Below are 72,089 nucleotides of genomic sequence, written 5' to 3'. Positions count from 1 at the left end.
ATTTCTAGGTAATAAAGCAATAAAAATAAGCTATGCATAACCCGTGCGCAAAAATGCTGTAGACAGTTGTTATTGGATGAAATTTTAATTGAACTAGCGGCCACCCGCGACTTCGTACGCGTGGATCCACTTACCATCAGGTGATCCGTCTGCTCGTTTGCCTCCTGTCACATAAAAAAAAAACAGTTTTACCCCCTAGGGGTTGAATTTTGCAAAACCCCGTCTTAGTGAGCACCTACGTTCTAAAAGGAGCCCCCATGCAAAATTTGAGACTCCTAGCACTTGTAGTTTCTTGAGATTTCGTGATGTGTCAGTGAGTCAATGACCTTTCGCTTTTATGGATATAGATTTGTATCAAGGTAATACCTGAATGCCAGGCCACTTTATAATTTCTCTTTTTGGACCATTACACTCGGTTAAATTGAATAAATCCTGGACTTTAAATTTACCTATTTGAATAAAAACTATGCCACGTGACATAAAGAACTTTCATAAATAACTTTAAAACCTCGAAAATAAAATGTACTTAAGCACCTATACTTTTGGTCCATAATGCTTATAAATCTACTTACTCATTAAACTTTCACAAAAAAATCTGCAGTATTTTTTTTTATTTCCCTTTCCTCTCTATGAAGGTAGGTACTAAATCTATTTAAATTCATGCTCTGTTAGACTGTTCATCAAATAAAACTTCACGGATGTTTTATAATCCGCCTAGAGTTTACATACACACTTACACTCCACGCAAATCTCCATCTAATTCCTTAAATGAAGTTCAAACTTTACAACACACTCCGCAACAAAATTCGTCTTATTTGCCTCTATTTGTCTCTCTTACTCATCCTACTATGCTGCTGTGAGAAAGAGAAGAAAAATATAGACGTTGAAATAATTTTGTTTAGTAGACTCTTCTAATGAGAGTCAGACTTGTAGTTTGTATGTAAAGGCAAAGCTAATAAATAAGTTGCTTTACATCAAAGTTTAGTCGGGTAATGTCTAGTTCTGATTAGTTTGAAATATCAATAATGTAGTTTGGAGACACAAGTATAAGGCTGAGTTGCACCACCTTATTTTAACCGTAACATTAACAATAACCGGTGCTTTTTGTATGGAGTTTGACACATTTTTGACGTTTGTCAAAGTTAAAGTGAGATGGTGCAACCCAGCCTAAGTAAATACACTCGATGTCAATTGAATCGCAACTCCCGTGACAAGCACTTTCAAACGTATGCATCCCCACTTCCCACCAATATTGGTACCATTTGAAAGCCTAGTTCTAAGCTTCATTTCATTAAAGGAAAGGATTTTACCCCAAAAATACCAGTAAACAGTTCTAATAATACACAATTTTGTATTTTTATCGTACAACCCTTACCACCTAACTTTCACAGTAACTTTAACAATGACCGGTGTTTCTTGTATGGAGTTTGACAGATTTTTGACGTTTTTCAAAGTTAAAGTAAGATAGATGGTGCAACCCAGCTTTAAATATCAGTTCGCCGTTTAACTTTGACCGACACAAATAATCCGAACAAAAATACACGTATGACTAATATTCTGTTAAAGAAGTAAAATGCAAAATACAACTCTAAAATACTCGCAATGAAGGCTTAGGGAGCGTATAAAAGAAAGAAAATCTTTTCTTTATGGCCCACCTGAAATACGGCCGCATAATATCGAGGCGTCAAGGATATTTTAATTTCCCCAGAAACAATACAGGGAGGTGGCAGTATTTCATATGAACGCGGGTGAGCGTACCCTCTTGTGGCGAAAGGAAATAATTTAGGGGAAATTTTGTACGCGACCTAACACTGTTACACAATATTTTCATTGGTTTTATACAGGGTGTCCCAAAAAGTAGTGTCAAGCCGAAGCCCAGAAGTAGACCATAACTAGGGCTATCCAAATCACCCCCATGTATGTTCCGCGATTTTTGATAGTTTTCGAGTTACGATTGTTTTTAATTTCTGTGCTTAGGCACCTTTTTGGTCGCTGTGGCGCGGATAGTCAAGTTAATGATGAATAGCAGGCATAGCTGATTTAGAAGAATTTACATCTATAACACGAATGTAAACTAAAAATCCAGTATGTTGTGAAAAAAATCAGAAATCGAAACCTCTGAGCTTCGGCTTGACACTACTTTTTGGGACAGCCTGTATTTAATTGTGTTTTTCTACTACTAAAGATCGTGTCTGTACATTTTGCGTACTTTTTTTGTTGTAAATTTGTGTCATTTTTCTCTGTCACTCATGCCAGCAAATTGTTATGAGTAAGAGACTTGACAGGTTGAAAAATTCAATGTAGAGCTTTTAGATGGCATTTATCAATAACTTTACTATATTTAGCACTGTTTATTTGTTTTTTTAAAACAAATTACAATGTTTGTAAGTGGATATCTCTGTAACTGTCAATCAAAACCCGAACCGAGAACCCGAGAAATGCGAACATTTCTGGAATTTCTCGACAAAATTTTGTATTATCCACAGTATTCCGTATTGTTTTGTAAGACAATAGAAATCCTTGCATTAGAATAGATATTTTAATTAAAGGTAAATTATAATGTCACTGAAAAAATACCTGACACTTGAATAATATACCAATTTGTGCCGCCGGAATATTGAACTGATGTTCCTACACCAAGTTATTAATGAAAGTTCTTAATGGGCGCTACTTTGTACCTCATTAAAATTATGAAAACCCAGATGAATGACAAGTACGAATAGATCATTATTTTAATACATTTTTGGACTTATGTTTGTATCATTCGAACCTGTAAACCTCCAATTACACAAGCGGGTCAACCACTGCACCAAAATGGTTATCTGTAAGGCTAAATATTGTCACTAATAACCACATAAAAATCCAGATTTGCCTAGCGTTTTAACTTCAGAAAACGGTTTAGTATCGCCTCTAAAATATTCCACTTCACAAGGGAATATACTTTAGGGTAAAATGCCCGGTATTTTTACATTACTTGCACTGAAGTAGACTCTTGAAACCCTTGTTTGAGCTTACAGGGTAATGGGCATCAAAATTTTTACTCTGGTTTGCGTATGAATAATATTAGCTCTTGTCCTTGTTTATTAGGTACTAATTCCAATAAAGTTATATAAAATAAGTCAACTATAACGATAAGAAAACCGTAAACACTGATTTATTCTTTACAAATCTAAGTAGGAAAGTATAATTTGTTGCAAAAGATTTGTAAACTTAATTTATTTTTATTCAAAATTGTATAAATAAATAAATCTTTATTGTCACCAAAACAAAAAAAAACATACATAACACAGCTTAAATATTGAAAACAAGGTGTCAAGGGCATCCGGCTCAGCGTAAGCTGTACGTCACTAGGTCCGGGCAGCGCTGGTTTTCAGCCGGTGCCAGTCTTCTGCACAGTAATACAGCATACATAAGTAGGTACAGTGATGTTAAAAAAAGACAGATAAAAAACAAAATAAAAATAATTAATTAGTTCTCATTATTAGAAACGTGAAGTGACCTCTATTCTTATTTAATAAAACAAAAAGTTGCATTTAACAGAATTTTTTGAAACTTTTTACTCCTGCAACAATATAAAAAACACTGTAAAAGAACAAAGAGAATCGTGCTAATACACCGTGAAGACAAAATGCAACTGCAGAAAAACGAATTTGCACACGGACAGCTTAGTTTAATAAAAATTCTGTCCGTTTCTATTTAGTGACAACGCGACTCGAGCTACAGTCTTATTAAAAGCCTTTATAAAACGCACTTTAGAGTAGTGTTGTACTCGTTGACGGGTTACCGATGTCTTTGCTTTTATTAAATAGCAAATTAAAATCGTTTTTAATGGCATGGATGCTACAAATGGATGGCAAACATTCTTTGGGGTCATTCGAACGGTAGGTATAGCTTTGAAGCTTGGTTTTGTTGTATAAGTAATCAAACTATGGTATGGTAAATACACAGTCAATTGACACAGTGTTTCCTTAGTCCTAACTATGCTTTGTATTCTTCTTCTTGTCGTGTCGACAATAAACTACACAGTAGTACACAGTGTCAGCCCAAAACTCTGCTACAAGAGTGGCGTTGTCAGTGCATTCATCAAATTAATGTTTTATTTCCAATATTGTTCTAGGTACAATGTTTTGTTTTTCATACGTATGTTATCAAGTATCTTAGTAAAGTTTATCGACTCCCAACGACATTCCTTTTCGTTTCTCTCTCCAACATCGACGAAAAAATATCGATATTTCAGCAACACTACACTGTTCAAAGATGCTCTTGGTACCACTCGCTTTAAAAGTCAGTTCTAGTGAAACAGTAATTAGAATAACACCCACTGATGGACGAAAAATATTTTACTTAAAAATACTTAGCGCTAAGTGGAGTTCGGCGCGTTTTTATTTGCCCTCAAGCGCTCTAGCGAATTTCTGAAACAAACGCGAGCGGAACATTGCAACTTTGTAAAGTGCAGTGTTACAACTTATCTGCTAATGTTGCGTGAAATAGAAAAACGAGTTAGTTTTAATGGGTTGGGTTAAAAATTAGATTTAAAAATGTATTTTAGAAAATACTTGTAATTTACATGACAGGAAACGAAACAATATATTAATTTATTCTATGTGCTACTTTGAATACACGATTTTGCCCGAAGGAGTAATAAACAAACATCCATCCTCATACACTTTCTTATTTACATTATTAGTATAGATTGTAGTTTCAGTCAACTGAAAACTTAAATTAGAAATAACAATCATAACTTCATAATTAATATTTATGAAAATTAATATTTCAAGAACCACATTACAAGTTATTTATCGCCACATAAACCATTTTACAATTAGGTACATGTAATTCCACAGTGTAATTTAGCATAAAACTTTGCCCATAATAGTCGAATCGTCGCAAGACAAATACCCGCGTTCGCCAATATATGAACATAAGGGCGAACGCACACCGAAGATTAATCGAGCGAGGGAAAAATGAAAGAGCGTGTTACCTTAGAACGCGTCGCCATCTATTATGCGAGCCTTCCATTATTGCGGTGGACACACGGCTCTATTGGAATGCCAATATTTTTCTTACTTCTTTTGTTTCGTTGACGAATTACATTATGGCCTTTTGCTATGCTGTCGATAAACTCTCGAACATCAAAAGGGTATCTTTTTATCTACTTGGCCCCACTTCAGTGGCTCACAGACATGCGGAGTGTGTACGTTATTATTATGCGTAATATTGATTGGACTAATTTATTATTTTTAAAAATCATAGCTCATAGCAAGTCTGCTGAACATAATAATTATCTGTAACTGCAATGAAGCTGAACATAACAGAAGAGAACTGTTAGGATCATTGTCCTTTGAGCAGGTTAGCGGTCTTGTTTATTGAATAGTTATCATCTTTTCCTTGCTTGCTTTGCAAATAATTGCAAAAAATAATTATTTTTAAATAAGTAATTGCCAACAACGTGGCCATACGCTACCTGTGTACCAATGGNACCAATGTCTACGGATAGAGTTCGCTAAACTCCAAATCCGTGTGTCAGCCCTACCTTGCGCATTCCACCTCACACCACGTGAACAAAAGTGGATGTTTTACACTAATACTCGCGGGCAAAGGTACGGGTGCGACGATATCTAATCGTTATTCGTCGGTCAGGGTCGGACAGGTTAAGTGACGTCACGACTCTAGATGGATCTTGCAGGTACATTGAGTGATGAGGCTTAGAGTGTTTTGTTTGGGGCTTAGAAAAGGCAGGTGATCAATTGTATGTGCAGTATGTCTACATGTAAAGTAAAAGTATTATACGTATTTCATGAAGCTGTAAGCTGTAGCTTCTTTATATCTTTATGACCTATTGAATGTGCTAAATCCACGATTTAACATTTCAGCTGTGTTGACATAGGAAAAATAGTCCTAGTACCAACTAGTCTGAGCCGAAGCAACGTTAAAATTTAACGTTGCTTTTAATGTTCTTAGGACGCCGTGAAGCTTTGAAATTAACCANATTAACCAGAAATATAATCGCCACAAAATATTTTAAAAACTTGATTCAATAAAATATCCAATAAAAGTATTTTAATTTTTCACCGTATTCAATAGCCAGGCCATTAGGTAATTTATCTAAAACTTTACTTGTGTTCCTTTTCCTTAAGCCGACATTGGAGTTATCAATATTTTAGTACTTGCTCTCCGAAAAATTGTTTGTATAGGCACCGCCTGCTGGCACGTGGAAAAACTTTGTATCCCTAAAACTTGGCTAAACAAGTTTAAGTGTGTCGCCGTCGTAATTGAAAGTATCGTCAGGTGTTTACCCAAGGATTATTCTGCCCTAAAACATTCGATATTACTAAAATAGTGGATTATCGATATTGGTATTTTTATTAAATACTTTAGGACATTTATTTATTTATTTATTTATTTATTTATTTATTTATTTATTTATATTAGGAAGACCAGGGTTTACATAATTGATTATTTTACAATTAATAACACTTGATAACCACTTATAGGTCCCCACAGATAGAATTGTGTTGGATATTTAACCCACTTGTTACTAGCGTTCTTTTAAAAGAACGCTAGTTTTTACATAAATATTTTTACTAATGTGGGTAGTATAAACTATTTTTATGTGCAACATTTGAAAGATGAGGTGTGTCGCAGTACTGTCCAAGTCTTATAAGTACACTGACGTAAATAATTATAAAGTTTTGGAGCGATTGTTTTGAGATAAATTTATCATGACTGATTTAAGGTAAGTGATAGAAAAAGTGAATTCCGTAACAAGTGGGTTAAATAAATTATAATAAACAGATATAATTAATATGGTACACGATACACCTAATGTTGTATTGAAGAGATAGCAATTTAACCATATTTGGACTTCCCGTTACCTCATATTTATAATAAAAAATATGATATTAAAAAAAAAAAAAACTACTGGATAGGCTTGAAAAAACGCTCGCTCAGCAGCCGCCTAAGCGCTGGTATGCTAGTATAGAATAAATCAATATCTAGTTTCTTACTCAGTCTGTTAAATTTGTCGCCTGCACGCCATATAAAGCTATTCTGTCTATAGTTAGTGGTCGCCTTCGGAAGAAAAATAAATTTAGTAAAAATACCAAGCCAGATGGGCCAGAAAAGTTCTCGAGTGGCGATCACGGGCTGACGATCTGGTGAAGGTCGCGGGAAGAACCTGGATGCGGGCAGCGCAGGAGCGGTCGTTGTAAATTCTTTGAGGGACCTTTGTTCAGCAGTGGACATCGTTTGGCTGAAACGAAATAAATTCCCAAACTAAACTTGTATCTTGTAGACGGACATCTACATTACTATCAGCTTAGGTTCGTTCGTTTCAGCCAAATGACGTCCACTGCTGGACAAAGGCCTCCTCCAAGGTTTTCCACAATGCACGGTCCTGCGCTGCCCGCATCCATCCATCCAGCTTAGGTATTTAGTCCCAATTTCCGGCACACGACCCTCTCCAGTTTTCCAAAGGTTAATGGAGGATTTGGTCTACCCTCACCAGACGGGTTAATTAGGATCACCCGTACTTTTCCCATTGATGCTTATGGTATCAATGGGCGACTGCCAACATCAGGTTTCCCTAACCTGTCTGCCTCTGATAGTACCAACTACTAATATAATATCCAAATCTGCGAGTTGTTCATATGCGGAGCTTGGCGCAGAGATGGACGTCAATAAATCAAACCTACAATTCGTGATGAAATGGACATGACAGCTTCCAGCATTGTAGAAAAAAGCAAGCGTTTTGTGAGTAAAAATTTGCTGGCGATTTGTCGCTATTTTAGGTATGAATTTCTATTGGTATCAGTCATAACGTGGGGGAAATATGCGGTTTCCACCAAGGCTGAGCGGAGAGAAGAAGAGAGGTGATGTGTCGGGCTGGCAATTTTTTCTATACACTTTGACAGCGGCGGTGGCGCGATTACGGAGCGGAGCTTTGCGGAACGAAGCGGAGACGAGAAGTGGAAATAATGAAATCTGATTGATTTCAAAAAACGACTCCGCTTCGCTTCTCTTTGCTCCGCCTTGGTGAAAACCAGGCATAATTTAACAGGCATAATTTTTTAGTTTAGGCATTTACTTTACGCCCTGCATCGAGCTCCGCATTGGCATGGACATAGCCTTAGTCACATCTGTCAGTATCGATTAGGACTTTGGTCGTGCTGAATTGACGTTTGCATAGATTAACGTCAGCCCAGCATCGTAAACTCGGATCTAGGCGGTACATTGCAGCGTTCAGTCGAATAACAATGATTTAAGGAACGATCTAAAAACTGACGGATTACTCGGCGTTAAAATCGAATTGTTTTGTGTTTTGTTCCTTATTCTATTTCCACCATATTATACCTATTTTACTTCGATTTGTACATTTCATCATCATCATTTAATATCCACTGCAGGGGCACAACCCTCTCCAATTTACCAGAGGCAAATGGAGGATTTGACTCACACTCCCCACGCTGGCCAGACGGGTTTGTACGTTTATACAGAGGTTATCAAGTTTCTTATGCTGCTTCTTCTTAACGCTGGCGCAACCACTGTGCTGTATTAAAACCTCGGTATCTACAGAAAACAAATTAATGACTTTTAGTTGGCAAAGCAATTTTACATTATTTTCCTTTCTCAGTTTCAAAAGGCTGCAAAACTCGTTACAGTAATTTTTCGAAGAAATGTCGGAAGGAATTTCAGTTTGTGTTCTGAGAATGCTAAGCTATTATGGATTTCGTCGAAAATGATCATGATATTATTATGTTCACGTGTGTAACCGACACGAGAGTAATCTAATCAGTTTTTCTTTATCAAGCATCGTTAATGATTAATTAATCAATACTGTCCGTCTGTCTAATATTCGATGAATGACGGGTTCATCATATTTGTAGTAATTCGCAAAGTACTAAAATATGTTTTTTTATCCACAACGAGGAAGCTCTTGGCCTGTATCTCACCTGATAGTAAGTGACGATCAGGCCGAAGGTGGAAGCGAGCTTCACCCGGAATCCTCAACCACGGAGGAACTGGCTATCTTACCTTTAACTGCCGGAACACAATAATGCTGTTAACATTGTTGTTATGGCGACAGACTTAGGTAAGATGGTTTCGTGAACTTTCGTGTAATATTAAATAGGAATGAAAATATTTCCATTATCCACTTAAAATACGAATTCATTTCTAAAGCTTTCAGTTTCATATAAAATAATAATATCAACCCAATTCAACTGGAGTCGTTTATCAAAATTATCCATTTCCACTTTTGTTCCCAGAAAACGAGGCCAAATTCCGACTGTATTCTAAATAGGACAAACAGCTCCTCCCTTTGGCCATACAAATTTATTAAAACCGTTTACTGGGCCGAGTGTACTTAGGGCAATTCATTAAATCTTCATCCTATAACGATTGCGTGAGTAATTTTTAAATTGTGTCCAGAAATGTGCCTTTTATTTTCTGGGTCCCGTTTTGATTAATGAGTGAACTCTACCGAACGTCTTTTGTTTAATTTTGAAGTCCACGATGCTTGGATGTTTAATTTCCCCAATTTTATGCTGACACTTTTTTATTTGATTTGAAGAATGCCTTTAGATTTCGTAAATATGGTTTTATTTTTTTCTTCATTGCGCTTCTTATTGGCATTTATGACATTTATAAACAACTAACTTATGTTCATGGATTTGCCCTTGTGAATGATTTTTTTCATCTTTTGCATTATTAGTTATTATTTAAAGCTTCAATGATTTTCTTGCTAATAGGTACTAGCGAGTGCATAGCGATGCATAAAACATAATTATTAGGAATAATCACAAGATTCTGTATGTTTGTTTTACTCCTGTATCCTTGTTTTCTCAAAAAACTGAACTATTAATTTAGCAAGCTATTAAAACTTTGCTAATAAAGCAATACCATTCATAGCTGTTTCTCCCACGTGGCTTAACTCTGACAGTCATGACAGTACACGAGAAAGCTCTCGTGGAATGAAGGAATAAAGGATCAAAATATGTGTAGTAATACTGATGTATGGCGGAAGAACACTCTGTGATATATTACACTCAATATTATGTATAGCTTGGTTACATTACTTACGTTCCGGTTGCTGGGCAGCTTGCTTTTGGTTCAAATTGTAAATTGTAGCGGTATAGTTCAAGTAATTAAGAACGTGTTAATAAAACTCATTTATTTTTGGAAATAGGCTTTTAAAAAGCACTTTTACACGTCCCAGTATTAATTAAATCTTAGGGTTAAAAGATCTAAGGCTGGGTTGCACCACCTAACTTTAACGGTAACTATTACGATAACCGGTGGTTTTGTAAGGAGTTTGATAGAATTTTGACATTTGTTAAATTGTGTCGTTATAATATAATTAAAGTTTGATGGTGCAACCCGGCCTAATCTATGCTTGCTTTCTGGGGGGATCTGGGGTAGTAAGATTAACCACAAATCGCGCACAATGGCCCAATCCTGAGGCTAAATATAATATAATTTATAGCCACGATAGCCCAACAGTGAAGGGGTCGGAGTGGCCGACTCGAGATCCGAGGAACGCGGGATCGAATCCCACCGCCGCTCGACTATTGTGGGGAGCCCACTCGTAACACAAACTTATTTAGCTTAACACGAGGGGCTAATGGGACTGTTAGTTATTTGGGCAATACAAATTGCTAATAATTAAAAAAAAAATGCGGTATTCGATTGCCCTAAAAAACTAAACTAACTAAACTAAACTAATAATCTATTGGTCTAATACCGATTCAACGTTTTAGAAACATCTTTTAACTCTTTCTCACACGACTCGTTCGCTAGATCTTGCCCTCTGTTTGAGCATTATGTCTTGAGTAAAACTAAAGTGGTCTATATTTTACGTCACTCTCAGCACATTTCATTCACCGCTACAAATGGTAGTACATTATTATAACTCATTTCATCACTTGTACCTATAAAACGTTGTGTCACATCCACTATACAAACTCTACATCGCTACATCTTATAACTCGAAAGCCTGTTCCACGACGATGCTGACGATCCCTTTCCGAGTTGAAAACAAAACTATTCCCACCTCTCGTTCCCACCGCTGCAACTCCTGTGTAGCCAGGATCTACAGCTTGACCGCCAATGAAAGCCTGGTGGGTACCAGTGAATGTCAAGTTTGTCGCGCGGGAAAGTTAAACTGTCATTGGACCCGCAACGAAGTTAATCTGAAGAACAAGAGGAGTTCGAAGTAAGGTTTCTGAGTCGTTAAGTGTGCTATATGACCTTTACTCGCCACGTCTCATGACTCGCCCCTCAAAGTGCGATATTGTCTACGAACTACTCAGTTTTACCACACTACATATCCCAACTCACTGCTACATAAAGTATAACAACTCAACCGCTATGATCCTCTGACTCGCGCTTCGAGTCTATCGGCCGTATTCACAAACGATGCTTGCTTAGCAAATCGAACGCACATTGTTGAATGGAGCTCTATGATTGGTTCGTGTGTCACCCTGTGCGTCCACGCGCACTGGGAGACCTCATAGTAATGTTTGTGAATACGGGCGTATGATGATTCTATTTCGCTCGCTACATCTCATGACTCGCCCCTCAAGGTGCGATATTGTCTACGAATAATACGCAATACCTCAAGTCCGTGATGAATGGGCGCGTTACATTGATAACGCCGGCAATGTGTTCCCAGTTTTTACGCGTCATTTTCACCTTTCCCGAATTAGCGAGATTACCCAAAAAAATTGGTCGGCACTCGGATTGTGTTGTTGAATTTTTAGGCAAATCTATTTTTTATGTCTTTTAATATTTGATGGAATATTTGATTGGTTAGTAATTTGACGCCTATTGGATAAAATTTTCGAATTATTTTCTAGCAGCATTTTGTATAGAGTGGAATGTAACGATCCTCGTGTCAGTCAAAGCTAGTCGTAGTCACACGTTACATATATCTACCTACCGTAGCACTTTGACAACGTGTGACTGCGGTTTTCCAAACATGAAAATTACTATGCAACTACATTAGCAACTTTGTTCAGTTCAGTATTCTGAAAATCTTGTTTTATACTTTTTCAGCGTCGTTTTTTGTCGTAGTTGGGTTTTAGTTTTTGTTTGCTTATGCCGAGTTGCACCATCTAACTTTGACCGTAACTATAACGATAACCAGTGCTTTTTGTAATGGAGTTTGACAGATTTTTGACGTTTGTCAAAGTAAAAGTAAGATGGTGCAACTCAACCTAAGTTTTCCACACTATACACTTTCGTTTCTTGACATATTTCGGTAAAAAAATTAATATAAAATTCAAGATCACTCTCACTTTCACACAAATCAAGCGGCGGATAGAAGCTATCAAACGATGTATTGTGTTTAATTTGTTTTCTCCGTTACAAGCTAATTCAACTTACGATAGCACTTAACTTCCAAAAATTTCACTTAAATTAAGAGTAAAGCACGACGAAGCCGCGAACCGTCAGCGGTTAATTCAAGCTTTTGTCTACTAGAATTGTATTCCGTTGTTCTATGAAAAAGTTAACTTTAATTCCAACGCCTGTCTCCATTTCAAACCCTATTTCCGAACTGACAAAGTTCATTTCGAGTTGCAATGTAAATTTTTCAGCGGAAAGTTGTTGCTGTAGTTTTTGTTCACATCCTAGTGTTTTAGTTAGGGCTGCTAAAAGTAAGGCGTCAATTACATTAGATCAATAAGTAGGTAAGCTTGTGCTTTAACGATTTTATAAGTTTTGAAAATGACTAAGAAGTTTTGTCAGATGTATGGACTAAAATTATAAAAAAATATTAAATTAGATTGATCTGTTTTGTTTATGTAAAATCTTTCTACTTTTTGGATCAACTCGAATGCTTCTAAGTCAGTTTCCTTTTTAATTTTAACTAGGTACTTCAAAATATTTTCAAAATTCTTTTCGGGATTTTTGTAGTTTTGTCAACCCTGCCGAAAGGTTTACGATAACAATGTTTGCAACAGAAACTAGCTTGGTTTGTTTTTCTCGTACTGTTATTGCTCGAGCGGATTGCTTTTAAATAATGGGTAGCTGCTCATTTACTTTACATTGTTAGAGTTAATTGGGACACAATAATTTATTAATACAAACAGACAAAACTTTATCTCCAGTACAAGATATAGATAGTGCCATTCACGAAGACATGCCCCACCAATTTTTGGTCGAGAGAAGCGCTTGGTGCGAGGAGTTTGATCCGAGCGTCGTCAGTCGCGAGTTATTGTAGTGTGCGTGTGCATTTGGGTGTACCGACGATACTCAAACATTATCGGAAGCATGCATATGCTATAATATAAATGATTAGGACGAATGGTGGGGCGCATCTTCGTGGATGGCACTATCTATACAGACGACTGTAGAGTGTAGGTGCAATAAAATAATGTATGGATAACATACATAAAATTGAACCAACACAATGCTATTCTGTAACAAAAATGTATAGATAAATTTTATTATTGAGGAAATTATCATATTGTGGTGCTGTCAATATCTCTGACAAGTTTTTACTAAACGGCTCACAGATTCGGGTACCTTTGTGAGGAAATAAATTTCTGGGTCGCATTTTTGAATGCTTACTATTCAGAGTTAACCGGAAATGTGCCCACCAGTTTGCGTCACCATCTAGTGACAGGACTTTACTGACAGTGGAGCCTTATGAGAAAAAATACAAAATCACTTTTTTAGCATTAAAAACACATAATAAACGTCAAACAAAACTATAACATAAGTCAAAAGTCTGTCAAACCTCATACAAAAACACCGGTTACTGTTATAGCTAAAAGAATGTTAGTGCAACTCAGCCTTAAAGTAACTGTAACAAAATCGAACTGCAAGATAAAAAAATAAAGTGCACGATACAATCAAATGTAAATGCCAAAAGTACCGCCATCAGGATGTTTGTATGGCGCATAAAGTGCTCATACGCCACATCGGGCCCATAAAAACGGCAAAGCACGAAGCGAATTTGAATTGTGGGTTCTGTATGTAAATGACGTAGGTAGAGCGTGGTAAATGATAACTGTTAAGATGTAAATTTTATAATACTTAATATCTTTGCGTGGTATTCTTAAAAAGGTAAATAGTTCGTTTGAATACCGCCAGGGGTTTGTTTTTGGTTCGTTGTTCGGTTGTTCTCGCCATGACTGTTTGATTTGTAATACGTTTTATTTTACTTGAAATATACGTGAGAAATCTTACTCAAGAGTTTATTTTAACCACACCTTAACAGGTTATGGGCCCAGGTACGTTAATACCTACGGATTGAGTAAAGAGCAGAAAAAGTGTCGTTCGAAAAAAATGGAAGTCACAAATTCCATGCGGGTCGAAAAATTCAACGGGAAAGACTTTAGACAGTGGAAATTCCAAATTAAATGTGCCTTGAAGGCTAAAGGCTTGAATATTGATGAGGAGAAACCCAGGGTGGGTGACACAAGCCAATGGGACAAAAACGATGGTATGGCCATGTTTTTGTTAACATCGTCCATGGATTTAAATCAAATATCCTTAATAGAAAATTGTGAAACAGCCAAGGAAGTCATGACAAAGTTGGAATCTATTTACGAGCAAAAGTCTGAGCTGAACAAAATGATGGTACATGAAAAATTTTATCAGTATAAAATGTCACCTACAGATGGCATCGCTCAGCACATTTGTAAAGTGGAGAATCTTGCTAAACAACTAAAAGAGAGTGGCGAAGAAATAAGTAATACGGCCATTATGACAAAGATCTTGAGTACGTTACCGTCAAAGTATCGCTCTCTACGTCAGGCATGGTTGTCATTAGACCCAAAATCTCAAACGATACAAAACCTAACAGCGAGATTATTGGATGAGGAAGCAAGCCTGACAAATGAAGAAGAAGTTGAGAGTGCTTTAGTGGCTATGAAAAATCCTGAAGTACAATATAATCAGCATCGATTTATATGTTATAATTGCAACAAGAGAGGGCATTTCGCAAGAGACTGTAGAGCCCCAAAGAAATCTGAGAAGAAACCTCAAGAGCAAAGTATGCTTGCATTTAGTGCTGAACAATCAGAAACATCAGCTTCATCATGTGATGAATGGATTCTTGACAGTGGTGCTTCGTCACATATGTCATTCAGGAGAGATTATTTCTGTGAGCTAATAGAATATGGCCAGAATGGTAGCAATAAAAAAGTGATATTGGGAAATAATAAGGAGTTGGCAGTGCAGGGATGTGGAAACATATTGATTAGAAGATTTGTAAATGGCAAGTGGGAGAAAAGCATAATAAAAGATGTGCTTTATGTGCCAGAACTAGAAAAGAATCTGTTCTCAGAAGGTATGGCAGCTAGAAAAGGCTATGTTATTGTAAAGAAGAACAGAGAGGCCCTAATATTAAAAGACAATATTGTTGTAATGACTGCAACATTGAAACAGAACAATCTTTATGGACTGAACATTAAAACCTTATTGAATTTGACATTGAGTAAGAATGGTGCAATTCCAGTAACATTGACAGACGTTGACAACTTCATTTGTAAAGGATGTCAATTTTATAAATCTGGTAGAGGAAAATGTGAACCTGATGAAAGTGGGAAAATAAGTAGGAATGTATACTTCAATAAGAACAATTTACCGGTCCAGAAGAAAAATATTACTACAATTTCTATTACTGAAGAAAAAGATCGAAATGAAGAAAGTCCAGAAATATCAGGAGACAACCAAGATATTACTGAATCAAGTTTTGAAAGTGTAGAGACACACGAAGATCCCAATGATAGAACATACGAGCCTTCGCAGATAATATCTGAAGATGATACAAGAAATATTACACTGCGACCTAGAAGGCACAGAAATGAAGAAGCGAATTTCGTTGAATTTGATATACCTACTACATATGAAGAAGCTATGAATTGCAGAGATGGCAGTAAATGGAAAGAAGCTATAGAGGCAGAAATACAGTCGCTAGAAGAAAATAAAACATGGAAGTTAGTAGATAAGAAACATGAGAGAAGAGTGTCCTCAAAGAGGGTATTTTGTATAAAAAGAGATACAGAGGGCAATATAGTAAAATACAAAACACGTCTTAAAACGTAAACGTATGTATTGTGTTAAATATGTAGAAAGCTCAAACCAGCTCGCACATTTTTTTTAACAGAAGCTGTGTCTTTCATAGTTATTTATTTATGTTGAATGGAAAGTGAGTTGTTTTGAAGCTTTTATAGTTAAGTAGGTTATTATTCTAAAATTTAAGTGGGAGTGTTAAGATGTAAATTTTATAATACTTAATATCTTTGCGTGGTATTCTTAAAAAGGTAAATAGTTCGTTTGAATACCGCCAGGGGTTTGTTTTTGGTTCGTTGTTCGGTTGTTCTCGCCATGACTGTTTGATTTGTAATAGGTTTTATTTTACTTGAAATATACGTGAGAAATCTTACTCAAGAGTTTATTTTAACCACACCTTAACAGATACTATAGCCATGTGGGTAAGTAACTAGCTTATATGTAGATCAGTTGCCGAGTGGGTGAGTGGTTAGCATAAGAATACCTAGTGCCGAGGCTAGCACAGAAACTCACTCATTATCGCGAGTACTGTTGTACAGATCAAGTGTGTTGTATGTTCGAGATATGACGTGTTTAAACATAGCTTTTGTTTCTTGCAGGTGGCATACGAGCGCATGGAGAAGATAGGCCAGTCCATCGGCTACCAGATCCGTTTAGAGTCGCGTGTCAGCCCGCGTACTGTGTTAACGTACTGTACCAACGGTGTACTGCTACGCACGCTTATGGGTGGAGACACCGCGCTCGCAGGTCAGTGCGGAGTCTCCGGACACCGTTCATTTGTTCATTCGTTTCAGCTGGACAAACACCGGGACCCAAGGATTTCTACAACGATCGGTCCAGCGATACTTCCCGCGACCTTCACCGAACACCGTATTAGATAAAAAATATTTGTAAAGCGCGGTCTGTGAGCACGTAGAATTTTGTCCAATGACCCCAAGCTACCCATCCTTATCGCTCGCGCGTAATTATATTGCTGTCGCGACTGTGCGACGGGCGCCCGCAGTGAGTGTGCGAGCGCGACAGCAACATAGTTACGCGCGAGCGATAAGGATGGGTAGCTTGGGGTCATTGCACGAAATTCTACGTGCTAACAGACCAGACTATAGTAAGTTACTGGTCATCACGGAACACGAAAGGTGGAGTAAGTAAGCGGTCACATCATATTAGCGTTTAAAGTTTCGATTGTCAAACATCTGCGATGCATGCGCCGCGTGAACACGTGATCGCTGAAACAACTTTGGGCTGACACTGTGTGTTTTAATCTTCTTCTTTTCGTGTCGACAACAAACCTACACAGTGTCAGCCCAAAACTCCGCCACAAGAGTGGCGTTGTCAGCAGCACTCATCAAATCCTCCCGAGTGCAGTTGCTTGGGCACTCAGGGCACGACATCAGGTGCTTCATCGACTGGGGAACAAAACCAATGTGTTTTAATGTTGTTATGATTTGTAAAAATAAAACTTTCCTTGACCAGGCGTGACGCACGTGTTCGTGGACGAAGTGCACGAGCGGGACAAGTTTAGCGACTTCTTGCTGATCGCGCTGCGAGACGCCCTGCCCCGGCAAAAGGACATGAAGCTCATCCTCATGTCTGCTACCATGGATACGCAGATATTCTCAAGGTGAGTCACACTGAGCCTCTTTGTTCCTCTGTGGGAACAAAAGCGGAACAAGTTTAGCGACTTCCTGCTAATCGCGACCCCGGAAGAAGAACATGAAGCTCATCCTCATGTCTGCTTCCATGGACACGCAGATATTCTCGCGGTGAGTCACATTGAACCACTATGTTCCTCTATGGGAACAAAAGCGGAACAAGTTCACCGACTTCTTGCTGATCGCGCTGCGGGATGCCCTTCCTCGGCAAAAGGACATGAAGCTCATCCTCATGTCTGCTACTATGGACACGCAGATATTCTCACGGTGAGTCACATCTCTTTGTTCCTCTGTGGGAACAAAAGAGAAGCAGGGTAGGGAGACTTGTATGTGTGCGTAGCAGCGGAACAAATTCAGCGACTTCTTGCTGATCGCGATGCGTGACGGCCTGCCGGGACAGAAGGACACACTTAACAACCACCATGTTCATTGTTGCAAGATAATGACGTCACCCATAAGACGATCACAACCACAGAGGTAACTTCTTGGAGGCAAAGTGAAGCGTCTTATTTGGTAGTTATGTTTCATTTTCTAAAACTGCGTTAGGCTCACGTGTTCACCGACGTGAGGTACGAGTATAATGCCTTGTTTTTTAAAGTAAAAAAAAACTGACCATGTTGTGGGCTTTGCAGTCGGTTTGCAGCTTTGATGAGGTTATGCATAAGAACCGCATTCAAATAACAATTCGTCAACTGGCTGGCGGTCTTGCAGTCTGTAACAAGCCTTAATTAAGCGACGAAAAGTGTCAACACTTTGTCTTCCTCAGGTACTTCAACAATTGCCCCGTGGTGACTATCCCGGGGCGTTTACACGAAGTCCAGCGGTACTACCTGGAAGATGTCCTTCGCATCACCAACTACAAGACCAAGCGCATGGCGCAGCTCGAGACCGAACTCAAGGCCAAGCTGAAGGCTGGGAACAGCTACTGGTCGCACCTGGAAGGTATGTTAGTGTGAAAAGTGTCTACAAGTTACAGGTCTGGTGAGTTATGGTATGGAGATGATGGCAACGCAAAAAGAACACTAAAAACATAATTTATAGCTTTGACTTCAGTTGTATTTTTTCTGTTTAAAAAAATCAAATTCAGGTCTATCTGACACTAGCGCTCATGCTGGCATTTTTGGGATGGCAACACTGAACTTCGGATAATTTCATCATTTAATGTGACATATCAATGTACAGTCACCTCTTCTTTTCTTCTACTACTTCTACGCTAAAACTTGCGCGTTTCTATCGCAAAAAAATATGAGTGGCGCGGGCACAGGCGACGTGCGTTCGACGTCTCGCGCAAGTTTAGCTTAGGCCTTTTATTTTAGTGCTGCCGACTATTTGGTTTCGATGTTCAGTGATTAAACCTGGTCTTACCTCAACAGGTCAGAAGCAGACCGCGCCTGATAGTAGCAATAATAGCAGCAAGGAGCCGGCACGCGAAGAGAAAGAAGCATTGGAGCCGGCGCTGCAGGCAGACATGGACGAGTTCCTGGACGACTGCTTCAAGGACGGCAGCCTGGTGAGTGCCACGGCGGGAGGACACCAAGATGTGGTCTTCATTCGAGAATCATCTGACTATTATTCGATTCTACTATAGATATGGCAAGCTCAATGCCACTTCGCTTGCTAACATCTTTGTCCTGAACAAGCTTTTTTTTATGCCTCTTAAATTAACAAAAACAAACGTTCTGTTAACATGTCACATGAAACTTGGTATACAACACCTATATTTGGCCTCATATCTGGTTATTTAGGCTTGGGCCAAATGCCGTGCCGCTGACTGTACATGAGCACTTACGTATTCCAGTTACATTACGTACTAGGGAGAAGGGGGCTTCCCCCTTCCATTTAGATTTTAGAAAGGCACATCAAGCTAAACACTGTGGCATTTTATCTAGTTGTAACAGTTGCTATTTTTCAACAAAACCGTGTTGTCTGCTAACGTGCGTTTCTCCCGCAGGACTCATTCTGCCAAATCCTCTACATGTACCTGTCAGAAGGTGTGCACGTGGACTGCGCGCATTCGCGCTCGCGCCGAACCGGGCTCATGGCCGCCGCGCACCATGGCTTGGCTGAGACCGCCGCCAATATACTGCAGATCGGTGAGGGTACATTGTGGTACATGAAACGTACATTGTGGTACATGACACGTACAAGAGGTACATTATGGTACATGACGCGTACAAAAGGTACTTTGTGGTACATGATACGTACATGCGGTAAATTTTATTGTGGTACATGACAAGTACAAAGGGTATATTGTAATACATAACACGTACTCACTGAAGCAGTGGTAGAGTTAATACTGGGACGTGTAAAAGTGATTTTTTAAAGCCTATTTACAGAAATAAATGAGTTTTATGAGTTTTTACAAAGAGTACATTATGGTACATGAAACGTACATAGGGTACATTATGGTACATGACACGTACAAAAGGTACATTGTGGTACATGACACGTACAAAGGGTACATTGTGGTACATGACACATACAAGAGGTACATTTGTGTCCGCGCATGGTACATAACTCTTATAAGCGGTACATTACTGTTGAAAATTATAACACGTATACAAGGAGTCATTAGTGGTATTGTGTGGCACATGATACTTACAAATGGTACATTAATACGTGCGTGCAGCGCGGCACAGGTAATGATACTTGTATATTTTTTTCTCCAACCCTCTATAAATTAAATATTTTGTTCGTATTCATCCAGGCGCGGACCCCACAATAAAAGACTCAAACGGCAAGACAGCGTTCGACTACGCGACAGAGAGCGGGCACACTGAGTGCGCTCAACTATTGGCCTCGTTCAACCATGCGGGCGAAGCCACCAAGGACGTCGAGGAGGAATCCGCGGCAGACGCCTTCGCTCTGGATGTATACCACCATGCCTTCTCCGAGGAGCTGATTGACCATGACCTGATGTTGGCATTGGTGAAGCACATTCATCTGAACTTGCCGAAAGGCAGCATCCTGATTTTCCTGCCTGGGTAAGTTTAGTTCTTGTTGTGACTTGTGATCGGTTTCTGTGAGACAGATGGTAGAGTAAAATAGTTTTTGAGTAGAAATAATGTCTTAGCTAAAGTAGTGATCGACGGGAACGACGAAACTGAGGGGCAGTTTAATGAACTGACAACCTCATAAAGATAGCTGGCAGTGAGCAAAAAACGGGACTATTCCCACCTCTCGTTTCCCACCGCTGCAACTCCTGTGTAGCCAGGATTTACAGCTTGACCGCCAATAAAAACCCAACCAGTGAAAGTTAAATTTGTCCCGGGGGAAGGTTAAACTGTCATTGGACAGGAATTGACCATAAGCAAACATCGCTGCCACTGAACCGTAATTGATCTAATATAATTTATTTATATCAAGTCACTATCTGCTAGTGTTTTCAGCTCAGTGCAAAAGTATGTTTACCAGCTAACCTTCAGAGATCGTCATCATCATCAGCTTATAGCAGTCCGTAGTTGAGCATCTAGATGCCTATAGATTCCACTTGCCGTATCTTGCTTGATCTTTCACAACTCCACTTGTCTCCGACTCCTCCGTCGTTACACTTTTGACAGAGTGGTCGTGGTTCTAAACAGTGTGGATTATTGTGGGTGGATGTTGCTCACCTTACGATCTATCGCCATCTATGCCTGTTACTGTGACGTACAGTTAGCGTCAAATATTTAGTGACACCCAAAGTAGCCCAAAACTTCGCAACGTCTTTGTTACAATGAGGGCTATCGTTTTAGCGCTCACCAGTTAGTGCCACTGTAGAGTAAGGTCCTGTCACTTGCTAGTCGCGAAGACAGTGGCACCAACTGGTGAGCGCTAAAGTGGTAGGAGGACTATCGTATTTGCACTCATCAAGATGGCGCCACTGTAGAGTAAGGTCCTGTCAATCGCCAGGGGTGCCAACTGTTAAGTATAAAAACGATAGCCCTCATTGAAATGGGGTTGTGTTATCGACTTTTTGGCCACTTTGGGTGACACGAACTATTTGACACTGACTGTATCTAACTTGAGGCGTTCTATTTTGCATCAGATACGACGACATCGTAACCCTCCGCGACATGATAACCAGCGACACGGAAATGGCCTCGCTGAAGTATCAGACCTTCACGCTGCACAGCAACATGCAGACCCTCGACCAGAAGAAGGTGTTCAACCCGCTGCCCGGCGCTCGCAAGGTCATCATCTCCACCAACATCGCCGAGACCTCCGTCACCATCGACGACGTGGTCTACGTGGTGGACTCCTGCAAGGTGCGTGTCGCGGACCCACGTCACAGACGGACCCTCGACCAGAAGGTGTTCAACCCGCTGCCCGGCGCTCGCAAGGTCATCATCTCCACCAACATCGCCGAGACCTCCGTCACCATCGACGACGTGGTCTACGTGGTGGACTCCTGCAAGGTACGTGTCGCGGACCTACGTCACACACAGACCCTCGACCAGAAGGTGTTCAACCCGCTGCCCGGCGCTCGCAAGGTCATCATCTCCACCAACATCGCCGAGACCTCCGTCACCATCGACGACGTGGTCTACGTGGTGGACTCCTGCAAGGTGCGTGTCGCGGACCTACGTCACACACAGACCCTCGTCCAGAAGGTGTTCACCCTTTTCAACTTTAGCAAACGTCCAAAATCTGTCAAACTCCATACAAAAAGCAGCGGGTATCGTTATACATAGTTACGGTTAAAGTTAGCTGGTGCAACTCAGCCTAAATTATCTCTATACCTCATTTACTTAAATGTGTGTTTGTCCCTGTATGTTGAATAACTATTGTGTAATTTTCTGTGTAACGTATATGTAATTGAGTACCTGAGTTATGGAGCGGCAAATCAAATCAAATCAAATCAAATCAAATCAAAAATATTTATTCAGTTTAGACCACAAGTGGCACTTATGAACGTCAATAGAAAATAATAAAAAAAGAAAAAGTAGCCCTTATGGGGCACTTTACATGTCTCCTTATCTTTTGGGCCCTACCAGTGCTTCGAGACAAACATATGGCAAGTGCTGAGAAGAAACGCCGGAGCAAACTTATGGCATGGGAGCTACATTATGAAATGGCAGAGCATACTTACTACATAGTATGAAACACAATCACATGAAATGTTTCAGTGCCGCTCCCGTTCCTCAGGCACTAATTCTGTTATGTGCTAGACTTGTAGTATCATAATATCGCATAGCAATGTCAATTTTATCGTTTCCCCCAGGTGAAAGAAAAATACTACGAGTCCAGCGGCGGCGTGTGCTCCCTACAATGCGTGTGGACGTCTCGCGCGTGCTGCCAACAGCGCGCGGGCCGCGCCGGCCGCACGCGCCCCGGCCTGGCCTTCCACTTGTGCTCAAAACGACGTGCCCGAGCGCTCCCTTTGCACGCCATACCAGAAATCCTCCGTGTGCCTTTGCAAGAGTTGTGCCTCCACACGAAGCTATTGGCCCCGCCCAATACGCCGATAGCTGACTTCCTATCACGAGCATTGGAACCCCCGTCGTTCTTAGCGGTGCGAAACGCTGTCGCCTTGCTCAAAACTCTCGGTGCTTTGACCCCTACTGAAGATTTGACCGAAATCGGCCAGCATTTATTGGACTTGACAGTGGAGCCGCGTCTAGGCAAGATGTTGTTATACGCGTGTGTGCTAAAGTGCCTGGACCCAGTGTTGACGATTGTGTGTGCGTTGGCCAATCGCGAGCCCTTCCAGATATCGATGAGCCCTGAAACCAGGAAGAGAGGAAGTGTGTCGAGAAAGGAGTTCGCCGCTGACTCGTATTCTGACCATATGGCGTTGCTGAGAGCTTTTCAGGTGAGTAATTTTGAATCTTTATTTTAGTATTGAGTATGTGTTTTTAAGCCAGTCATTGAAATCAGATTACTGTTCTGGATATGATTTAAATATTTCGAAGAATGTTTAGATTTACGGATTGTAACACAAGACGTCCACTGCCTTGCATAAGCCTTCCCCAATGACTTCCAGATTGACTGATTGGTAGCGATCATCCAACCTCTTTCTATTACCTTTATTAGGTCGTTCCACGCTACGTTTTCCAGTTTATAACGTCCACTCCAGGGGCAGCAAGGTTTGTCGCGGAAGCCTACTGCCCGTCAAAGGATGCTTACTTAAGTGAAGCAGCAAATCAAACGTACAGCTTTGAATAGAGCTCTGTGATTGGTTCGTGTGTCACACTGTGCTTCCACGCGCACTGTGAGACCTCATAGTAATGTTTGTGAATACGAGCATAAGACTACGACCAGATACTCGCGACACCACTACTCGGGCGATGACGGAACGCCGCGGAAGTTTTAGTGGGTAACCCCGTCCTTTTCAGGACGAAGCAGCGTCGGAAATCTCACACACCACCCTGTCTCCCGGCAGTGGTAAAAGCATTTCCTCCGCGACAAAATAAAGGGGACAGCAAGGTTCTGTAGTGGAGACTGGATTGTATCATCATTTCAGCCATAAGACGTCCACTGCTGAACATAGGCCTCCCCCAATTACTTCCACATCGCACGGTTGGTAGCGGCCTGCATCCAGCGCCTTTATGCTACCTTTATCAGGTCGTCGGTCCACCTTGTGGGTCGACGTCGCACGCTATGTTTTCCAGTAAGTGGTCTCCATTCCAGAGGTAGCAAGGTTCTGTAAAGCCTGGTCCGTGAGTACGTAGAATCCCGTCCAATGACCTCAAGCTGCCCATCCTTGTCGCTCGCGCGTAATTATGTTGCTGTCGCGCTCGCACACTCACTGCGGTCGCGCGTCGCACAGTCGCGATAGCAATATAATTACGCGCGAGCGATAAGGATGGGTAGCTTGGGGTCATTGGACGGGATTCTACGTGCTCACGGACCAGGCTTTAGTGTAAACCACGCACTGGATTGTAAGTAGATAAGAAAAAATTTCCTATGAATGAATGATTGTTTTTGTTGCTATAGGCGTGGCAGGCGGCCCGAGCGGCGGGTACAGAGCGGGCCTTCTGCGCTCGCAACCTCATCTGCGGCGCCACCATGGAAATGATCGTCGGCCACCGCGCGCAACTTCTAGCCCAGCTACGGGCACTTTGCCTCGTCAAGGTAACACTGGCTGTGTAGCTCTGACGTCATCGCATCATCATCTAAACTGTAGGAACCTGATCTGTCTGCCACCATGGAAATGATCGTCGGCCACCGCGTGCAACTTCTAGCCCAGCTAAGGGCACTTTGCCTCGTCAAGGTAACACTGGCTGTCTAGCTCTGACGTCATCGCATCATCATCTAAATTGTAGGAACCTGATCTGCGGCGCCACCATGGAGATGAGCGTCGGCCACCGCGCGCAGTTGTTAGCCCAGTTACGGGCACTTTGCCTCGTCAAGGTAACTACATTCTAAGCTCTCTTTGATTGGTTCACATTGAGGCGTTCACGTGGGTTGTAGGTAAATACAGCTCTCCGCACGATCTCCCACTATTTCTTTTTGTTGGTAGACTGATTGGTGCAGTTACATACGCGGTTTTCTACTGCGGTCTTTACTTGGTCAGTCACCTTTCCCTCGACGACTTTATGGAGTTGTTAGTGATACCGAGCTCTTAGAGTATGGACACATTGTTATGGCACTCCGTTCGTGATATTCCGAACATCTTCATCCAGCATCACAAGCTTTTTCGTCGTCGCATTAATCGTCCAAGAGCGTCGTGATTGTTGGAAAGTTAGAAACTTTTTGGTTAAACGCAAGAATTTAATATTTGAATTTGGCACTCCGCTGTCAATGTAAGGCTTCCAGGTTTCTGGATCAATCACTCGATCTCATGAAGTCTCTGTGTGCTCTGAAATAAATCCGTTCTAAACGTGATAGTAACCTATTAACTCGTGTCATCTGTTTCAGGCGCGCGGCCCCGGCGACATTAAAGACGTAAACGTGAACTCGGAGCGTTGGCACGCGGTGAAGGCCGTCCTCGTGTCAGGCCTGTACCCGTGCCTGGCGCGCGTGGACCGCACGGCCGGCGGCCTGCGCACGAGCCGCGAGCCGCGCGTCGCCTTCCACCCCAGGTGACACACTAGGGGCGTCATGTACCGTGCCTGGCGCGCGTGGACCGCACGGCCGGCGGCCTGCGCACGAGCCGCGAGCCGCGCGTCGCCTTCCACCCCAGGTGACACACTAGGGGCGTCATGTACCGTGCCTGGCGCGCGTGGACCGCACGGCCGGCGGCCTGCGCACGAGCCGCGAGCCGCGCGTCGCCTTCCACCCCAGGTGACACACTAGGGGCGTCATGTACCGTGCCTGGCGCGCGTGGACCGCACGGCCGGCGGCCTGCGCACGAGCCGCGAGCCGCGCGTCGCCTTCCACCCCAGGTGACACACTAGGGGCGTCATGTACCGTGCCTGGCGCGCGTGGACCGCACGGCCGGCGGCCTGCGCACGAGCCGCGAGCCGCGCGTCGCCTTCCACCCCAGGTGACACACTAGGGGCGTCATGTACCGTGCCTGGCGCGCGTGGACCGCACGGCCGGCGGCCTGCGCACGAGCCGCGAGCCGCGCGTCGCCTTCCACCCCAGGTGACACACTAGGGGCGTCATGTACCGTGCCTGGCGCGCGTGGACCGCACGGCCGGCGGCCTGCGCACGAGCCGCGAGCCGCGCGTCGCCTTCCACCCCAGGTGACACACTAGGGGCGTCATGTACCGTGCCTGGCGCGCGTGGACCGCACGGCCGGCGGCCTGCGCACGAGCCACAGAATAATAATAAGTACTACGTACAGAAAATTTTATTCGCAAAGGTATTTTAAAAAAATTGTGCTCAATGTCGTTAACAATATGGTGTAATTTAGCTTGTCTCAAGAGTCGAGCACCAATTTGTTGACAAACGTCAGTGATCGGTACTGCGCTGAAGCCATACTTCGGTAAAATGATGTGTGACGTGAGGTGCCAAACTGCGGAAAATGGCGGAGGATATACATGAATAAGCATGAATTACATTTGTGTTTCTATTATTATTCAGGCAGTTAAAATATTACTGCACAGTATTAATTACACCAATGCTCGCTCGTGTTCGTCCTGTCGATTAGTGATCTCAGGAGGTGTCGCGCGTGTTTTGTTTTCGTTGCAAACTCGCGGAGATGAACAGGCCTGGTCGTGCTCGTCTGAATGGAGACTGACAGCTGCTAATATTGTTGCAGTTCGACGTTACACCGCGGCGGCGGCGCGGCGAGCGCGAAGGCAGCGGTTCGCAGCCTGCCCGCAGACTGGGTGGCATTCGAAGAGATCTCACGCGCCGGTCGCTTCTGCTTCATCCGCTGCTGCACGCTCGTCACGCCGCTCACCGTGGCTCTGTTCGGAGGTGGGTGTCAGTGGCGGTAGATGACAAGATACTAACTATCCTCATCCTATCCAATCAGTCGGCCGTTTGGTCTAGTGGTTCAGAACGGATAACTAGGTCCCGGGTTCGATTCCCGGCCGGGCAGAAATTGAAATGATGAATTTTAATTTCTGTGACGGGTCTGGGTGTTACTATGTATAATATGTATGTATTTAAAAAAAAAAGTATTTAAGTAGTATGTCCGTTAAGCTAGCACCCATAACACAAGCATATTAATTGCTTACTTTGGGGCTAGATGGCGCTGTGTGAGATTGATAGATAGATAGAAAGATATTTATATCCTCCTATCCTGATATTCTCCTAACTATCCTCATATTCTACTAATTATCCTCCTATCCTCATAACTAAAAAACTTCAACTCATAGCGGCCATGATAGAACTCGTGAATAGAGATTGCAACCCGGTTTGTTTCTCAACCCAATGAAACCTTTAAAGAATATAATGAAAAATTTCTACACGTGTTCCTTTTACTTTCCCGTCACTTTAAGGCTATCCTATGAATAAAAACAAGTTAAAATGTTAGAAGAACATAATATGTGTTCCTAAACGCATATCTTATTAGTTTGCTCCAAAATGGACACCCAGAGAGCTGAGTGTGAGTTTACATCAAACGCGCTTACAAAAAAAGTCATTAAATGTATGACGGATTGTTCAGCGACCCTAGCGGGAACTTTCAAGAACTAAATTTTTCATACATTTTTTTAACGCGGCCCGGTGACCGGCCCATTAAGAATGAAGATTTTCGATATCTTGTGTAATGTGTAGTTTAGAAATAATCGAACGTGATTACATGTCCCTCGTGGCCCGCTAACTGCCTTAGAGATTTTTTAAAACTAGGTTAACGAAATTACAGTCACAGCTAATAAGGCGATTATCACACTGCGTACGCGGGACGACAGATTTAATCATTGTATGCAAGTACCTCAGTTTGTATAGAAAACACGCGCGGCACAACACACTGACAACGCGTCTGCGCGCGGGATTTTTTATATGAAATCACGCGGACCGCGGCGGAGCGCGGCGCAGTGTGATAATCGTCTAAATAACATTATTTTCATCCCCAGGCCCGCTACGCCTCCCAGCGGGTGCATTAACCCAGCGCGCCAACCCTCCTGGACTATCCTCGGACTCGGACTCCGACGCTGACGCAGACGCCGCGCCCGACAGTGCCACGCTCACACTTGACGATTGGACGGCTTTCGCGGCTGACGCTTCTGACGCCATCAGTGTATATTACTTACGTCAGAAGCTGTGCGCCTTGGTTGTGAGGCGCATGTCGAATCCAGCAAGACCTACTACGCCTTTGGATGAACAGATACTAGCTGCTGTGGTCCAAGGTATGTATATGCTCGACGACTGGACGGCCTTCGCGGCTGACGCTTCTGACGCTATCAGTGTATATTACTTAGGTCAGAAGCTGTGCGCCTTGGTCGTGAGACGCATGTCAAACCCGGCCAGACCTACTACGCCTTTGGATGAACAGATTTTAGCTGCTGTGGTCCAAGGTACGTATTGCAATGTTTGACGACTGGACAGCTTTTGCGACTGACGCTTCTGACGCCATCAGTGTATATTACTTACGTCAGAAGCTGTGCGCCTTGGTTGTGAGACGCATGTCGAACCCGGCCAGACCTACTACGCCTTTGGATGAACAGATACTAGCTGCTGTGGTCCAAGGTATGTATATGCTCGACGACTGGACGGCCTTCGTGGCTGACGCTTCTGACGCCATCAGTGTATATTACTTACGTCAGAAGCTGTGTGCCTTGGTTGTGAGACGCATGTCGAACCCGGCCAGACCTACTACGCCTTTGGATGAACAGATACTAGCTGCTGTGGTCCAAGGTACGTATACGCTCGACGATTGGACGGCTTTCGCGGCTGACGCTTCTGACGCCATCAGTGTATATTACTTACGTCAGAAGCTGTGCGCCTTGGTTGTGAGACGAATGTCAAACCCAGCAAGACCTACTACGCCTTTGGATGAACAGATACTAGCTGCTGTGGTCCAAGGTACGTATTGCAATGTTTGACGACTGGACAGCTTTTGCGGCTGACGCTTCTGACGCCATCAGTGTATATTACTTACGTCAGAAGCTGTGTGCCTTGGTCGTGAGACGCATGTCAAACCCGGCAAGACCTACCACGCCCTTGGATGAACAGATCTTGGCTGCTGTGGTCCAAGGTATGTATCATAACGCTTAACGACTGGACAGCTTTCGCGTCTGACGCTTCTGACGCCATCAGAGGCGCATGTCGAATCCGGCAAGACCTACTACGCCTTTGGATGAACAGATTTTGGCTGCTGTGGTCAAAGGTATGTATCGTAACGTTTGACGATTGAACAGCTTTCGTAGCAAATGCTTCTGACGCTATGAGTGTCTATTACCTGCGTCAGAAGCTGTGTGCCTTGGTTGTGAGGCGCATGTCAAACCCGGCCAGACCTACTACACTGCTGGATGAGCAGATCTTTGCTGCCGTAGTTCAAGGTATGTAACATGTCACGCTCATGGTTGAAGACTGGACGGCGTTCGCGGCTGACGCTTCTGACGCCATCAGCGTATATTACTTACGTCAGAAGCTCTGTGCCTTGGTTGTGAGACGCATGTCAAACCCGGCAAGATCTACTACGCCTTTGGATGAACAGATTTTGGCTGCTGTAGTTCAAGGTATGTATAGACAGCACCAACGCTTGGCGATTCGAAGACCAAACCAATTTATTACAATTGAACCTATTTTTAATTTATTTTTCTATTTTTAATTACTGAACTATGCAGGATACAAAAGTGAATTATTGCGTAGCGAGCAGTGTGAGAAGGGAATTTGATTTAACATTTTTGTTCATAGACTTATGTGATTAGGATCAGTATCACCCAAAGGCCAAGAGATTCATTTATAATTCTCTAATTTTATTTGTTTAATGTCAAATTCAACAGCATTTAATCTAATGCTTTTATGGTCCCATTTTATTGGTACTTATGGATCAAAATCATCATTAATTCCAGTGCTAGGCGCCGAAGAGCGCAACGTGGGTCTCAGCCAGCCAGCCGGCATTGGACAACGGCCCAAACCGCTGACAGTAGAAGCGGGCGGCTGGCGGCGCGAGGAGCCGCACTCAGAATTCGCGGCGGCCCTGAATCGCGCTCGCGGGCCCGCCTGGCGCTCGGGGCCCGCGTCGCCGGAGGGCCCGGGGGCCCCGGGGCCCGCGGGGCCCGAGGCGCGGTACTTCCTGTCGCGGGTCGATGACCTGCACGCGCTGGAGACGGCGCAGGCGACTGGAGTGTATCCGTTCGCGCAGGCCACCGCTAAGAAGCTGCTGAAGGTTAAACAGGTGAGGATGACCATGTCGTTTGACGAAATGTTTAAATATATACTCAACATCAAATAAATCGCACCTTCCGCGATGCGAACTTTAAAGATTTTCTACTGACACAATCATGGTGCCCCAACAATAATGGTGTTATTTGAAAGCCCAATAAATAAACTTAAAGAAAAACACATTTAATTTTTTTATAAACACTTAACAGATACCATAAATGTGACTTGAAAAAAGGCCTCACTTGGGGCTCACCTCTGGGAACAATCACACCAATTTTTGTGGTTATAAAACCAAATAATGATCTTACGTGTCCTTTTTAACAGATGGATAGCGATTAATCCCAATTTAACAGTTTTATAGCCATAAAAATTGGCTCAAGCGTAATTACCTATTTTTTGAAAAAGTGACTCTGGATCCTTCTAAAAACACATTTTTGGGGTAAAAACCTTTCCTTTAATGAAATGAAGTTTAGAACTAGGCTTTCAAATGGAACCAATGTTGGTGGGAAGCGGGGATGCATACGTTTGAGAAGTGCTTGTTGCGGGAGGTGCGATTTATTTGATGCCGAGTGTATTTTTGTAGCCTAGGCGCAGACCACCGCCTTGCGGGTCGGGCTGTTAATCAGTATAGAGATGTATAAAAGTGCGCACATTAAACCGATTGATTATTCATACAAATTAGTATCGGGCCCAACTATTGGCCGACTCAAAGTCGGTGGTCACTGCCAAGCTCGTATCATTCTAAACTGATAGATTTATAGATTTTGATTGCTTTTGATTTGATTAAAAGGTACAGCGCCATTTAGTTTTCAAACGTTAATGTTGCTTCCAAGTGATACATGTCTCATTAACTTGATCACTTGATTAGATACACGTTCAAATTAAAGTTCTTTATTGCTGTATGTTGGTTACATAGACGTTTTTGCCAAACTACAAACTACATAATAAATACCAATTATAAACCAATTAAAGTTCTTTATTTCTCCATGTTGGTTACATACACGTTTTTGCCAAACTGCTTATACTAATTTTAAACCAATCTTTACACTGAAGAACCATAAAGCCGGGTGTACATAAATAATTACTCTTTATTAAGTTAAGTTGTTGTTGTAAATCCTTCTGTGAATAAATTATTTTATTATTTATTTATTTTTTATTTGCCACCAGGAGGGCTCTCGCGTGGTAGTAGTGTTTAGCTGCGCGCGCGCCGGGGCTTTATTAGGCTGCGCGCGGCTACAGGATTCACCGCCGGCGTCACTTGCCCTCGAGTGGCTCAGCACGCAGCACGTGCCGCACCACGCCATACGGTAAGCACACCACGACGTAAACGACTATTATTATACCATGCGGTACATACGCAACGATATAACCCTTATTAAGACACTAGCGGCTGCCCGCGACTTCGTACGCATGGATCCCGTTTTACCCCCTTAGGGGTGGATTTTCGTAAAATCCTTTCTTAGCGGATGCCTACGTCATAACATCTACCTGCATTTCAGCCCGATCCGTCCAGTGGTATGGGCTGTGTGTTGATAGATCACTATGTCAGTCAGTCACCTTTGAGTTATATATATTTAGATGATTTACATGACTGTAATTACGCCACAGTAGTAGCTTCCCAACTTTTTATTTGTATGTACCGTCACAGAATAATAATAAGTACTACGTACAGAAGTTTTACTTCGCGAAGGTATTTAAAAAAATGTATGCTGAATGTCATTAACAATATGGTGTAATTTAGCTTGTCTCAAGAGTCAAGCAAGTTTGTCAGAAGTTTTGTTGACAAACGTCAGTGATCGGTACTGCGCCGAACAGCGCCGAAGCTATAGGGCTGACTTCGGTAAAATGATGTGACGTGAGGTGCCAATCTGCAGAAAATGGCGGAGGAAATACATGATTTAGCATGAATTAACATGAATAATATTAACTACTTATTTACCTCTCAGTGTCTTCAGGCAACTTAAAAAAGTACATTCTGTGTTTTTATTATTATTTAGGCAGTTAAATACTGCACAGTATTTAGTACACCATTTTCTTTATTTTTTTCCATCATACACAAGAATACGCGTGCGTGAGTCAATGTTCGCTCGTATTTGAGGCCTTGTCGAATAGTACTCTTGTAGGGGGCAATCGTGCGTGTTTTGTTTTCGATGTAAACTCGCGGAGATGAACAGGCCTGGTACCGTGTCGTCTGTTTAGCGATGCAAGAAATTTTAACACTTTCGTCTCGAAAAATAAAATGAAATGAATCTATTGTGATTGGTGTCCCGCATTTAATAACGTCTTAAATTTTATTCATGAAGCCATGTGAGTGATGGATATACCCTGTACATTTTGTAATAGTACGAGATGTGGATTGTGCCATTGTTTTTAAGCCCATATGACGATTCATGTCTTTTGTGTTTGTTTTTTATTGTAATGAAGCTCGTTTTTTACAAAAATGGAGTTGTGTTTGAATAATCGATCGGATTTCGTTATTCAACAGACGCTCCGCTTTGAAAACCGAGTCTTAAGCTCATATGTACTTAGTAACCTTTATGAAAAGATATGCACCACGGACAATAAACATCAATTAAGGGGGCTTATCTTATGAGCTATTCGCTACCTGCCAATAATATTTTTAAAAAATCCAGCATCTACAGCTGTTGTTCCTTGCAGGCACATAACCAACTCTCTCGCGGGAGGCGCCCGCGCGGCCGGCGCCCGCGACGGGACGGAACTGTGCTGTGCCGCCGCCCGCGCGCTGCTGGCCGCCGCGCCGCGCCGCCACACGCGGCACACGCACCATCCGCACCAGCCGCACCAGCCCAGGCCCATACAGAAGCACGAGCCGTGACACATTAGACAACTACACCCGGGGGATACCACGCGTGAAGCTGGCTTGCAGCTGCTAGCACCTGGCGCGTGAGTCACTTAAGCCTCAAGTTTGATGACCTTCGTCAGTCTGTTTCGATCGAAATCCCTGAACGCGTCAGGATTCCACCAGCACCCAGGATTATCCCATATTTGGGACAGCTAGCGAGTTTCCATCACTACTCGCCCCATACAGAAGCGCGAGCCGTGACACAACACGGAACTACACCACCCGGGGGATACCACGCGTGGGGCGGCAGCTGGCGCGTGAGACACTAAGCCTCAAATTCCCTGAACGCGTCAGAATCTTTGTTACTGTATTTAGCGGGATTATCCCGTATATGGGACAGCTAGCTATTAAGTTACCGTTACTACTCGCGCCCCATACAGAAGCACGAGCCGTGACACAACAGACAAGTACACCACCCGGGGGATACCACGCGAGGAGCAGCAGCATGCACTCTTAGTGTCTTACCGGCGCGTAAGACACTAAGAGTGCATCGGACGCATGGGGCAGCCGGCGCGTGAGTCGCTTAAGCCTCAAATTTGATGACCTTCGTCACTCAGTTTCATCTTTGTTACTTTGATCATTATTTCCACCAGCACCCGGTATTATCACAAATTTCAGACACTAATTGAGTCGACTGCGTCACACCCGCGCCATCCGCACCACCCCAGACCCATACAGAAGCACGAGCCGTGACATAACACGGAACTACACCATCCGGGGGATACCACGCATGGGGCTGCAGCTGGCGCGTGAGTCGCTTAAGCCTCAAATTCCCTGAACGCGTCAGGATTCCACCAGCACCCAGGATTATCACGTATTTGGGACAGCTAACGAGTTACCATCACTACTCGCGCCCCATACAGAAGCGCGAGCCGTGACACACCACCACGGAACTACACCACCCGGGAGTAGTTTTCCCGACCCTTTTAAGCTTCAAGTTTCATAACGCATGAGTGAGTGACCTTCGTCACTCAGTTACGTTTGAATTCCCTGAACGCGTCAGGATCCAAGTTACCCTATGAGTCCTTCGTCACTCAGATTCGATCGAATTCCCTGAACGCGTCAGGATCTTTGTTACTTTGATCATTGTTTCCATCAGCACCGGGGATTATCCCGTATTTGAGACAGCTAGCGGTTGAGTCGACTGCGTCACTCAGGTTTGCACCATCCGCGCCATACAGAAACACGAGCCGTAATACACCACGGAACCACACCACCCACTTTTATTTATTTATTTATTTATTTATATGCAACAACAGAAATTATACTAGTGATAGTGGTCTGATGTCATATAAACTAAATTGTGTGTGCAAACATAATAGCTGTACGAATTCTTATAGTATTTAACTTTAGGCCAAAACAGGAAAACCTATAAAAAATCGTGCAGTTGCCACGTTTATGTCACACGAAATTTAAGCAGCTGTTTAGATGTTCTACTATTTCTCTTTTATATCTCTTACTATTTCTGTAATACTCTTTAAAACTATACATGCCTTTAGGTCCACATGCGGTACTTTCTTTTGATTATTAGTTTGAATGTTTATTTTAGGAACAACATGCAGGCATGTTACACTATATTAAAGTTTTAAGTAATAATATTTAAAATTAAAGCAGCTAAACATTTTATTTTATAGAAAATTAGGAAGTGGCACATGTGGATCTTACTTATACTCCTTCTTTATAATATTTTAATTGTTATATGTCGTACTTAGGTCGTTCGTTTTCATTATTTAATTAGTATTTATTAGCCAAACCAAGTTTTGAATGCCCCACTATTACTAACTAAAACTCTGTATCAGTATTTTTTAACTCTTTTAACCTGCAAAGATACATACTTACAATTTCCAGGTTTTTAAGAATACTCGAGTAGGTAATATATTTATACTAAATTCTTCCATTCTTCCCAAGCCAGCAAAATTGTGACTTATAGATATGATGCTAAGTCCCAATATCCAGTGCGTGGATGACTTATCGTGGTGTCAGTATTTGGCCAGTTGTTTTAATCTAAGTAATCAATATAACTGCTTTGAATGTCGATCTATAACTCTCTTACAACATGAAAAATTTACAAGCTTTTGTTGCAGCTCATTATAATGCTTGTAGACTCATAAACTGTATTTCATTATACCCATAGTTTATGAGCTGTTAACTACTGTCCCATGCATTTCACACAAACAGTACAAGTAGGTATGCCTCTCACGTGTTATTGGGAGTAGTTATTGTTTGATAATATCTAGTTTATTTAGTTGTTGTGATGCTAACGACAATTATTAGTATACTATACTAATATGATATTTAGATTTCCAAAAAGCTTGCCTACCATGATGAGAACAGGAATGTTTGTATTGGCTTTTATATGTATACTTCAATTTTATTATTATATTAAAAAAGTGTTAAAGTAATTAATTTTATACTAACTTAACTATAGATTTGTTTTAAGTACCACTTAATTTTATTTTTCCTACACATTGTTTTGCTCATATTTTTATGTATATTTTAAGTTATTTTAGCTCCGATACTATCTCTGAGATGCATAAATAAACATATTGTTTGATCGCTAGTTTTAACTTTAAAATTGTGAAAATTGCAATAAAATAAAATTAAGACCAAATTATTTGCAATATTTTACCAGTGTCGCGTGATTATGGATGGTTGATGAGTTACAAGAATATTTAGTAGAATAACGTATATGTCCTGTTTTTACTATGCCCGTGACTCGGTGTTAGTAATACCGAGTTAGTTTTTAGAATATGCCCTCGCAGGATTAATGCTTGTTCCTTAGGTACTAGAAGATTTTATAAGTATAGATGGACTACACTGAACCGTCCCAACCACCACATTGACAGGAAGGCGCCACCATCGTTCAACTTTAAGTTTCCAATGTGGCAAAAATCGGAACTGGCGTTCCGGAATTGACGGTGGCGCCCCCCTGTCAATGTCACGGGTGGGACGGTTCAGTGTAGTCCATCTATAGTGGGTAAACACCTGCAACTTGTGTAAATATAGGTTTAATGGTGCGTGAAGTCTACTTTTGACACCAAACGAAGTAAATTGCCGTGTTTTAATATGAAATAATATGTTACTATTTTATCAAAGCTTTAGGTGGACCAATATGTAGTCCTAAGACGCATCATTTGTTTTAAATTTGTGTTGATTGATTTCTGTATCTTTTTCTACGACTGTTGTGTAGACAGCATTTTATAATATACATATACCACAGATGTAAACGGTTTTTATGTGTAGATAATGTTTTTTAAATGTTGTAAAAACTCACTTGGAAATAAATTAATCGAGAAGAGTATGACATTTTCTCAAATTTCGAGCGAAAAAATAAAATTATACTTACGATAGTGCACTTTGAAGTATTCTCACGAAGATATAAATAGTTGTAAGAGTGATGTAACCTGTGCTACAGGGATAGTTCGATGGATTTATTTATATTGCATGTTTTGTGATGCTGTTTTTACATATTTATGATAGTTTATATTGTGTATTAATTTATAGTTTGTTTCTGTTGTTGTCGCGAATGAGCAAAACGACATCATAACTTAATGCCTACTTATGTAGGGAGTTGTCAGGAGCATAGACAATATCAAAGATATAGTATCTGTCGTCTTTTTTTATTCATTCGTGACATATAATTTAAAACGTACTATACTTAGTGGTAGCACTGCAATAATGAAATGAAATAAGATGTTAAAAACACAATCGCATGATTGTTATAAATAAATAAACTGATATTATCTATTACGTTTGCATTTTATATTCATTATAAGTCATCGTTGGAATGTTATACCATCTTAAATTTACCATATGAATGCTTTAATAGACCCATATGTTATACGAATAGCAATACCACATAACTACACACTAACCTTTGAAGTTGAATTAGAAGTCCGGTAGTTGGATAAGTAATTGTTATACGTTATATTGTATACTATGTATATTATAGTATATATTTTCACTACATTGCACATTTGGATATCAATATTTTTGAAAGTTTAAACCAAACTGGGTTGTGATGGAAGAAGGTTGGTACTTATAAACAGACGGCTCTAAGACAGTAGGGCTACCATTCGACTTGTAAATTGCAGTTATGATACAATTAATATTATGACTGCAATGATACCAGTTATTCTGTCAAGAGCCCAACAAATAGACCACAATACTGCGCAACGACTATTTGATATCAATAAAATAAAAAAAGGCTTTCTCTTTTTCGTCTTAATTCTGAAGAAACGGCAAGACTGAGTCCTGTTGTACATAATGTATCGCCCCATTAACTTTAACGGTCTATGGATATTATATCTTAACATAAACGTTTATTCATTTAACTGAGGCGGAAAAGAGAGGGCCTTAAAAAGTACGGAGAAATTAATTATAAGACCGCAGTAACTCAAATGCCTTTGGAGAACTTAAACACTTATATTCTAGCATGTTTTTGAATTTCAAACTTTTTAAATCGGTTTCATACCGACTGTAATGGACAGACAAGATGTAACACATAATAAGCGAAAGTTGTTTCAATTTTAATAAACTATATTCAAGAGCAGAATCACAATTTTTATTTCTTCATCGTGTTTGTAACATTTTGATATATTCTGAGATAGGATTAAAATACCAATTGGCAGGCCGCTACCAATCGATCAACATGGAAAGCATTGGGGGAGGCCTATGTTCAGCAGTGAACGTCCTATGGCTGAAATGATGATGATGATGATGATGATTAAAATAGCAAAAAGTAAACATTAAAAAACACTTTATCAAGTCTTTTAGTTTTTCTTTGTACAAAATAATATACTTATTGTACTTAGCAATACCCTTAACAATACTTAACATTAAGATCAACCAATTAATTTGAAACCATTCATTTATTTCAAAATTAAGGAAGATTCGCTTTTACTTACTTGCAGGAGAAAATACCTCTTTTAGAGGTGTAAGTCTTTTAAAATAACACTTGTAAAGTAACAAGGACTCTTCAGAGTATTTGCTCTTTATGTAGATGCACGCATTGAAAACCACTGGTACATTGTGCGATATGTTTCAATGAGGGTTTTCGCGAATAAAAAATCCGCCAGATGGCAATACGTAGACGCGAGGTCCAAATGCTGCATGATTGGTTATTTTTGACATGACATTGACAGATATGTCACAATCCACCAATCACGCAGCAGTCAGACCCCACATCCACGTCCCGCCATCTAGCGGATCTTTCATTCGCGAAAACCCTCATTGGCAGCATTGGAATCACTTCTTCCTGACGCTGAATCAGGAGCTCGTTTGAGGGCTTTGAGTGGCTCACTTCTATATCACACGCTCCTTGACAGTGGGATTGTTGTCAACATTTGGGTGTGGCTATTTGATCGATGCTCGACGGCAGAGGGTGGATCACTTAACTCTATGGCCTGCGCCAGCGCTTGGCTCACTTTTGTATTGTGCTTTCTTCGATAGCAATGGATGGTTTATTCGTGTAACAGTAGTAACATAGCTCACTCCAGTTTGACGCGTTCCTCGGCAGCAGAGGGCACGTCACTGATTCCGTGGCCCGAAGCGGCTGACGCTCACTTCTGTATTGTTATCACTTGTTTGTGTGGGTCACGACATTATTTGCGCGGGGCTCACTCTACGACGTAGCAGAGGTTGCGTCACTCCACTAGCTGCCTCACTTCTGTATGACGCGCTCCTCGATGCGCTGCTGCTGCTGCGGGCTCTGCAGCTGGGCCAGCGTGAGCAGCGACACGCCCAGCTGGTCTCGAGGCTGCGTCACTAGCCCTGCTGCCTCACTTCTGTATGACGCGCTCCTCGATGCGCTGCTGCTGCTGCGGGCTCTGCAGCTGGGCCAGCGTGAGCAGCGACACGCCCAGCTGGTCTTCGCGCGTGAAGGGCTGCGCCATGGCTCGCAACCAACGTTTGCAGATCTGGAAATAAAAAGGTTTTGTTCAGATCACGTTGGCTACGAGTGTTCCTCTCTCCTAATGAGGGCTATTGTTTTTATACTTAACAGTTGGCACCCCTGGCGATTGACAGGACCTTACTCTACAGTGGCGCCATCTTGATGAGTGCAAATGCGATAGTCCTCCTACCACTTTAGCGCTCACCAGTTGGTGCCACTGTCTTCGCGACTAGCAAGTGAACCTTACTCTACAGTGGCGCTAACTGGTGTGCGCTAAAACGATAGCCCTCATTGAGATCACGTTAGCTACGAGTGACTAGGTCTACACCGACGCTAGCGCAACAGATGTTTATGCTCCGACAGAGATGTGCAACTAAGACGGGAGATCGCGATTGTTACTTGTCTTCATCATCATGCAATCATCATCATCTCAGCCATAGGACGTCCACTGCTGAACATAGGCCTCCCCCAATGCTTTCCATGCTGCCCGGTTGGTAGCAGCCTGCGTCCAGCGCTTTCCTGCTACCTTTATGATGTCGTCGGTCCACCTAGCGGCTTGAACAAGCTACACGTGTGGCGAGCAAGCACGTGCAAGTTAAATCCTTGGACAAATAATCGCTAGTATAAGGCTCCCAAACAATTTCAAGTACAAATGAATACCTGCACAGCCTCCTCTGTGCTGAGGTTGCAGAGGGAATCCTTTAGATGTTCCTGTATCCAGCGCGGCAGCTTGCAGCGCTTGTCGGCGCGGCTGAAGCGCTTGTCTGCGAAAATCATGATGCCGTAGTCCGTCTTGCCTCTGTAATGGATGATACGGTTGCAGGTTCGATTCTCGATAGGAACAATACAACATTTAAAAAAATTAAAGCCTCCTTTAGAATTTGTCACGTAAGAAGAAAAAGTAAATTGTTTACTATATTACCTCAAAGCTCTCCCGACGCACTGCGCAGCGTGACGCATTGCATCGAAAGTTAGGAAGTCATTTTCTCGAATCTGAAAAACAATAGTTTTCATTCAAATGGTCGAATTGGTGTCGAATGTCGGCCGTTTGGTGTAGTGGTTCAGAACGGACTACTATGCCGAGAGGTCCCGGGTTCGATTCCCGGCCGAGCAGAAATTGAAATGATGAATTTTAATTTCTGTGACGGGTCTGGGTGTTTTCTATGTATAATATGTATGTATTCACAAAAAAAAAGTATTTAAGTATGTTTATATCCGTTGTCTAGTACCCATAGTACAAGCTTTGCTTAGTTTGGGGCTAGCGGCGCAGTGTAAAATGTCCAAGGATATTTATTTATTTTATATTTAATTGGCGAATTTAGATGAATGTTAGTTCAATCGAAGTCGACCGCTGTTAGAAAATGAACCCACTCTCTAACAAGCATAATATTTAGTTTATTAGGATATTATATGCTACTTATTTTACTACTTATAGAGGCATACCGTATACCCAGTAGGTTTTGCGGTAGTAGAGCGGTACGAGAGAGATTTGTTTTTGTTTAGTGTCAATTTTATTCATGTGATATTGGAATGCAGTGTTGCTACACTGACGAAAAAGCTAAAGTTCGTTGCCATTACCAAAAGAAGAAGGTACTTGTTACGTAGCATCCGCATTGCTCCACAACCCTAGGAATTTACTGACTTATGTGCTAGTAAAGCCTGGTCCGTGAGCACGTAGAATTTTGTCCAATGACCCCAAGCTACCCATCCTTATCGCTCGCGCGTAATTATGTTGCTGTCGCGACTGTGCGACGGGCGCCCGCAGTGAGTGTGCGAGCGCGACAGCAACATAATTACGCGCGAGCGATAAGGGTGGGTAGCTTGGGGTCATTGGACAAAATTCTACGTGCTCACAGACCGGGATTTTTTAACATTAGAAAAGAGTGTTTCTGTAAAATAAATAAGCAGCCGTGTGTACCTGGAACTGGTCTCGGAGGTAGTCGAGGCGCGCCTTGAGGATGCGCGACTGCGTGAAGACGTAGGGGATGCCGAACATCAGCACGCAGCGGCCCAGGTGGTGCTCGAAGTCCACGCCCTCCGACACCTTGCCGCGGGCCACCGACAGTAGTACTGCCCCTCGGCCGCTCTCGCACGCCTAGCCATTGAAAAACATTGTAATTTCTATAGTCTGGTCTGCGAGCACGTAGAATTTTGTCCAATGACCCCAAGCTACCGCGAGCGATAAGGATGGGTAGCTTGGGGTTATTGAACAAAATTCTACGTGTTCACAGATCGAGCTTTAGTACATTAGACAGTCCACGCCACCACTTGTCAGAGTAGCACCGCCCCTCGCCCAATTATACCCAAATAAGGTGCCATTGGTTGTTATAGATGACCCACGCTGAACTGTCCCACCAAACTCAATGACAGGGGGGCGCTACCATCGTTCAACTATATGGTTTCCAACATGGCAAAAATCTGAACCAGCGATCTGGTATTGACGGTGGCGCCCCACTGTCAATGTCATCGACAGGACAGTCCAGTATTTTGGAAAGTTACATTATTTTAGTGGCAAGTTATATCTGAAGCCCAATATCCTGGGATGGACACGGGACCATTCTGGGTTATGGCTGGTTGATAATAATAGGAGGATACACATTTAGACCTATTGATGTTCGCATAATTCTCCCTTACAACATCCACAGAAAGAGTGAGGGTAGTCTTTATTCTATTCACTGTAGCATAACTAAATAGGCAAGCAATTATAGGACAAATCGCTTCATGATTAACCTGAAGCATCTGAACAAAGTCAAAGCTGAGCATTTATCGGAACTAATCCCACTTTTTATTCCTATCGCTGGACCTCCTGTACAGCCAGGATCTCAGAGCATAGTTAAACTGTTATTGTATCCGAAACTTACCTTGATATAATTTATTAGCGCGAAACTTGTCTCGGCCGAGTCTTGCGTCTCAATAAACAGCAGTTTATGCCTTTGTAAACTCGCTACTACACCTGAAAACACACAAAATTATGGGTAAAACAATACTAATGTGTATTAGAAACAATAAAATATAAAATTGATTGAGCACTTAATAAAAGTAAGAATACCTTGATCGTACCAGGCGCCGACCACGCTCTCGAGGTACATGTAGGATGTGAAAAAGCACACTACGCCGTCTGGCACGCACGCCGAAATCTACACACAAATAATAAGAAAATAGATAAATTAATGTCGGCTCCACACGTTGGATGTAGTTGGATTCGTCAAACGTATGGACGGAGTAAATACAAATGAGTAGGTCATATTCATAGAAACGCACCGAGCGCGGTTTGTATGTGAGCGCGCCAATACGTATGCGGCGCGCACGCACACACTGACAAAATTTAGCGGGGTGTTGCGCCGAATTTTGACCTACTTATTTGTATTTACTCTGGTATGATTTAAAATAAATGAAAAAGATTTTAATTTTAGGGCCAATAGTGCGTAAAGTTTAAAGTCCGGTCACCGAGCACATAGAATTTTCGTCTAATGACCCCAAGCTACCCATCCTTATCGCGCACGTGTAATAATATTGCTGTCACGACTGTGCGACGGACAGCTACAGTGAGTGTGAGCGCGACAGCAATATACGCGTGAGCGATAAGGATGGTTAAAGTCAAAGTCAAAATTTCTTTATTTGTTTAGACTAATAAATAGTTCTTACAAATCGTCATTTTGCTCTTAAGGAGCCTCTACATGTCTCATAATCTTTTTACCCTACCAGCGCTTCGAGACCAACATTTGGCAAGTGCTGAGAAGAAGCGCCGCAACAAACTCAGTCACCACTGTCTGCCGGTTAATATAAATAAATATAAATAGTAGTAGTAGGTACATTCGATTCAGGAGCAGTTCACTGAATTTACCATGCATTCTTGTATGGTGTATCTTATAAGAATGGGTATACAAGATTGCGTGGTATATTAAACAAGGTAGTGACGTGCTAATATCTAGACTTACATATTAAGATACTAGTAGAAATGACTCGCATACATAAATTTGAATAACTTGGATTGACCAGTCCCCGAAAGCAGCGCCTGTTCACAGACATGACGAGTGAACCAGCCATCGCTTCACTCGACCATATTAGAGGGAATGTAACGACCCGCCTCACTACGCCACCACCCCAGAGACATTTTAGTGAGAATGACAATTCCAAGTTATCTCTTTAAAAAAAACTAATAGTAAAGCTAAGTAACAGTCCAGATTGAGAAGCATGACACTATAACATTTGAGAAATTATTATTAGTTTATACATTACTTTCCATTTTAATTATTTTTAGTGCGAGCATGAGAGGACCATAATCCTACTCCCAGGATGACTTATCATTAAGAAAATCTCGAGTTGTATAATAGGCTTTTTTAAGCATGTGATCTTTAACTATACCTTTAAATTTATTATACGGTAGCTCTTTATATTTATCAGGGACTTTGTTATAAAAATGGATACCTTGTCCCATAAAAGTGGCAAACACTTTATTAAGTCTAAAAGCGGGTATAGCCAATTTATTTTTATTTCTAGTGTTAATTTGGTGAATATCACTTTTCTTTTTGAATTCATTAATATTTTGTTGTTAGCTTGGGATCATTGGACGAAATTCTATGTGCTCGGCGACCGGACTTTAGAGCACTAACCTCGACGAGCAGCTGTCCGTAGTTGCGGATGACGGCGACGTCTTCGCGCGTCTCGTACTTGGACGAGATGGCCACCTGGTCGCTGCCTTTCGACACTATCTGGAAATGCACCCTATTGTAATGTCGCCATGAATGCAATTTGAAGAAATATTTATAAAGAAGAAGACCTCCCACTAAGTGGACCGACGATCTGGTGAAGGTCGTGAGAAGTCTGGATGCGGGAGGCGCAGGACCGGTCGTTATGGAAATCCTTGGGGCAGGCCTTTGTCCAGCCATTTAATCAGGATATACCTCTTAGTTTAAAAGTTATTACGTTTTCTTTACAATAAGTAATTGGAAGAAAAAAAATCTATGAAAATTAAAAAAAAAACCTCTTTTTTGTCGATATAAATAGGTCTTGTTTCATCTATTTGCATATGTGCACTTTATCGTGACTCACACTGTATCTGTCGCTCATACTGGCATCACGCTTTGAATAAAAGGGATTGAAAACATTGGAAACTTCGAAAAACGTCAGGAGGAGCTCCGCTGGCTTACTATTCAAAGGAAAAATTCTAAATTCGTCAAGATTCGAAAAATTAAAAATTCTAAGCGTCGGGGCACGCGTGGCTCTATTAATGCTGAGCGGGCGCCTTTTTGGCACAAAAATATGCGTGTATAGTTTTAAGTCCCTTTGTTCTGTTTTTTATTTTTTTCTTTTTGTGTCAAATAAAGTTTTTCTTATTCTTAATCTAAATTGTTTCGGGAATTTCCGTATATTAAATTAGCAGTAAGTAAATCAAAATAATTATTGAACCTACTTTTAAATACGGATGGAATAGCTCACCATGGGTAAGATACAGGGCCTGGCCAGCGTCATGGTGAAGGAGCTCATGATGACGGGGTTGAAGTCCAGGATCTTGGGGTACATGTCCAGCGGAGACAACGTTCCTGCAACATTTGTTATGTTTGTGTAAAGTAAATACTTTTTACTTTAAGGTCTATGGTTTGTCTATGACTTTGACGTCTATCAAATGAATGTCACATTGAAAAGTCATTGTGGAAAATAAGAAGATATTTTAAGAGATAATAATAAACTTTAAATGTCTTTTCTTTTATTTTACAGGTTTGTGTTATGGCCAATGAATGAGGAATTTAGTTTATTTCAATGAGAAATGTATTCATATTGAATAAATCTTTTATTTTACAGAGCAACACATGCGTTTATTTTATCTCTGAGAAAGAGTACATTATGAAACGACATTTAAAGTTTATTATTATCTCTTAAATTATCTTCTTATTTTCCACAATGCGTTTTCAATGTGTTCATTTGATAGACGTCAAAGTCATAGACAAACCATAGACCTTAATGTAAAAAGTATTTACTTTACATTTGTTTGATTTTGGCAGAGAAAATGTTTAAAATTCTTATTGATCGTTTCATCCACGAAGACGCGCCCCACCATTCTTCCGCAAATATTTGAGTGTTGTCGGTGCACGCTAAATTATCCATGAGTGCACACGCACACTACAATAATGCCTTACGGATTGCTCGGATCAAACTCCCCGCACCCCGCGCGACCGAGACCAAAAATTCGTGGATTAAACTAGGGATGTTATGGATATGTAGTTTCGGTTATGGATACGGTTACGGATATAGGAATAATATTATACCTGTTTCGGTTACGGTTACGGATATTCATAACATCCCTGGATGAAACGATCTACACCCTAGATCGCACCATCTTACTTTAACTATCGTCAAAAGACTGTCAAACTCCACATAAAAAACACCAATTATCGTAATAGTTACGGTTAAAGTTAGATGGTGTAACTTAGCGTTAGTTGCATTATGTCTTAAAGCGTGACATTACCTGACGTTATGATCACCGTTTGAAACCTGGAGAATACTGGTCGCATTGCTATCGACGAGTCCATACATCTAAAAGTAAATACATAATATGTCAATATAATTCCATGCTTCAGGTCAGTAAAAGAACATTGGAGCTACTATGTACTGCTAAGATTCCTATTTACTGAATAAGGATCGCTGAAATGATTTAAATTCGAAGTGAATATTGATTATAGCTAAGCAAGTATAGCTACAGTACAACCCGGTTGAGTTAACTGCGCATCTGGCGATCGTGACGTTAGATCGACGCTTTGGTACGGACGGAGCGAATCAAAATCAAAATCAAAATCAAAAATATTTATTCAGTTTAGACCACAAGTGGCACTTATGAACGTCAATAGAAAATAATAAAAAAGAAAAAGGTAGCCCTTATGGGGCACTTTACATGTCTCCTTATCTTTTGGGCCCTACCAGCGCTTCGAGACAAACATATGGCAAGTGCTGAGAAGAAACGCCGGAACAAAAATGCGAGGAGTAGGGGTACTCAGTTGAGTACTACTCACCCGTGGGTGGGAGTCGCATTCTAGCGAGATGCGCGGTTAGCTTGATCGAGTTGTATAATGTGGCAAGCCAGATAATAATGTAAGCGAAAGGTCACTGACTGACTCACTCACTCATCACGAAATCTCAGAAACTACAAGTGCTAGGAGGACTCCTAGTTTTTTTTTTTTTAATATCTTTGGACAATCTCACACAGCGCCATCTAGCCCCAAAGTAAGCAATTAATATGCTTGTGTTATGGGTGCTAGTGTGGTGACGGCAGAGTAGAATACATTTGTCACCAACCCCTACTCTTCCCGCGGGTGTCGTAAGAGGCGACTTAGGGACTACACATCAAACAGAGAACGGGCAGCAGCGCTCTCTGACAAACATCAATCTTTTAAACTGCGATCTCCAACCCGCCTGCCAAGCGTGGGGATTATGGCAAAACCCTCCACTATAGTGGAGGAGGCTCATAGTCCAGCAGTGGACTGTAAAGGGCTGTTGATGATGGGTGCTAGCTTAACGGATATACTACTTATTTTTTTTTTTAATACATACACACATAATATTAGTTTTTTAGTTTAGAACATAGGTGCACAGTGCACACTAAGAACGAATTTTACGAAACTCCACCCCCAAGGGGGTAAAACAGGATCCACGCGTATGAAATCACGGGCGGCCGCTGTATTTTATTATACTTACGAAAAATGCAATATCGGGTTCGACACCGTCGGAGTCTTATCGTCAAACGGCTCTATGATGATCGTGAATCCTTTGGTATAAGTAGACACTAGTGTTGCCAAGTGCGTGACTAAGGTCAAGGCGGAGAAATTGCTCGGGTCTGGAATTTCTAGCGTCTTCATGAGCGAAGACAGTCGGGTGGCGCAGAATCGGAGCGGCTTGCGTTCGATGCACACGCGAGCCGCCACGTCTTTTAGGAAACCTGGCCGGGTTATACAGGGTTAGTTAAGGACCAACAACAAGATGAATAAGGTAGGCAAGCTATATTTAAAACGTGGCTCTGAAAAGGACTTGCACATAAAAAAACCTTTTGTTGTGATTTTTCAGATTAAAAATGTGCATTTTTATAGGCTTCCTTTTCAGAAGGGTTCTAGTCTACCTATAATTCCAAACAACTTTTACTTTGAGATCAATAATATCACCAACATGTAAAAGTCATGTAAAAACAACCTTTTTGAAATGTATCATCAGTTTTAAAATAACCCTGTCTACAGACACATTTTTATTCTGGAAAATTCATAAATTATGTCACAAGTGAGGCGATTATCACACTGCGCTGCGCTCCGCCGCGGTACGCGGGACGACAGATTTAATAATTGTATGCAAGTACCTCAGTTTGTATAGAAAACACGCGCGGCACTTCACACTGACAACGCGTCCGCGCGCGGGATTTTTTATATGAAATCACGCGGTCCGCGGTGCAGTGTGATAATCGTCTGAAAGTAGGATATCAAGTGTATTTTATTGTTAAAGACAAGTTGTTAAAAACCTTCACTCGAATGGAGAAAGTTATTATTTTTTAATTATTTTGGACCTTCAACACAAGGTAACAAAGTTGAAATTGCTGCGTACCGGCGGGCGACTCCTGCACGACGTGCTGGATGCGCAGGCGCGTCTTGAGGTACTCGATGAAGCGCTTCAGGAAGCTCAGGAAGTGCTCCGCGTTGCGGATCGTGCCCGGGACCACCTCTAAACATTCACACAATTCACTTATTACCTGTAAATAGGCTTTAAAAAACCCAACTGCGTAAAAATGAACTAAATGAATGAAGTAAAAGTGCTTTTTAAAAGCCTATTTGCAAAAATAAATGAGTTTTATGAGTTTTTTTTTAAAAAGATAAAAATAAGCCTTACTGTTGTTCACAAATGCAGTTTGTTGGTGATATTATGTATTTGATGCCTCCGACTGCATTTGTGAACACTAAGGTTTATTTTTATCTTTTTAGTTATTTTTTACGCAGTTGGGTTTTTTTTTGAATAAACATTTATGTTATTTATTATTCAATAATAATTTTATTTTAGTCTTTTTAGTTAAATAACATAGATTTTTGTAAGCTACTTAAAAAGCCCTTTATTTTGATATCCCACTCGATTTTTTGGAAGATATAATGGCGTCTTAAATCCGCCATTTTGATTTTATAGCCAGTGTCACTCTCACGATTAAGACGAATCTAACGACACCTCTCACGCTAAAATCGGTCTGATTTGAACTGTGATTTGAACTGAAATGATTGAGTCTGACTTATGGCTCGGAAACGTGGCCTCTCACTATAGGCCTTATACAGAAGCTTAAAGTTGCACAGCGTGCTATGGAGAGGGCTATGCTCAGTGTTTCTTTACGAGATCGAATCAGAAATGAGGAGATCCGTAAACGAACTAGTCGCTGACATAGCCCGACGGATTAGCAAGCTGAAGTGGCAGTGGGCAGGGCACATAGTACGCAGAACTGACGGCCGATGGGGCAGCAAGGTTCTGGAATGGAGGCCGCATACCGGAAAACGCAGCGTGGGACGTCCTCCCACAAGGTGGACCGACGACCTGATAAAGGTAGCAGGAAGGCGCTGGATGCAAGCCGCTACCAACCGTGCGATGTGGAAGTCATTGGGGGGGGCCTATGTTCAGCAGTGGACATCCTGTGGCTGAAATGATGATGATAATGATGATTGAGTCTGAAACGACGAAATGATTTGATGAAGATGAGGCTTACCGTTGAGCACCTCATCGGGCAGGATAGGGTTGCCGAGTATAGTGTCAGTGTCTCGAGCCACGGCCGCCTCACGTAAGCCTGAGACTAACTGCTCATACTCTAGCGTCAGCCGCGCCGCGTCTTCTTCGCGAATCCTATGAAAAGATGCAAACCATTTTAGAATCTATGTATACGTCCATAATAAAGAATAAAGACCATACACCATAACTGCAAGGTGGATCATTACTCAATCATTTATTACATCCTACTTCCTTCCTACTATCCTACTTAATCCTACATCCTACTAATATTATAGCCATGATGTCTGGATGTTTGGATGTCTGGATGTTTGTTACTCTTTCACGCAAAAACTACTGAACGGATTTTGTTGAAACTTTACAGTATTACTGTTTATAACCCAGATTAACATATAGGCTATAATTTATGACGATCTGTGACATACTAAATGTCACGCGGGTGAAACGGCGAGCAAAAGCTAGTAATATTATAAATGCAAAAGTTTGGATGTCTGGACGTTTGTTACTCTTTCACGGAAAAACTACTGAACGGATTTTGATGAAACTTTACAGTATTATTGTTTATAACCCAGAATAACATATAGGCTATAATTTATGACGATCTGTGAAAAACGAAATTTCACGCGGGTGAAGCCGCGGGCAAAAGCTAGTCCATTATAAACTTTAAACTAGAACATTATGGGTCCTGTAGGGCACGGCAATGAGGGCTATCGTTTTTTTACCTAACAGTTGGCACCCCTGGCGATTGACAGGACCTTACTCTACAGTGGCGCCATCTTGATGAGTGCAAATGCGATAGTCTTCCTACCACTTTAGCGCTCACAAGTTGGCGCCACTGTCTTAGCAAGTGACAGGACCTTACTCTACAGTGGCGCCAACTGGTGAGCACTAAAACGATAGCCCTCATTAGGACAGAGCTGAATGAACCCAGCTGGCCAGGGAGAGTAAGCCAAGTCCTTCCTCTTGCCTCTGGTAAATTAGAAAGGGTAGATTTAATAAAGCATAGATTATGAACATAGCTCACTGCGCCACAGTCTTCTCCAGCTGCTGTAGCGCCTGCGTCCTCTTGTCTATGGTCCGGCGAGTCACCTTCACGCTCAAAGAGTCGATGCACACTTGTCTATGGTGTGCGCCTCAATATAATAGTAAAGCATAGTTAACAAACATAGCTCACTATGCCACAGTCTTCTCCAGCTGCTGTAGCGCCTGCGTGCTCTTGTCTATGGTCCGGCGAGTCACCTTCACGCTCAATGAATCTATGCACACGTTGTCTATGGTATGCACCTCAATATAATAGTAAAGCATAGATAATAAACATAGCTCACTGTGCCACAGTCTTCTCCAGCTGCTGTAGCGCCTGCGTGCTCTTGTCTATGGTCCGGCGAGTCACCTTCACGCTCAAAGAGTCGATGCACACGTTGTCTATGTTGTGGGCCTCGTCGAACACCACCACCGCCTCCTTTTGAAGCTCCTTGGATACCACTTCGGCTATCTTGGGGTCAAGGAGATAGTGGTAGGAGTACACTATGATCTCTGCGTGGATTATCTGTGGAAAAAAAACATTCACCATCAGTTTTACAAATTAGTATATCAAGAAGTCTGTTATCTACTATATAAAAATAAGTCAGGTTTTCCTTCCTGACGCTACAACTCCAGAACGCACAAACCGATTTCCACGGTTTTGCATTCGTTGGAAAGGTCTTGGGCTCCGTGAGGTTTATAGCAAAGAAAATTCAGGAAAAATTAAAAAGGGATAAAACGGGATCCACGCGTACGAAATCGCGGGCGGCCGCTAGTTTTTTATACAATTGCATTTCAGACTATTAAAAAAATTACATATAATCATGAATGATGAAAGAACATCAAATCTTACATTTATTATTATTATTATTATTATTTCGTTTTTGGTCTTATGATCAGGTGATAACCATGTCCATTTTCTAGAAGCCTTTTTCTTGAAATATGTGTTCATGATTGACAGTTTGTTTTCATATGCATATTGTATTAGGCGTTCACCTCTGGAGTTCCGTACGCCATAACCATATTTGCCCATTATTAAATTTTCTTGGGGATTTGGTTGTCCAATTTTAGCGTTGAAGTCTCCCATGAGTAATCTATTTTTGTCAGCCAGTTCTTGCGCATTTGTTAAGTCATTGTAGAATTTTGTGATGTCTTCTTCGCTTGAACTCTCAGTAGGAGCATACACTTGGATCAGCGATAATGGTCCTTCCTTAAAGTTCATTTTTAGTAAAGCTACTCTCTCTGATATGCCCAAAAAGCTTTCTATATGTTCTTTTAGTGATTTTTTTATTAGGAAACCCACGCCATGAAGTCCCCGTGTCTCTCCCATATAACAAAATATATAGTCTTTATGTTCTTCTATGATGCATCCCATTTTTTTAACTTCTGCGAGTCCCATGATATCCCATGTCACTTTATCTATTGCATTGTTTAGTTCAAGGATTCTTTCGTTTGTAGATAGGGATCTAACATTGAATGTGCATATTTTTAATCCTTGTTCTCTGCTCGACTTACTACTCTTGCTTAAGGTTTCATTGTTTTCATTTTGTTGGTTTTTATTTGATGGAGGGTGGTGGTCTACTTCCCCCGCGGTGACCAGCCGTATTGGGAGAGAGTTTTTGTTGTGTAAGATGTTGTTATCGTTTACTGTAGTTAAGTTTCCGTTTCCGGTGTGATGAGTTGCATTTGTTCTATTAGTTCCTGGATTCGTTTGAAGTGGAGTTCGGTTTAGCACGAAATGTATCGAATCTCTTGTTAAGTTTTTTTGGAGGGGCAGCCGCTATGTTTTTTGTGTCTTTCTGATTTTCTTTTGGTGACTTAGATGGTGATCTTTTTCTTTTAGTTTCATCTACATCTCTATCCTTGACTATGAGTTTGTCGTATCTTATAAACGCTATCTTCCCTTGCCTTTCTTCTTGCTCTTTTTTCTCCTTTAGTTCTTTCCTTTTTATAAGGATATCTCTCGGGTAGTCTTCAGTGGCATATATGTCCGATGGAAAGTTTTTATTGTTTTTCAGGACTTCGTACTTTCGCCATGTCAGTGTAAGAGTTATGAGTATTGGTCTTTTTTTCTCGGTATTTTTCTTCCCAAGTCTTCTCACATTGCTGATTTCCCACTTGTCCCAGTCTTGCATTCCTTCGACTTTTTGGGAAATTTTATTTAATATCTCTATAACTATATTCCTGAGATCACTATCGTTTGCTTCATTTTCAGGAACGCCGTGTAATATAATGTTGTTTTTCCTAGTTTCTCTTTCCAAGGTTTGTACTCGCGATTGTAGGTTTTGAACTTCTTCTTTTAATTTTATATTCTCGTCTAAAAGTGGTTTTAGCTTTTCATCTATTGTTTTTGAGAGGCTTCTGTTGAAACTTTCAGCTAACTTTTCATTTTGCATTTTGAAGTCTGTTTTCATTTCTTCCATTTTTGCTAGTATCACTTTCAAGTCCATTTCTACTATTTGGTAGATTTATTTTGTTCCTGGCAATAGTTTTGCTGTGGCAACACTGACCCTGTGACAGTTGGCCGGAAATCGTTCACCGCTCTTTATTTTGTTTGGGGTTTAGTGGGTAGTTTTCAAGTGATTTTTATGTCACTGTGTTGTTGGATGATTTCTCAAATATTTCACACGCGGAATATTCTCGTTGCGCCTGATATTCAGCGAAGATAACACTTGTGGTTAAAGTTACACCAGTTAACTATAGTTTTCAGTGGCATACGGCACTAATCGCGCACTTTAGCACTGTGTATTTACGATTGTAATCAGGAACCTCAATTTACGTTGTGAACTGTTTGACAGCCGGAAACGAAATCTCTTACATATCCCAATGATTTCCACTATTATAAAATTGATACAGTATTTTTTATAAATGAACATTTATTCCTACTAATTTGTCTTGTTAGCAGACAGATCAATTACAGCATCAATTCTTCAAGTATATTTCATATTAATAAAAATATGACTCACTGCAAATCTAGCTAAGAAATATGGGCACCAGTTTCTGTCAGCACCGTACTGCTTCAAATCGTCAATGGTGTACACTCCAAATGGTAGCATTGACTCTTTGCCTTCCCTGTTGAACCCTTCGTAGAACTGGCCTGCAATTTGACAAATGTTTTTGACAATACCTTTATTGTTTTATGTGCCAACTCATGGCTGTATAGTAATGACAATAGAATGGAAATTATTTGAAACTAAAATAATCACTTTGATATATTTACTTACATATTGGTACAGTACTGTCGCGCTCATGCCTCTCTCGTATGTAACTGGCAGTCAGGGCATGACATTTGCCATCCACTAGCTTGCCTTCTCTTTCTCTCGAAACCTAAAATTGCGAGAAGTTAAAAAATTTCATTGTAAATTTTATTGTGTTACCTAATACATTCATAAAAATAGTTTTGATTGTGAAAATGTTCAATGAAAACTTTTTTACAGGCAGGAATACATTATTAGTCCTATACATAGGAGCTAGTAAAAAAATCTTACGTCAGGGTGTATGCACAGATTCTTGCGGGATGTGAGCACAACTCCAGTGAGACTCGGCTTCTCACCCTGGCTCTTCTCGTAATATTTGATCAGGTTTTTGAGCTCCTCCAGAACCTTTTCAATCTCTGGCACAGTTCGGGAACAGTAGATTAGTTTCCTAAAACATTTATCATTGCATTTTATAAGAAAAAACAGTTTAATTAAATTTGTAAGCAAGTATTTAGTTAAAACTAAAGTAAATTAGTATGTTTTAGACATTTCTAACAATACAGCTCTCATCATTGATGAGAATTTAAAGCACTCTTAAGATTTTTCAATAGACAAAAATTCTGTAGGTTTTGGTTTCTTACCTAACATGATGTGGATTCTGGATCATGTAAGCCACAATCAAAGATAACAGTGAAATGGTTTTTCCTGTGCCTGAAGGCATTTCTAGCAATCCATGACCCTGGAAAAGAGATGAATCAAACATAATATTGAAAAATTTTTTTGGTGCATTCAGTTTTCAAATCTTAAATTACTTAAAATATTCTCCGACTTACTTTAGCATCCAAGGCACGTTTAAGCTCCAGCATGTAGGCATATTGTTCGGGATAAATGTAATCGTACGGAAAATAAACCAACAGTCCATCAACAGTTAACCTAAAATCACAAAAAGTGTATAAATTATGAGAAATCAAAAAGCAAAGATACTTAAATAATTATTCCATTTATTAATGCTTACTTCATTGTATTGTAATTCACTTAGTTGTTTATTAAATTAATAAATAAACTTTCAAGAAAATGTAGAGAAGCCGCCGAGTTTATTTTGTGTAAAGAATTGTTCTGTTTCAATGTTTTTATTGAATTTCTTGACGACGAAGATTATAATCATTGAAATATTAACGTATAAATTCACAAACGGATAATTTTTCAGCGAAAGTAAAATTGTATGCAAAATTCTGTTGAAATGGAACTGGTTTTTTTATTTAAGCACCACAGATTACTTATTTGTTATGATCCTTCCTTTTTTTTTTTTTTTTTTTTTGAAGGGACGCGCGCTGGTAGCTTGAGGAGCTTTTCCAGCTTCACCGGGCAGAGTGGCGAGTACAGAAGGTACTCTAGCCGTTTGGCGATCGTCGGTGCGCGTGCCGACGAGGCCAGGCAAGCCCAGGCTCGTCCGCGTCGGTCGCAGACCGACGTTCGCGATCGGGCCGTATCGAGCGCATAAGGCGCCCGATCAGTGGCGAACCCAACAAGAGGGTTGCCCACCGCGGTGTTGGACCAAAGTCCAGCCTACGGCGGGCTCACTCTAGTGGGCCCGATCGAGGGGACTACGGACGCGGCCTGAGGGCGCCACGGTAGGCTCGGACCTCGGCTCAGGCCGTGTCCGGGGGACGGATAGGGGATGATCCTTCCTGCTTCAGCACGAACCTCTATATAGTAGTGGGCGATATAAATCGATACTAAAAAAATATCGATACATTACGCGATAATATCGCTTCCATCCGATATTATCGAAACGCCTAGTATCGAATTGAATATCGATATATTTCATCCGATATACCAAAAATCGAATTGCTTATTCCTTTAAATAAACCGGTTCAACGAATTGGAAAACAAATAATACCAATGAAAGTCTTTCAGATGAGTTATCGCTTTATTTGAGGACTCCAGTGAGTAGATTGACGAAACCCATTAGAAGTGTGGGCAGACTATAAAATACAGTTCCCAACGTTATACAATGTGGCTTTTAAATATTTAACCATGGTGGCTAGCTCAGTTCCATCTGAACGACTTTTCTCAAAAGCCGCACAGGTTCTTACACAGCAGAGAAGCAGATTGCAAGCCAAAAGGGTCAATAAAATTTTGTTTTTGCAAAGCTTAGAGAAGAAATACTGGGATTTATAAATCTTTCACTTTTGGGTCGTATGGCCATTGATTTCATTTGCATGCATGATATACAGTGTGAGTCACGTTAAAATGTACATATGAAAATAGATGAAACTAGACCTAAACTAGACCTATTTTTATCGACAAAAAAGAGGTAAAAAAAAATCTGCTTTTAAATTCGTGTTTTTTTTTTGGTTATTTGATAAATTTCTCCAAAAAATGCCCCTATAACCGGTGGTTTTTACTACTTTGTATTATTCTCTATCGTATTACCTTCGTAAAACCAAAAATCGCATGTTTCTAGATGTTGTGACTCATATTAATAATATCAACCTACCCTATTTAATATTAGAAACTAGTTTAATACGAGTAAGTAGGAAATTACTTACGATATTTCAAAAATATCGATATATATGTTCGATATATCGCAAAGTATCGATAGAACATTACGATATATTATATCGAAAATAATATCGATATTTTTTTAACATGAACATCACTACCTCTATATAATATACTCTATGAACCTCTCTTATGGCTATATTTCACCGGGATATACTATATACTTTATACTATGGCGGCGCAACCAGTCGCCGCTTTTTTGACATTGGCAGTCAGATGATAACATTTACGAGGATAGTCCTCACTCTCAGTTACATGAATGTTACGAATACAATGATAAAATAATATTTTACTCAATCTTCATAAATCCAATTGTTTAGAAGAGATCGCTCTCTGGCGATAAGACCTTCTAAATTGTGCTGTTTAAATTTTTAATTCTCGTCAGTTTGGTTTGTTTATTTTTATTAAATACTTCTAATTAATTGCTTGAATTTATTTTAAAATTATTTTTTTTATTTTCATTTCACTGTCAATCCTGTAAGTATGCTATAAATTCACAAATCAAGATTTGTAGTGTGAATGATTATTATAAAGCACTTTCACACGCACGTTCCTTTTTACTAGAGATTGGTTACTTACTCGGATTAATTACCTTTGACCTGTATGGTGATAAGAACTGATAGCCACTTAAAATTCGTTTAAGTTGATGAACTAGAGAATTTTTCTTTAAATTTATCAATATGAAAGTGAAAATTGCTGTTTTAGGAGCTGGAGCAAATGGACTAGCTTCTGCGGTTAAAATTCAGGAGGCTTACAGACATGCAGAGGTAGGAGACATCCAGATTGTGTTAAGCAAAAATGGATTTATCTTTATTAACATATTATTGCTACGTGTTCATTAGGTGGTGATAGTTTCTAATGAGTTCTCCCCAGACACGACGGCTGATGGGTCTGGAGGATTATGGTACCCGTATCTTTGCGGATCTACTTCAGAACACTTATTAGCGTAAGAGTTTTATTGTGTTTGCGTTAAATTTAATCTGTGCAATGAATAAAGAAGCGTTTGCTGTTCTTGACTTTGTGTTAACGGTAGCGCCTGAAATTTTATTAATGGCAATGTTTTATTAAAGTTAAAGTGTTCTAAAATGTTTTGCAGACAGTCAGATAATTAAAATAATGTTTTACAGAAAATGGGGAGCTGAAACTTATAACTTTCTGCATGAACTCTGGCTTGAAGGAGAAAATAACGTTTGCTTGATACCATTCTATGAATTCTATCGGGACATCCAATATCAACAACCTCCAAAATGGCTTAATTCGGTGTTTGGTTACCGCCAACTTAATGAAACTCAGTTAAATTACTATAGCAAATTGTACAATGTAGAGTTCAGGTAAGCTTATTCTCAATATTGTCTAAATTTCTTGACAAAATATAAAAAAATGGTGCAGGATGTAAGAAATTACACATTTAACATTAAGTACAAGTCCCATTTTTTTCTTTTAAAGATCAGGGATGACATTTGTTACCTTCGTGCTCCATCCTTCTTCACTCCTAAAGTATTTTACTGAAAGATTCAAATGCGCGAATGGGAAAATCTTACGGGCCGAAATTACCTCCTTGGATGATCCCTTACTTACCGATTTCGACGTGGTAGTGAACTGCACTGGCCTAGGGGCTAGGAATTTGGTACCAGATAGTTCAGTATTCCCTATAAGGGGACAGATTTCAAAGGTAAAGTTTTTTATTTTACATTTTTTAATACATTACTTATTTACTTTTGTAATTAGGTTATTATTTAAATTGAGTGGATATTCATTTGTGATCGACTTTTAAAATTTTTTTAGGTGATAGCACCATGGGTCAACGCGGTCATTGTTGAAGATGGCGGAAACTACATCATTCCAAAGTAAGAATCATCAGTAGCAAATAAGTTTTATACCTTTTCCTATACCAAACTGTTACAGTGTTGTATAATTTGTGGTATTTTTCAGTACGGAAACCTGTGTGCTAGGCGGGACGCACCAGGAGCATGACTACAACACTAAAATAAATAATACGGACACCGACTTCATTCATAACGGTTGCAGGACGATCATCCCTGGACTAGAGGTGAGACTATCCCTGACTATCAATTGTTAAGATCCTTCTACTTAGGTACTACGTATAGGTAATGGATAAGGGATATGCTGTTAGTGTTTGATAAATTAACCGTGCTCCTACGCTTTAAAAATAGTCAGTCTACATAAATAGGTAGGTACCTAGGTAATTAATTTGCTTTCAAATTATTATTAAGTAAATAAATGTTTTCTGGTACGCGGCCTCCATTCCAGAACCTTTCTGCCCCATCGGCCGTCAGTTCTGCGTACTATGTGCCCTGCCCATTGCCACTTCAGCTTGCTAATCCGTCGGGCTATGTCAGCGCGTACCGGAAAACGCAGCGTGGGACGTCCACCTACAGGGTGGACCGACGACATCGTAAAGGTAGCAGGGAAGCGCTGGACGCAGGCCGCTACCAATCGATCAACATGGAAAGCATTGGGGGAGGCCTATGTTCAGCAGTGGACGTCCTGTGGCTGAAATGATGATGATGAAATAAATGTTGATTCCAGCACGCAAAACTGGTCCGGCAATGGGTAGGTCTCAGGCCCGGGAGGCATGAAATCAGACTGGACCACGAAGTAAGAAATGGAAAGCTCGTCATACATAACTACGGCCACGGTGAGTTCTTAGCCTTTACCAGAACCTAGCCTTCGTTAGTGGAAAAAGACAATAAGAGACCAAAGTCTCACTCATTGCCTTACTTGCAGGTGGAAGCGGCTTGACCTTGTTCTGGGGGTGTGCTCAGGAGGTGGTGGACATATTGAAGAATAAAACGCCGATTGAGATTAAACATTCAAAACTTTAATGAGTTATCAATGTGTTAATTTAAGATGTTAATAATAAACGATGTCATTTAATGTAGCATATAGAACGTAAATTTACATTTTTATGAAGACATCTTCATCTTCCGGACGGTGTTGTATAAGTCTGTCCTCCTCTGAGGCTTTATAGGCATTTGTCTTCTCACTTCTTCCACGACATTGAGGTCTGTAAAAATAAAGTTTGTTCTCTAACTTTAGCAGTCTCACACCGGAGGGCTTACTAGTGCTGCCCTAAAGTAATACTACTCACCAATATCTTCCAGTATAGTCCCAACATTCTCGTCTAGTTGGGCCTTGATGTTTCCCCAGGGGTCCACGAGCATGGAGTGCCCCCAGGACTGGTAGTCAGCGCTGGTGTCACGCGCGGGGCTCACTAGCGCCACCCACAGCTGGTGGTCGAGCGCGCGAATGCGGCCGATTAGCTCCCAGTACCTCCTACCAGCCGTGACATTGAAATCACCGGGGAAAATTAGGAGGGAACATCCTGCAGGTTACAAAACTACTTATTAGTCCCCTTAACGACACAAATATTAACAAATCAATCGAGCTAACTGCGCGCGCACCTCGCTAGAATGCGAATCTCATCCCATTCAACCGCACACCACCATGTGTTCGCCCCGTTCCGTACCAGAGCATCGATGTGACGTCATGACTGCCAGGTGCGCAGTTAACTCGACCGGGTTGTATTTACAAATTATCAATACAGAGTTTTGGTATTTATTTATGGGGGAAAATGCAGTTTGACTGACCATCTTGAGCCATGAGCTCTGCCATCTCGGAAAAGCACATGTCGAAGCAGATGCCGAGCCCGATCTTGACGCCGTTGAACACGAAGGTGGTGATCTGGTCTCCGGCCGATAGCATCTCAGATTCTTTGTGCTTTAACTTTTTCGGAATGTCTATGTCGTACAAGTGTACCTGTAATCATTTTTAAGTAGTCTAGGTAGGTATAGCAGGTACTCTGAAATGTTACAGTTCTCATGAAAAAGTAAAACATAACACCACAACGGTATCAGTGTGTGATGTATTTTAAAAACAAAACATATTTCCAAACCGAGGCTGAGCGGAGAGGTCATGTGAATGCGTTGTAACCAACCTAATAAAGGTAGCAGGAAGGCGCTGGATGCAGGCCACCGCTACCAACGGGTCAATAAGGAAATCATTGGGAGAGGCCCATTGTTCAGCAGTGGACGTCTTAAGGCTGAAATTATGATGATAACACATGTCCTCTCCACTTGGTGGAAACCAGGCTTGAAGACTACCTTCCTTCCTGTGGCGCGCCAGCAGCGCCCCGTCGCGGCCCCACATGGTGCTGGTGCTGTACAGGGCGCCACCCTGCCGCTCGGGCAGCGTGCCGCCCACCAGCACCGCCCTAAGGCCTCAGCCTCGAGTTTAGCGGGCAGCGGGGCGGGAGCGGCGGCGGCGCGGGAGCGGCATGATCTTATGCGTAAAATCAAATAGACCGGTTCTCGAAAACAGCGGCGCCGGAGCGGGCAGCGGCGCGGGAGCGGGCAACGCACTCCTTCTTTTGCCCACAATAAATCGAGCGTTAGGAATAAATTTGAATCGAAATAAAATTGTCGCCGTTGTTCAGACATTTCGTTTGCGAATAAAAACAAATATCTCGACAACACAACCCCGAACACAACACTTCGCCGCTCCCGCGCCTCCGCCGCTCCCGCCCCGCTGCCCGCTAAACTCGAGGCTGAGGCCTAACATACCGCACCTTCCTGTGGCGCGCCAGCAGCGCCCCGTCGCGGTCCCACACGGTGCTGGTGCTGTACAGGGCGCCGCCCTGCCGCTCGGGCAGCGTGCCGCCCACCAGCAGCGCCCTAACATACCCACCTTCCTGTGGCGCGCCAGCAGCGTCCCGTCGCGGTCCCACACGGTGCTGGTGCTGTACAGGGCGCCGCCCTGCCGCTCGGGCAGCGTGCCGCCCACCACACACACGCCTGCCTCAGCCGCCGCCGCCGACAGCGCGCGACACGTCTCCCCGAATGGCACTTCCTCTGCGTTCACTGTCACGGAGTTAGCTAAATTTAGCCCAGTGTTTCTAAACCTGTGGTCCGCGGACCCCTGACAAGCATAATGTATGGGAGTCCGCAGCCTATATGAAACATTTAACAATCATAAATAAATGCCACCAAGTCTCGTAATCGAAATTTATTGCAGATTTTTTATTTAAGGGGTCCTTAAAATTGTGCTTGGTTTCCTAAGAGGTCCGTAGACAAAAAAGTTAAGAAACTGGAGGAATTTGAAAGAGTAAGTAACACATGGAAATATAAACAACGCAGTGTCACTTATTAGAAAACACCCAGACAAATTCATGCACACAAATGCTTGTAAGGTGCTGGAACGAACCCGCGACCTCTGATTAGTACGTCACATCAAACAGCCTACTGAATGAATATTCAGTCACTTAAGTATATAGGTAATGTAGTGCCTACTACCCATAACATTGACCGCAGACGCACCACACCACACGCAACAGAATTTAGTTTGCTTTCATATAACGCTGCGTCTACTATCCGCGAACCCAAATCACCGAAACACCGAACGCAACTTAAATCCGTTGATGAATGGCTACCCTTAAAGAAATGGCCAGGTTCTTACTGTTCTCCTTTGGCGAGTTAAAGCATTCCGGCAGAGCGACCAGCTGTGCGCCTCGTTGCTTGGCCTTGTGGATCTCCTTCACGGCGGCCGCGACATTCTTGGCCTTGTCCGGGCCCACGAGCATTTGGACGAGAGCTATCTTCAAACCTGGAAGTAGTCTTGATAGTGACATATTAAATGCTCAACTAGCACTGATGCTGGCACGGAGACGGTGTATTGTCTTATAACGCGATATATATACAGGGTGGCCCTGAAAGAAACTCTTAACGAAAGCTTTTCAAAATGTTGATGCCCGATTAGAAGAATGTCGAAACCGTAAAGGAAATTACTTGGACAATGTAAAGTAAATTTAAAAATAATATATTTTATTCCATTTTCTTTAAATTGTAATAAGCTAAATTATAATTATAGTTATATTTATACAGATTTTTTCCTTGAATTTTCAAAAGCGCATTTCTTTCTGGCCCCCCTGTATTTTACCTTGCACGGTTCACGCAGCAAGACGAGCAAGTAATCCGTAAAATTGAGGACAAAGCTTTAATTTTGAAGTAGTAAATACATAATAACATGTTGTATGCATGCATATTACTTAGTAAAAAGTAGGTTTTATCTAAATATGTATACAGGGTGTTTGTTGGGTGTACGGCGGAAGGTTAGACAAACTTCGTGGGTGTATTATGTAAGGTCATTTTAAGAATACAAGTTCGCCCATAGAGCTACTTTTTAAAATTGATACATAATTTGATACATAATTTGCAAATAATATTTTTATTGTGCTTAATGTACTTAGGTATATCACTTATATCAAAGTAATGATCGTTATTCCATTGTGTTAAATAGTAGGTAAGTACTACTAGTAATTCATACCTAGCTAATTTCATACTTTTAAATATCCTAGTAAGTACCTGACCTAGTTTCATAAAATAAAGACTTTAACTCAAGCTTTTTATTTTTAGGGCTGATTTTTCAATCGTCGGATAACTTTTAACTGAAGAATAAGTTTGGCACAATGACAGTTTCAGTACGGAAAATATGTCAAAATGACAATTTTATTCTTCAGTTAACCCTCAATTTGCATGGTAGGTCCCAGGGACTCCATATGAAACTGTTCTGGTCCATAATTTTTTTCAATACGTGAATACAGTGCTGTTTGCTTGAGTAGCTTCCTTTGGTGTCTTGGCCAACTCGGGGGCGAGAGGTCGTGTGCGTGCGCATCACAGAAAGGTGAGTAATTGACACTTGCGAAGTCCCCCGCGGACTCCACCATACACTTTGTGTACCAAAAAAATATATTATAAAATTATGTTTTTTTTTTATCCTACGGTTATATTTACGGTTTAAGTGGACCAAAAAGCATTTAACAGTCACAATACATAATTTATCAATACGTTAGATGAAAATGAAGCTTCAGATAATATAAGGAAATCTAGAAAAAAATGCAGACGATGAAGGAAAAGAAAAGGACTTTACATCTTATGTCCCGAAATATTTGTTTTGATGATATTGTATTTTGTTGATGATGTGTTTTGATGAATTAAAAGGAAGACGGCTTATTTTGAAATTAATTTGACAAAAAAATGCTTGTATTATTCGAAAAAGTTTTGCAGTCAATGTGCTGCTCGTACTAGTTACTAAGCCATTGCACGTTTTTTCGTGTTAATTTTTTTGTAACAATTTACATATTATTTGTGAAGAAGACTGTTATGTGCACATAATTTAGAGAAATAAATATTTTTGGTTAATTTTTTTTAAGTATATGAGGTAAAAAATGGCTATGTCGATTTTTATGTGATTTTTACGACTAAATGAAAAAAATAATTTTCAAAGTAATGTTAATTAATATTTTAATTTCTGTTGTTTCTAATTAATAGTATATTAACCATATTATGTTACCAAATAAAAAATGTATTATTTTTATAAGTGTGAGTCTATTTTTTCTTCATTTGAAATATGGAGTCCCAGTAGGGTCTCCACCTTACACTTAATGTAAGTTTTAGTCACCATGCAAACTGAGGGTTAAAAGTTATCTGACGAAAGAAAAATCGGCCCTTAATATGCAAAAATGCGTAGTTTTGCCAGTACCTACGCTTTCTTTCATAAAGCTAAGTCCTAGGTACCTACCTAGTTTGAAGATATTTTATTTCTAAACGACAAAATCCCGGTCGTATACATAGACTAGTAATCCTATACTGCGATCACTGACCTAACTTCTTGATTTGTATATTTCGACGTTACACAGTCTTCCGCGATCACTGACCTAACTTGTTTTATAATTCTTCTACTGCTACTTTATTCTAATTAATTATTTGTTACTTGTGCTGTTAATTACAATTCTCAATCCGTAAATAAATTTCTTCTTTCTACCGTGTTCGTACTACTGTCCTCGCAAAATCATCGTAACCGATTGTTGTAATCGGATTACATGAACTTAACATCACTCGACCACGTATGTCCATTTGGACATATCGGAATGGCACGCTTTGACGAGCAACTTCTACTCTAATCCATATCTGTGGGCGTGACCGTTCTTCTTTGCATGTCTGAAAGGACTAAAAAGGCGATTATAATATGTTTTCATCCTTTGTTACCAGTTTTTAAGCAAATAAATATTTCTTTTAGTTTTTCTTCTTCTTATTATTCTTATTCTTTTCTTTTGTATTACATTTAACATTCAAATGACTTACTTATACTTACTTATTTTTATCATAAGTAACAATTTGCGTCGATAACAATTCGCAATGTTATGCGCATAATATGTCCTGTCGACGTAGCGTAAAAACGGTGTATTGAAGTCAGACGACTTTTGAGAGTAGGATTGAGAGTTCGCCTGAGTGAAGGCCTCTGGTATGGTAAGTCACCATCAGGATCTGGATGATGCTATTCTAGGGTCACCTAGGACTGTGATTTGTATTGTGACCTTTTTTGGCCCGCTTAAAAAATACTACTTACACCTGACCCTACACAAAATTATGTTAGACATAGGGATGTTAGGCAGGGGCCTAATTAATGCGCGTTTTCACCATCAATTCCTAATCTTTAAGTGACCCCTATGAAAACAAAATTCTTTGTTATGTGTTACATAAGGGTCACTTAAAAATTAGGGATTAATGGCGAAAACGGGCATAAGATCCTCTCTTTGCGTAGGTGCCGTAAGTAGCAATTATGGGATTCAATTTACAACACCGGATGTACAGAAGTATTTTCGCTATCGCAAAGAAAATTAAAATAAAATATGGTGTTATGCTGGTAAATCCTAAAGCCAAACCTATTTTTTTGAACTAAGGTCGGAATCGGTTTAACCTTTCGCTAATGTGTTAGGAAAAATAATAGAAAACAAAACACCAAATTATAAAGTTATAAACTTTAATGGTAACCATCACAAAACTGTCAAAAGACAATAGTATTTTATCATGATAACATAATTAATAGATCTTTCGTTCGCACACCACCTCTCAAAATAACAAAAAATAAGTAACATTTAACACATTTTTATAAGTATTGCGATATAAAGGAGTGCCCACGTGGGTCTAACATTTAAATAGGGTAAACCGTATAGCTATTGCCCACTTTAAGATTTCAAACACATTGAGATGAAAAATTAAATAAAGTATTTTAATTATCGACCATTTATGACTTTTTTCTTATAACTCAATAAACTGTTAAACAGAATATTAACAGTTTTTAGTTAAAACTTACGTAACTTAGAAAATATTGAAATAAATTTAAAATCCTCCAAAAAGTACAGTCATTGCCCATTACTTACACTAATTGCCCACATCAAAGCACAGTAATTGCCCAGTATCTTAAAACAAAATAATCAATTTTAAAATGACAAAATAGGCTTTAAATAAACAAAACAAAACATTAAACTTAAATTCTAGTAGTACAGTCTTCAAAATTTCAAAATAAATTGCGTTTGGCCTTATTAAATATTATCAAATATTTCTTGAGCTGATGTTGATGAGTCAGAACCAGTAGAGACAGAATCATCTACTTCAAAACATAGATGACGCAAAAATTTGAATTTTTTATGTAAATTTTATATGTATGTATTTATTTTTTATCTTTTTTGATATCAGTTCAAGTGGTTGCTCAGAATGTTCAATTAGCTGTTGGTTATTCTTCCCTAAAGTTGTATCTATTTCCTTACAATTATTCATTTTCACTTGTAGATTTAACGTAGGTTTTTCATTTTTTGTATTTGCGTTTGAATTTTTATCAATTTTTTCAAGCCAAACCATATTTTTACATCTACAAGATAAATTGTTGGATACATCTTGTACAGCTTCGATCGCTTTTTGCAAATTTTCTATGCTATATTGAACTTTTGGAGTCTCTGGCATACTGAAAATGAAACATTTAAAGCCATTTCAATATTTATGCCTGTAAATTGCAAAACAAGTCTAGCAATGAGCAACTTAAACACTGCTACTGCATGGTGGCAACACTCTAATAATAATTGCCCTGGGCAATAACTATACATTAACATATGGCAATAACTGAAATGATGGTGGGCAATAACTGAAAATATACAGATTTACGTATAGTGATTACCCACCGTTAAAATGACCGTTAGAAATCAAATTTTATAAGTTATTTTCATTGATAATGGAAAAAACACTTATAATTTCATCATGACTATACACCATTAGTTGAATATTAAATAACTTGCAAAAAAAATTAACCTCTAAGCAAGTAATTCCTTAGTAAAATTGTTAAAGTTTTCACCTGCTTGAGTAACATTTTCAGCCGTCTTGACAAAATCCGTCACAACTGTTTTTTTTTAGTGTTTCCTATTGTAAATTTTAAATCTACTGTACATTGATCTCGGAGCCATCTACTTAGTAAATTCAAATCTAACTAGAGTGATTCAAAGTCAGCACCTGACAATATTATTCTTAAAGCGGGCAATCACTACCAGTGGGCAATCACTCTCTGGTTTACCCTACTCCTATTGTTATAACAATGTTGGCAAGAAATATAATATCATTCTTCTATTTCCTCTTAATCGTATCGTACAGGTCTGTCCTCCTCTGCGTCCTGATAGGTATTTGGCTTCGTACTTCTTCCACCACATTGAAATCTATAAAAGGAGAGTTAGTTTTTTAATATGAGCGTTGTCACATTTTTCATGCAGAAATCGAGAATTTGGCTGATTTCGAAATGATTTTAGTCATATAATTTATTGTTATAGCTTCTTTTGACTTATATCATCGTAATTATCATACGTTTTTACGGAATGTCTATTGACAAAATCTCGTTCAAATTGGATTTTTGCCTACGAAAACAGCGAATTTCGAAAGCCCGATTTCCAAGTAACTCGCGAAGGCACAACTTTGAACTAATATTACAAGAAATTTATTTCTAAGTAAGAAGATAGAATGTATTCATTAGAATAAGCATACCCTGAAGNAAAAAAAAAAAAAAAAAATCTAGCTACTCGTTGCTTGTTAGAACTAGCTGAGCGATATGAGGATCAGTTTCCAAAGGCAGCATTCATTTTAAAAAGGCAAACTTATGTCGATGACATTCTGGCTACTGATAATTCATTAACTTCATTAATTGAATCAAAAGAACAGTTATGTAAACTTCTGGACCTAGGGGGCTTTCAATTACACAAATGGTCATCCAATAGAGTTGAAGTCTTACATGATGTTCCTACATGTAAACAGTATTTTGATGAGATTGAATTGCAAAAGAATAATGTACAAATGAAAACATTAGGTATTAATTATGACATCAAGGCCGATTGTTTGTCGCTTGCTGCACCCAGCAATAACACAATCCCAAACACCAAGCGTGGTGTGCTCAGCTTCATCAGTAAATTTTATGATCCCTTGGGTTTGGCTGGTCCAATTGTTGTAAAAGCTAAAGTCATTATGCAGAAACTATGGCAGGCTCGCATGGATTGGGATTCTGTTCTTCATGACGATTTGCAAGCGCTTTGGCACGAGTTTTATGACAGTCTAACAATCATGAAGCCTATCAAAATACATCGCTATACAACTTACAAAATGCACAATGCTTACAATTGATAGGTTTCGCTGATGCTTCAAGCTCAACTGCATATGGGTGTTGTATTTACCTACGAGTTATTGATTGTGAGGGAAATGTCAAAATGTCTTTATTATGCTCTAAATCTCGAGTCAATCCTCTCAGTCAACAATTAACTGTGCCTAAGCTCGAACTTAATGCCGCATTACTACTCGCAAAGCTTATCACTCGTGTGCACAAAAACTTGTCATTAAAGGCCACTATAAATAGCACAATATTGTACTCAGACTCACAGATTGTATTGGCATGGATAGGTGCAAACACTGCCAAGCTTAACACGTATGTCGCGAACAGGGTGAACGAAATATCAAAACTTACAGACGTCTTCACTTGGGCATACGTCAACACCGCTGACAACCCAGCTGACTGCTTGAGCAGAGGTGTGTTGCCGCATGACCTAGAGCAGCATCACTTATGGTGGAAAGCACCAGATTTCCTTTATGACAGGTACTATTCAGTGCAAGGTAACGAAGTCCCTATAGTTGACGATCTACCTGAGGTAAAAGGGTGTTCTGGCGTCTCTGAATTTTCGAGTGTAATGACCGGTACCACTACAAATGACACTGAGTTGTCTTTGGATTTTTTATACAAGTATTCTGACATTAGTAAGATTCAAAGATTCAAAGATTCAAAGATTATTTATTCACCGAGATAATGTGGTACAATAAAATATGTGGTCTTAAATTAAAAAGAGGTGCAGCTTATCTCACCAGCGTAGCTGGCATGTGAATTTGTGCATAAAAAATCATTATTATAAATTACAATTACAATTATAATTATTATATAGCTATGTCAATAATTCAATTAGTTATTCAATAATATTAATTATAATAATCTTACTTCAATAAATTAAATTAGATGTCAAATTGTTTATTGTAATTTACATGTCAAATAATCCTTAACTGAATAAAAACATTTTTCACATAACAAATTATACAGTTTCTTATTAAACAGATTTCCATTAAGGTCTTTTATTCAGAGAGATTAAGATGCAAAGGGTTCTTGCTTACATATTAAGATTTTGTCGCAACGCACGCACAATATCCAACAAAACCTTACATCCATATCTTACAACTTCAGAACTTAATGATTCTTTGTTATTAATATTGAAACATGAACAACAAATGTACATGAACGATGATATTACTTGTTTAAGGAAAAAAGATTGTGTAAAAGGTAGCCTAAAGGCTCTGTATCCATTCATTGATGACAGAGGCTTGATTAGAGTTGGTGGCCGCTTGCAAAATGCTAATATACCTCAGTCTCAAAAGCATCAAATTGTATTGCCTAGAGGTTCTTTAGTTACAAAATTAATAATTGCTAATGAACATGTAAAAAACCTCCACGCAGGACAACGACTTGTACTGTCATCATTGAATCAAAAATACTGGATTGTAAACTCTTTACGTGAGATAAAAAAGGTAATACATAAATGTGTTATTTGTTTTAAGTTAAAGAAAAATGTATCTCAACAATTGATGGGTTCTCTACCCCATGATAGAGTCAATGTATGCAGACCTTTTCAAAAGATTGGCATGGATTTTGCTGGCCCAATCACTGTTAAACAGTCTAGAATAAGAAAATCTGTACAATCTACAGGATACATATGTGTGTTTCTGACATAACTACTGATTCTTTTCTTGCCTGCTTTAGCAGATTCATCTCGCGTCGAGGGCTTCCTACAGACGTCTATTGTGACAACGCATCAACTTTCAAATGTGCTAAAACCAAATTGGATGATTTTTATAAATTACAGGCTTCCAAGGAACACCAAACACAGGTTCAATCATTCTCTGCTGATAAAGGAATAAGATTCCATTACATTCCTTGTTATTCACCTGTCTTTGGAGGACTTTGGGAATCTTCAGTAAAAAGTGTAAAATTTCACTTAAAAAGAGTAGTCCAGAGGGCATTGTTAACCTACGAACAACTGGGTACTATATTATGTAANTAACTGTATTAAATGTATGAAAGCTGGAAATATAGGTTTTTTGAATAGATTCAGTTAGTTCTTAAACATATTAATGATGCCGTTTGCTAGGTCTCATGAAGCACTTTCAGTAAGTATAACCATTTGTTCGACATCTTGTATACCTACTATAAGAAATATTCGAGTGAGATCACTTATCGATTTTTTTCGTCATCCTTATTTGTATTAAATTTAATTAAAATACACTAAGGCTGAGATGCACCACCTAACTTTGACCCTAACTGACAATAACCGGTGTTTTATGTTAAACAGATTTTTGACATCCAAAATTTTGATGTCAATGTTAAAGTAAGACGGTGCAACACGGCCTAACAAATGTATTGTAGACAGTACTTTTTATTTTCTTCATGAATCTTTCTTTTCTTTGTAAAGCTATCTACAAGCTTTTATAGTTCCAAAATACTGGACTGTCCTGTCGATGACATTGACAGCGGGGCGCCACCGTCAATACCGGATCGCTGGTTCAGATTTTTGCCATGTTGGAAACCATATAGTTGAACGATGGTAGCGCCCCCCTGTCATTGAGTTTGGTGGGACAGTTCAGCGTGGGTCATCTATATTTTCTTTGACATCTGGAGTTGTAAAATCTTGCAACTTAAAATTTACTTACTTCCCGTTTTCCCATTGAGCTGAAATTTTGCATGTCTACACAGGCATGCAAAAGATTCAAAGATTCAAAGATTCAAAGATTATTTATTCACCGAGATAATGTGGTACAATAAAATATGTGGTCTTAAATTAAAAAGAGGTGCAGCTTATCTCACCAGCGTAGCTGGCATGTGAATTTGTGCATAAAAAATCATTATTATAAATTACAATTACAATTATAATTATTATATAGCTATGTCAATAATTCAATTAGTTATTCAATAATATTAATTATAATAATCTTACTTCAATAAATTAAATTAGATGTCAAATTGTTTATTGTAATTTACATGTCAAATAATTCTTAACTGAATAAAAACATTTTTCACATAACAAATTATACAGTTTCTTATTAAACAGATTTCCATTAAGGTCTTTTATTCAGAGAGATTAAGATGCAAAGGGTTCTTGCTTACATATTAAGATTTTGTCGCAACGCACGCACAATATCCAACAAAACCTTACATCCATATCTTACAACTTCAGAACTTAATGATTCTTTGTTATTAATATTGAAACATGAACAACAAATGTACATGAACGATGATATTACTTGTTTAAGGAAAAAAGATTGTGTAAAAGGTAGCCTAAAGGCTCTGTATCCATTCATTGATGACAGAGGCTTGATTAGAGTTGGTGGCCGCTTGCAAAATGCTAATATACCTCAGTCTCAAAAGCATCAAATTGTATTGCCTAGAGGTTCTTTAGTTACAAAATTAATAATTGCTAATGAACATGTAAAAAACCTCCACGCAGGACAACGACTTGTACTGTCATCATTGAATCAAAAATACTGGATTGTAAACTCTTTACGTGAGATAAAAAAGGTAATACATAAATGTGTTATTTGTTTTAAGTTAAAGAAAAATGTATCTCAACAATTGATGGGTTCTCTACCCCATGATAGAGTCAATGTATGCAGACCTTTTCAAAAGATTGGCATGGATTTTGCTGGCCCAATCACTGTTAAACAGTCTAGAATAAGAAAATCTGTACAATCTACAGGATACATATGTGTGTTTCTGACATAACTACTGATTCTTTTCTTGCCTGCTTTAGCAGATTCATCTCGCGTCGAGGGCTTCCTACAGACGTCTATTGTGACAACGCATCAACTTTCAAATGTGCTAAAACCAAATTGGATGATTTTTATAAATTACAGGCTTCCAAGGAACACCAAACACAGGTTCAATCATTCTCTGCTGATAAAGGAATAAGATTCCATTACATTCCTTGTTATTCACCTGTCTTTGGAGGACTTTGGGAATCTTCAGTAAAAAGTGTAAAATTTCACTTAAAAAGAGTAGTCCAGAGGGCATTGTTAACCTACGAACAACTGGGTACTATATTATGTAAAATTGAGGCAGTGCTAAACAGTAGGCCGCTAGTCCCATTATCAAATGATGTGAATGATTTTTCCTATTTGTCACCTGGGCATTTTCTGATTGGCACAGCTTTAAATAGTTACCCTGAACAAGATCTGTCAAGTGTCCCAGAAAACAGACTTAAATTTTGGAATATATGTCGTTTTGGAAAATGTGGCACAAACATTATTTGAATCTGTTACAATCTCGTCCTAAGTGGAGAGACACTGTACCTAATATCGAAGTAGGTTCACTTGTAATATTACATGAAAATAATACCCCGCCTATGTACTGGCCTATGGCAAGGGTAACCAGGGTATTTCCCGGCACTGATAATCATGTCCGCGCTGTCGAAGTTAGGACTCTAATGGCAGAACTCATACTAGATCTGTCACGCGTTTGAGTGCACTACCTATAGATAAAAATTAATGAAAATTTAATATCATTACCTGTGAAGGAAAGTTTATGTTCTCTTGTTTTTTAACATAAATATGATATTATCATAGTAGGTATCTAGTATTTAAAAATATCTAGTATTCAGTTAGAGGTAAGATAGCCAGTTCCTCCGTGGTTGAGGATTCCGGGTGAAGCTCGCTCCCACCTTCGGCCTGATCGTCACTTACCATCAGGTGAGATACAGGCCAAGAGCTTCCTCGTTGTGGATAAAAAAAAAAAAAAAATATATATATTTTGGGTATTTACCTTTGTATTAAAATTTCCTTTTAGAAGACAACTAGCAACTGTCTGTGTGTGTTAAATTAAAAACAGTTTCTTGTTTTAGTATTCGTTTATTATAAGATAGTGACGTTATAGTATAGTAGTTACTACAGCACTTACTATGTTTTTTAACGTTAATTTAACTTACTTGAAAAATATTGTGAGGCGGCTTCACCTGTCATTGTATTCCTTTAATGACAAATAGAGTCAAATTTAAGTAGTTTTTGTTTTTTTTTGCAACTTTGTTG

The 72,089-nt window shown here is 40.3% G+C and overlaps 4 protein-coding genes across 5 annotated transcripts; 2 read left to right on the top strand and 2 right to left on the bottom strand.

Moving 5' to 3' along the window:
* The first annotated feature begins 14,613 nt into the window (after window positions 1–14,613).
* Window positions 14,614–37,728, top strand: LOC114363796 (3'-5' RNA helicase YTHDC2-like). Its single transcript, XM_028319617.1, has 18 exons — window positions 14,614–14,698; window positions 14,813–14,892; window positions 15,604–15,990; window positions 16,623–16,770; window positions 17,497–17,644; window positions 18,442–18,617; window positions 19,049–19,185; window positions 19,627–19,768; window positions 20,383–20,659; window positions 21,703–21,922; window positions 22,879–23,469; window positions 24,594–24,731; window positions 25,518–25,681; window positions 26,806–26,966; window positions 28,070–28,342; window positions 30,011–30,336; window positions 31,491–31,630; window positions 32,982–37,728. The coding sequence occupies exons 1-18, from the start codon at window positions 14,614–14,616 to the stop codon at window positions 33,157–33,159; spliced, it is 3,771 nt and encodes a 1,256-aa protein (XP_028175418.1). The 3' UTR covers window positions 33,160–37,728.
* A 619-nt stretch (window positions 37,729–38,347) lies between these two features.
* Xpd (general transcription and DNA repair factor IIH helicase subunit XPD) lies at window positions 38,348–54,304 on the bottom strand. The gene is made up of 19 exons (XM_028319614.1): window positions 54,044–54,304; window positions 53,862–53,961; window positions 53,670–53,767; window positions 53,320–53,476; window positions 53,056–53,158; window positions 52,798–52,928; window positions 50,137–50,357; window positions 48,795–48,928; window positions 47,660–47,776; window positions 46,769–47,009; window positions 45,546–45,613; window positions 44,519–44,622; window positions 43,693–43,791; window positions 42,129–42,216; window positions 41,941–42,032; window positions 40,998–41,174; window positions 40,002–40,072; window positions 39,740–39,878; window positions 38,348–39,104 (listed from the first exon to the last, which is right to left on the bottom strand). The coding sequence occupies exons 1-19, from the start codon at window positions 54,046–54,048 to the stop codon at window positions 38,967–38,969; spliced, it is 2,283 nt and encodes a 760-aa protein (XP_028175415.1). The 5' UTR covers window positions 54,049–54,304; the 3' UTR covers window positions 38,348–38,966.
* A 1,773-nt stretch (window positions 54,305–56,077) lies between these two features.
* Window positions 56,078–58,517, top strand: Daao2 (D-amino acid oxidase 2). Of its 2 annotated transcripts, XM_028319618.1 has the most exons (8): window positions 56,078–56,360; window positions 56,436–56,539; window positions 56,721–56,924; window positions 57,040–57,265; window positions 57,379–57,440; window positions 57,526–57,643; window positions 58,144–58,252; window positions 58,342–58,517. In XM_028319618.1, exons 1-8 carry the CDS (start codon window positions 56,274–56,276, stop codon window positions 58,437–58,439), a joined length of 1,008 nt encoding a protein of 335 aa, XP_028175419.1. In that variant the 5' UTR covers window positions 56,078–56,273; the 3' UTR covers window positions 58,440–58,517. The 2 variants fall into 2 exon arrangements, with proteins under 2 accessions (XP_028175419.1, XP_028175420.1); XM_028319619.1 differs by lacking the exon at window positions 58,144–58,252 and having other exon boundaries at window positions 56,079–56,360; window positions 58,342–58,458.
* LOC114363799 (omega-amidase NIT2-like) lies at window positions 58,435–61,327 on the bottom strand. The gene is made up of 5 exons (XM_028319620.1): window positions 61,069–61,327; window positions 60,301–60,473; window positions 59,205–59,373; window positions 58,706–58,939; window positions 58,435–58,621 (listed from the first exon to the last, which is right to left on the bottom strand). The coding sequence occupies exons 1-5, from the start codon at window positions 61,238–61,240 to the stop codon at window positions 58,521–58,523; spliced, it is 849 nt and encodes a 282-aa protein (XP_028175421.1). The 5' UTR covers window positions 61,241–61,327; the 3' UTR covers window positions 58,435–58,520.
* Between the last annotated feature and the right edge of the window lie 10,762 nt (window positions 61,328–72,089).

The sequence above is a fragment of the Ostrinia furnacalis genome, unplaced genomic scaffold (genome assembly GCF_004193835.3).
Source record: "Ostrinia furnacalis isolate ACB-3 unplaced genomic scaffold, ASM419383v2 OfSCF7299, whole genome shotgun sequence".
Classification (NCBI taxonomy): Eukaryota; Metazoa; Arthropoda; class Insecta; order Lepidoptera; family Crambidae; genus Ostrinia; species Ostrinia furnacalis.
This window is presented reverse-complemented; position numbering and strand designations above follow the sequence as displayed.

Coding starts and splice junctions, on each gene's coding strand:
- LOC114363799 (XM_028319620.1), bottom strand. CDS start 61,240: ATGTCACTATCAAGACTACTTCCAGGTTTGAAGATAGCTCTCGTCCAA. Junction 59,374..60,300: donor TGCTGGCGCGCCACAGGAAG/GTGGGTATGTTA, acceptor AAATGATTACAG/GTACACTTGTACGACATAGA. Junction 58,622..58,705: donor GACTATACTGGAAGATATTG/GTGAGTAGTATT, acceptor TTATTTTTACAG/ACCTCAATGTCGTGGAAGAA.
- Daao2 (XM_028319618.1), top strand. CDS start 56,274: ATGAAAGTGAAAATTGCTGTTTTAGGAGCTGGAGCAAATGGACTAGCT. Junction 56,361..56,435: donor AGGCTTACAGACATGCAGAG/GTAGGAGACATC, acceptor CGTGTTCATTAG/GTGGTGATAGTTTCTAATGA. Junction 57,266..57,378: donor TAAGGGGACAGATTTCAAAG/GTAAAGTTTTTT, acceptor AAATTTTTTTAG/GTGATAGCACCATGGGTCAA.
- LOC114363796 (XM_028319617.1), top strand. CDS start 14,614: ATGTCACCTACAGATGGCATCGCTCAGCACATTTGTAAAGTGGAGAAT. Junction 14,699..14,812: donor AGAGAGTGGCGAAGAAATAA/GTAATACGGCCA, acceptor AAAACCTAACAG/CGAGATTATTGGATGAGGAA. Junction 23,470..24,593: donor CGTTGCTGAGAGCTTTTCAG/GTGAGTAATTTT, acceptor TTGTTGCTATAG/GCGTGGCAGGCGGCCCGAGC.
- Xpd (XM_028319614.1), bottom strand. Junction 53,768..53,861: donor AACGTGCCTTGGATGCTAAA/GTAAGTCGGAGA, acceptor TCTCTTTTCCAG/GGTCATGGATTGCTAGAAAT. Junction 44,623..45,545: donor AACGGTGATCATAACGTCAG/GTAATGTCACGC, acceptor CAAATGTTGCAG/GAACGTTGTCTCCGCTGGAC.